General features: G+C 34.1%; 2 protein-coding genes and 2 long non-coding RNA genes across 4 annotated transcripts; 2 read left to right on the forward strand and 2 right to left on the reverse strand.

The window, feature by feature from the left end:
• Positions 1-4,882: 4,882 nt before the first annotated feature.
• LOC137394881 (uncharacterized) lies at positions 4,883-6,647 on the reverse strand. The gene is made up of 3 exons (XR_010978399.1): positions 6,595-6,647; positions 5,115-5,407; positions 4,883-5,015 (listed from the first exon to the last, which is right to left on the reverse strand). It is a non-coding gene; the product is annotated as an uncharacterized lncRNA (long non-coding RNA).
• A 4,703-nt stretch (positions 6,648-11,350) lies between these two features.
• LOC137395005 (uncharacterized) lies at positions 11,351-12,131 on the forward strand. Its single transcript, XR_010978427.1, has 3 exons — positions 11,351-11,386; positions 11,592-11,860; positions 11,974-12,131. It is a non-coding gene; the product is annotated as an uncharacterized lncRNA (long non-coding RNA).
• A 20,727-nt stretch (positions 12,132-32,858) lies between these two features.
• Positions 32,859-35,328, reverse strand: LOC137394855 (uncharacterized). Its single transcript, XM_068081626.1, has 5 exons — positions 35,272-35,328; positions 34,508-34,618; positions 34,112-34,134; positions 33,335-34,007; positions 32,859-33,046 (listed from the first exon to the last, which is right to left on the reverse strand). Exons 2-4 carry the CDS (start codon positions 34,594-34,596, stop codon positions 33,364-33,366), a joined length of 756 nt encoding a protein of 251 aa, XP_067937727.1. The 5' UTR covers positions 34,597-34,618; positions 35,272-35,328; the 3' UTR covers positions 32,859-33,046; positions 33,335-33,363.
• Positions 35,329-56,960: 21,632 nt separating this feature from the next.
• On the forward strand, positions 56,961-60,514 carry LOC137393743 (MAGE-like protein 2). The gene is made up of 4 exons (XM_068080426.1): positions 56,961-56,995; positions 57,087-57,191; positions 57,867-57,889; positions 58,993-60,514. Exons 2-4 carry the CDS (start codon positions 57,109-57,111, stop codon positions 60,075-60,077), a joined length of 1,191 nt encoding a protein of 396 aa, XP_067936527.1. The 5' UTR covers positions 56,961-56,995; positions 57,087-57,108; the 3' UTR covers positions 60,078-60,514.
• Positions 60,515-60,948: the final 434 nt, after the last annotated feature.

Here is a 60,948-nt window from a genome sequence, read left to right on the forward strand (position 1 = left end):
ATGGTTATCGCCGCTGGTTAAAAGAACTCGGCCTGGATTTTTGATGAACTCGAGTTGTACAACTCGAGTTGTACAACTCGAGTTGTACAACTCGAGTTATATTTACAAACTCGAGTTTGTACATATAACTCGAGTTGTACAACTCGAGTTCATCAGAAACCCAAGCCGAGTTCTTTCAACAGCAATTCGAGTTCAACAACTCGGCTTGAGAACATCTCATCATTTCATTTTCTCTAGCTACGGTATATTTTTATATGGAATTTTTTTTGGTGCATCATTAAACGTCGTTGACATAATTTCTATGTTCATTTTCGGTGTTCATTCAGTTTCTTGTCAGGTTCTAGAGAGATAACTCTTTTTCATTTGAAAAAGAAGTGGCTCGGCTCCACATAGATTGTTTTTTAGTTTGGTTTTTACATTCTACAATTGTTTTTGTCTTGTTATATTTATAAAAATAAATATGCCCAAATATCGCCACTATATATAATTTAAATGTGTCTATATATTCAAACTATTATTGTTAAATTTCTGTAAATGTTCTGTAAATGAGACACTCCAATTACTCACTTTGCTTTTTTACAAACTCGTGTTAGTTTTGCGTAACACAACTCGAGTTCATCAAAAACCCAGGCCGAGTTGTACAACTCAGCAACTCTGTGTAAAGTAGAGAGAAGAAGGCCCCATTGAAAGTCACATAGGTCCCGAAGTAGTGCAGTTAGATTTGTTCTGTGATGGATACGCTGGACAGAACAAAGACTACACATTCATTCACTATTTTTATTGGCTTGTGCATGAGAAAACCTTTTTTAACAAGATCACAATAAGCTATTTAATGTGTGAACTTTTTTACATAGAATGTGATTGAGACATGATGGCAGTGAGTTGCAAGTCAGATGTACATCTACCGTCTAATTGAGTAAAGTTGTTTTGAAATCCTCGCAAACATCTTAAACCCTTTGATAAAATTTATCTTAACAGCTCAAAGCTCTTTAATAACACAGAATATCTTAAACAAATGTACCAGACAACTTGCCCAATGAAAACTAGGCCTATACGTCAAGTGAAAGCTGCGAATACGGAAAGCAAGCTCATGACGTTTTATAGAGAATCGTTAAATGGCAGTTATATCAAGAGTGCTATTAAAAAAACTGTCTAAGCTTCCTCATTGAACTCAATCAACTATCATTACCATCAGTCGATTGCCAGTCAGCAAAGCAAAATGCCAAGATTGGCAGGTCTATAAACAACTTTGCAAACTAGACAATCAACCATATTTTGATAATCTTACAACCAGTGATGTTGTGACAGCAGATATTGATGAAATTTAGACATTGTAGTGCAACTTTAAACTATTATTAATTACTGATTGTGTTACAGTACTTATATTATAGTTAAATATAGTTTGAAGTGGAAAAAATATAATGTTTAATTGAGCAAAACCGTTTTAGTGCATTCAAATGAAAAAATAGGTGGTGTCCGTTGCCAACATGCATGTTTATTTTTGACCACTGAATTACAAAAAAACCAATATTCTGAATTAAAAATGTTATTTTATAAGCACCAAATTATGTATCTGTCAATAAACCTAGATATATTTGTCACAAGCTGTATTTTCAGTGCGTGATCCAGTCTCAAATCTTAAAAATTGATTTTCTCAAAACTCCAAAAGTGTGACATCACTGGTTTTTCCATTGTGGTCTTCATATATTTCTCAAAGTTTGTGTATATGTGTGTGTCTGTGTATGTATAGCTATAGCTATTAAAATCTTGGGATTAAAACTTTACATTCCAATAAATTTGAACTCTTGGAGATTGCAACCACAGGTGTGGAATCCACACCCTCTACTAATGAGCTATACAAGGCGCATTGATCAATGGCACTATCATATACGGTATAGCCTACACACACGCTAAATGATGTATTATTTGAGCATTGCGTATACACGCTTTCATGACCCTGTCATAAAATATTTTTGCTTAAATCGAGGAAATACGATGCTTTTTCGATATTTTTTCACTGTCGCGAATTTTTTCTGCCGAACGATATCAACAATATTTTCTCCCGAAATTAATATTTGGAGATTTGTGAACTGATTATATACATTATTAAGAGATCTACGTCGCTCGCTATGGCGAATTCAGCGCTATCTGTTATGGTGAAAAGGGATTTGCAAACGAATAAATGATAAAATTTTAGTCGAAAGTTTGAAGTTTACTAAAATACATACTAAAACTTCCTTAAGTATGTGTTTAATAAGCTAAATTCGTTTAGGTTTGATTCAGGGTTTATGTTTTATGTTACACGTCTGTCTGGAAGGTAAAAATTCTTTACGTAGTACATCGTAATGTTATATTATCTTGCAGCTCATAACCACAAAATGCACTAAAGGCATTGTAGGTACCTATAGTTACTAAGGTTAACATATAGTTTTGTTACTATTTTTAATGACGATGATTTTTAGTGTGAATGCATTAGATAATTACTATGGGTTTCTATATCACTCTATGTACGTCTATAGCCTACGATATTTTCGCATGTCAACATTGGCATGCGAAAATTGGCATGCCAACTTTTGCATGCCAACACTGAAACAAACTAAAATCATATAATTGTATACCAAATAATCTTTCATTGTAATTGTAGCAAAACAACTTATATTTAGCCATTCCTTTTAATGATTTCACATTTACATTTAAACACCTTTACATTTTTATTTTTTCTCTTAATTTATTTCAACGAAATACTTCTTTCAAGGTAAAAAATTTAAAACCTACAGTTGTTTGAAAACCTTTAGAGTTGTTTTATTTTTTCTCAATTCATTTGAACTGCACAAAAATACTTTTCTCATAATATGAAGATTAAAAGTTAGAATGGTAAATGTTGTATACGTTAAATAAAAACAAATTTTCTGTCTAAAGACTTTTTTATTACCCGGGCAATGCCGGGTAGTACAGCTAGTATATATATGTGATTTTACGTTATAAAAACAGTAAAATAAACGTAAACTAACTAATTTGTTCCAAGATCTTTATAAAACTCATTCTTTTGGCCATACAAAAAAGAGCTTGACTTAACTTTTTTAATTTGTGGGCTTTATCGTAACTTTAGTATTATTGGTTTGCATCGACAACTTTTTTCCTCTTTCTGATTTATCTCATTGGTTTTATAGACCATGATTGCAGTAATTTTACAATAAGTTGATGGGGGTGCACATATTTGACTAATATTTGTATATACGATATATATATATATCGTATATATATCGTATATATATATATGATATATATATATCGTATATATATATATATAAATTTGGTAAGAAATTTATTAAAATTTGACTAAGCAAAAAATTACTAAAAGTTTCATATTACACAAAAGGTGTGTAACACTCATCAGATAAAATGCTTAGTGAGGACCATACACAAGATTCTGCATTAGCTGGTAAGCTGAAATAAAAGCTCAGGTATTAAAAGCTAGATGGATAAGATCTATTATGTAATGCTATTTCGTAAAAGGTGTTTCTTAGCATGTCTACATGTAGATATTAGTTCACTACGTTTGTTAAGAGTTGCCTTCTCAGGTCTGTAAATGATGAAATATTTTTCTAATGTACATAATCTGCAATTTCCGCTGCTTTTAGAGTATGGCTTGGCGTGTGATAAAATCTTCCAGGCTATGTTGTAGTCAGTGCCGCTTTCTTTGAGTTCCCATATGTGGCTGCTTAGCTCGGTAGAGTAGCGTTTAGAAATGTCCTTGAATGTGGATTTGTGAAGGTTATATCTAGTTTTGAAGCTGTTTTCGGTTAGCCCTATATATGTGGCTGCAGGTTTATTGTTATCGGTGGTTGTTAAGCTTGCCTGGTATATCACTGAGTTTGCTAGGCAATTGTCTGGTATATATACAGTCTTATAACGTATACTATCAATAAAGTAAATTCCACAAAACGTAAAAATTTGATAGAAAGTTTTTGCTTTGTCCTACATGAAAAATTCTATATAACGTAGTATCAAATCAGGGCAAGTTCTCAAATTTGATTTAATACAGATTTAGATACAGATAGGCGACGGAGAAGTGCGCACAGCTCTTGTTATAGTAAAACAATATTGTTGTGTTACTTTATTGTATGTGTATAAATATTTGTTATTAGTTTTCATTTACAGTATAGACTTCGCTGTCTACAAAAATTAAACAAATTATATATTATACTTCATATTAAACATTATACTATAATTCACTCTCCACAAAGTGTCTTGAGTGCTTTTTCTTTATTATTCTTTACGAAACTAGCATTTTTAGCAATAATGTATAATTTTTTATATATATGTATACATATAGTAACATTGGAACATCAAATATGAACAATAACATCTGCAAGTCAAGTGTGGGTTTGCCTAAATAGAAGTCAGCAGTAGACAAGCTCGCTATTGAGAATGTCTAAGATATTCAGGTTAATGTTCAAAGTACTTTTAGTAAACACATAATTAGTTTTTATGAAATGATGATCTCTTGTCTCATATTGACTAACTGTATTTCTCACCTATCAATAGTAAATATTGGCTAACTAAACATTGACAAAGGCTGCTTGTCACTTCAGTATCAGAAAAAAATACCTATAACTGTCCATATCTATTCCTCCATCCACAATATCCGCCTCTGTCTGAATATATTCTTCAGACAGAGACCCAGATTCTTTTAGTACGGAATCGTACGTTAGTTTATTGTTTATGCATAGATGATAGCTCAGATGCTTGGATGAGCTATAATGATATATTATCATACTATTAAATGCCCTCTAAATTGTGGGTGAGTGCCTGTGATTATACATGTTATTACACACAGTGCAATATTTCACAATATACTTACGTTATGAAACAGCAGATATATTTTGCTAGCCAATTTATTATATTAGTAACAACCAAACTTATTATAATATTGTTTTCAAAATACAACAAAAATTAGACAAAAAGGTCAACGAATCTCTTCAGATATGTGTTCTGTTCCATTGTTCCCATACCTAAAATATTTAAAGAAAGCTATAAAGTTCATACAAACAAATGCTAAATACTGAACTTTTCTAAAAATTATGTTAATTTTAAAAGACATAATTTATTACCTGTTTCAGTTTTTAGTACTGCCCATATGCATTCCTGGAGCCTCTATTGTACCAATCATATCCATCCCTGTAGTCGCTCCTGTATCCATCTCTGTTCCTAAGATATCCTCCATTTCTGCTTCTGTACCCACTGTATCTGCCCTGCGCATCATATCCATCATGGCTGTCGTATACATTACTTCTATAGCCCGGATTATAGTTGAAGTTGCGATAGCTTCCTGAATAGCCAGCGGCAGCAAGAGCAAGGCAGACAGCCAGGATGCATGCAATGACCTTCATTCTCCAACTGAAATCTGTAAGCCCACAGGCTGAAGGATATATTTTTACTGAAAGTAGTACATAATATATTTCTTTAACACATAATATCACTGAATGTAATTTTTATTAAAAATATAGTTTTTAGACATGAATTTATTTTGTAAAATATAAAAATCACACTCTAAATAATTTTAACACAGCACTGTATTATAGTAGCTGGCACATGTTTTAATAAAATATCACATATCAAAATATGAACTACAAACAATATTTTACGCTTTTTTAATGCATTAATTAAAAATCAGAACAGTTTTATGAGTATACATGTATCTATGGTAAGTTTATAAAAGTATATTACCTAGAGATGACATCATTCTATGAGAGACATTAAACAAGTAGATTTTTGTTAGTTACAAAGTTGCCTCGGGATGGTAGCTATTTTAAAACCAAAAATGTACATGTAGACTTTAAGCTCTGAAGTCAAGCTCAGTTTGATATGACAGACCATCAGATCATATCTTGAATAAACCCACCAAACAGAGTAAATCATCTGTAGATAATATGTAAAATGTGCTAAATACATTATTCTATCAGGTTTTTGAAAAAGGTCTGTTAGCTGCAGGTTAGCCTGACTTGGAATGTAAGGACTCGGTAAAGATTATATTATTCTTCACGAGCAAATGTTCTAGCTAATGATTTAACAACAACCTTAAACACTTTCACTTACATATGACACTTATCTTGATAACACCTACTGTAATCACTTAATACTTACCTTTATAATATCTACTGTAATCACTTAATACTTACCTTGATAACACCTACTGTAATCACTTAATACTTACCTTCATGACACCTACGGTAATCACTTAATACTTACCTTGATAACACCTACTGTAATCACTTAATACTTATCTACTTAATACTTAACTTTATCAAAAAATTGTAACCAAAAGAGCAAAGGTTCTCTTTTATAGCTATACATACTTACGTAGATAAACTATCAAATAGTTTTATTATTCTACACTCCTTTACAATGTTAGTTATAATATGCATTAGTTATGAGGAGTGTATGTTAGTAATAAAATTTTTATAAAAACCGCTTCAAATTTTTGAACATTGAACATACTGTTTATCAGCACTCATAAACTCCACTAGCTGTAATGTTAGAGCAGTATTAAAATATCACAGAGCTCTGCAGCTGAAGCTTTAAGATACTCACTATCTTGATGTCTGATATGCTAGATAATAAATGTTGAATGATGCCTTCACCAGCGTCAGCTCTTTTTATACTTTCGAGAGTTGCTTCCATCTCCGCTGCCATCTGACATCAGGAAGCCATACCTCTTACGTTTTCCTATTTTTGGACAATAACAATCCACACTTGTCTTATTTTAGGTTCAGCCAGTAACTGTTGTCTGGCAATATATTTAATGCTTTAATGTTACTTCCATAAAATTCTTTTGATTTAGAACTCTTGAGATGTGCTTTGTCATTGGCTGCCTTATCTTTTTTGCAGCATCAGTTTGTTTGTTGCTGATAAAAATCACTTATTAACTAACCAGTCATGCAAGTAGCTTGATGCTTTATCTTGAGATTTGGTATTATGGGTAGAGGTTACCTCTCATATGACTGCTTTAGCATGACAGGCAAGGTGAGCTCTTGATACACCGTTGCAAGTTAGGATAACTTCACATATTCGTGTCATCTGGTATATCCTATATACTATGAAATTTTTAAGGAACATGTAATAATGGATGCTCTCTTGATTACTGGAAATCAAGAGAGCATTCATTATCAAATAACTCCTATGTCTCAGCATAACACGGAGTTGGAACCTCTTGCATAGTACTCTTGCTGTACTCTAGCATGGTAGATTTCTTCGGCAGTTCCTGCACCTAGAATTCTCCTCAGATATATTGGCTGGAAGATTTCTCTGATTCAGCCAATTTTGAGGAGAAGAAAGCTCTTGATCAGTGCTAGGACCACCCAAGCATCTTAATCAGTTTTGGTGGTCCCTTTCAAGGATGTGGGACAATCCAAGCTTTGTTAATTAGGACAGAAACATGTCGTACTTTTAACGGTCTCACAGGTGCTTATTAATTAAAGCAAAAAAAATAGTTAAAAATCTTTAAACAATTCCACACAATGGGTAAATATTAAACAGAAGTAAAAATAATATTCTCAAGGAAACAAGAAGTTAATAGACAGTGTTCCAAAGTCAATTCTTAATTCACTAGACATAGAGATCTTATCTCACTTAACTTACTGCTTATTAAGGCTAATCAGCTGACAAGAGAAGTGTACGACTTAATGTCAGTTTATGCTGCTCTTTACAGAGAAGAAGTGTACTAGCTATACTGTACTAGCTATTACTAGCTACTACTAATTTACTACTATTAATAGTCTATATTATATTATACTAATAGTCTATAATTACTACTACTACTACTAGTTGAAATCTCTTAAAAATTCCACACAATGGGTAAATATTAAACAGAAATTGAAATAATATTCTCAAGGAGACAAGAAGTTGACAGGCAGTGTTCCAAAGACAACTCTTAGTTCACTAGACATAGAGATCTTATCTCACTTAACTTACTGCTTACTAAGGCTAATCAGCTGACAAAAGAAGTCTACGACTTAGTGTCAGTTTATGCTGCTCTTTGCAGTGAGTCAGGTGAAAAATGTTTTAAAAACTAGCTAAACATCTTCACAAATCCATGGCTGTTCATAATCTTTTAATGTTTAGAAAATTACGTAAGAGATCAGTGTCTCACACTAGCAATGCACATGTATAAACATGAATAACACAAAGATTGAAAACTTTGTTTTTTAAAAAGTTTGTAATTTACTGTTATTAATTCTAACAAAAAAAGTCAGATAAAATTGTGACATATTTAAACTGGTTCTTTAATTTAGAACACTGTTGTACTTGAGTAGCTTAGGAAGTTGTGTTCCTGTTGTTAAAAGCTGTTTTATTATGTTCTTCAGGACAAAGTTATCACATTACCACAGTTATGAGTTATGCAAAGCATAGCAAGGACTACCACTACAAATCTAAGTCTATCACATGTAAATCGCAATGGAGAATACTATCTATTACACCTATAAGTCTACAAATTGACTGACATAGAGATTTAACACAATAGAAGTCTATAAATCATGAGAGAAAAATTATTTATCATAATACATGTCTATGAATTAGTTGAGAGATAGAGGTACATATTACTACGGGAGTATTCAATATGGCGGACACAGAGAGATATCTATAACAAATAGAGTTCTATACAACAGCTGACAAATAAGAATGTTGTGGAGAAATGCTGTAACTGCGGGTTATAAAAATTTCTGTTCACCATATCATATGCAATCGACTCTGGATAGTCGTAGATTGGTTTATTGATCTGTGTAATTCTCTGTCAATTTTGCTACTCAGTCTACAACCTATCGACACCAAAGACACCAAAATGGCGTATTTCATCATATGTATAGACTGTCAACAGACAAATATCATAGTTGGTTTATTTTAACATCGTATCCAACCAGCTGTAACTGTATTACAGTCAACTGTAACTTTTACTAATTAGAGCTAGTTATTGTACTTGCTCAACATTTGGCCCCTTCGTACAGTAAACTTTGTTATGCTAGACCGTAAATCTGACCAAAAAACTTGTGCAGTCATAAGCAATAGAAACAAAATTTAGTTTATCGCTTGCTTTGGCCAGCTGTAACTGAGACTATTTCCATTGTTTGTAAAGTTGTGGGTAAGCAGTTGTCAAGCAATTGGAGGTTCATTAGCCAAGCTGGATTGCTATCTTGGCTCATGAGCATTGATTGCTAAGTTAGTACAATGCTCAAGGGCAAGGCTATAGTTCAGCTAGCTGTAGCAAAATATCCTGCCTTGTAGGTAGCGCAAGGATTGCAACAGAAACATAAAAGAAAGAGTCATCTGCTCTCGTTTATATGGCTAAAATTGAGCAGACAATTCCCACTATTTACTTGAAACGTTTCCAAGAGGTTCAAGGCTGGTTTATTGCATGAATAGGCTGAAGTGAAAGGAAGCTGTAGTCAATCTTGCGTAATTTCATTAAATCAAATTAACTCAAAGCCTGGCTGATAAGGAATGCTTTGGTAATACTTTCTAGGTGTAGCCATATCTAGTACGTTGTCTATTAAAAATATAACTCTATGAGAGAGAGAGAGAAAGAGAGAGAGAGAGAGAGAGAGAGAGAGAGAGAGAGAGAGAGAGAGAGAGAGAGAGAGAGAGAGAGAGAGAGAGAGAGACAGAGAGAGAGAGAGAGAGAGATCAACTACAAACACAATACTAAAAAAGTCAGGTCAAGGTCACTAACCTGGAAATGCAGGTTAGTGCTTTTCTGTTATCAAAAGGATTTTGGATTAACAGCACCTTTGCTTCACCATATGATTACCCTTCTGCGTAGAAATTCAACCTAAAAACTCCCCTTGTTTGCTACAAATAAACTTAATATTTGAAAAGTTAAAGAAAATCTTATAGTAAAAACAGAGATGTGAGGCAGGCAAGCATAACTTAAATATCCTTTGTTCTACAGCATAGTGTATGTAGGCCATCAGACTATCCCCCTATATCATGACAAAGCAAATTTTCCCCATGCATAAAACATCACAATTTTATGTAAACAATCTCTAACAGTTCAATAATTTTGCATTTACATAAATAAAAATCTATAAAATTCAGGAAAAAATATGAAAACACCAGAACCAGATAAAAAAGGACAGCTAATTCTTAACTGCTGGTGTTCAATTGAGAGCCACAGTAGACGCTTAGTAACACTTGTCTCTCCAAAACTGCAAACCATTATGTCTTTTATGAACTGTCATTGATTTTTATAGATTTTTACATGTTTGGATGATGGCAATAAACCATTGAGACTCCCTATCATCTCCTTGCATATGGCAAATTGTCATTTAAGTATTTCCTATAGAGATGGTGGTGAGCCATTGAGACCCGCCATCATCTCCTTACAGTTGACTATGCTTAAATAATAAAATAAATCATATTATATTGTTTTGTAGTGTTTTATTGAATATACAGAATACTGAACATTGACAAAGGCTGTTTGTCATTTCAGTATCAATATAAATACTTATAGTCGTCCATATCTACTCCTCTATCAACAATATCTGCCTCATTCTTCTGAATATATTTTTCAGACAGATTCACATTCTCACAACACACAATCATACACTAATTTTTGTGTACACACATGATTGCTCATTTTTATTATAGCTCATTATACCTGAATGTTGCAATCAGTACAAAGTAACTCTTGTCTCACAAGAACTGGGATTCTATATGTTATGTTTATACAGCAGTAAGAATTTCAAAAGGGCACGAATCATCATAATGGATGCTTTAGGATAAACAAAATAGATTGCATGTATTTGATACAATCACCAAGGATTGACTGAAGCCAAATAATATAAAAGGCTTCTATGGTTGCTGAGATATAAATACACTCTTGTTAATGATAAAAGAACTTTTAGGAGTCTATTTAGTGAGAATCATAAGTCTGTTGCAACAACAAACATACCTTTTGGATAGGATACAAAAAGGATACTTTAAATAAACTCATGAAGGAAATTGGTTGTTAGGGTCCGGTTCACTATTTGTAATATCAGTAAAATATTTTATAACTTTAAATATTTAGATAAAAATAGCGTATTAATGAGAAGTGTGAGAATTCAGCCAAATAAGTCATTACATGAGACGACCAAAAGTGTCATTATATGTAAATTATTGGTAAAAGAACAGATTAATTAATGGAGTACTCCAGGGAATATAGCAGCAGTCTGGCAGTCAGCCAGACTTGAAAAACAACAAATCAAACAAATGACAAGAGGGAAAGGTGCCAGTTATTAAAGCTTGGCAGAGACAAGACAGCCAGAGGTATATAAAGGGCCAAATAGCAGTTAAGACTTTACACCTTCCCTACAGCAGAAGTAATCAGTGGGCTCTTTGACAACACAAGGCAGGTGTCTAGTGTAAACTGTTAATTGCTTTATTTATTGCTAGAGTATGCAATGATTTGATACTGTTTTATTAGCTCACACTCAGAGCCCTGATTTTAGAAGTTTACTGTTTATGAAGACTTTGAAGTAGTGAGGGCACATAGTCACTGACAGTTTCATCTTAATGTTTACCTGTTTTATATGTTTTTGATATAAATTTTACAGACTCCAAACTAAAAATGAAGGTCCTTGCATTTATCTTGGTTCTCTGCCTCGCTCTTGCTACCATGGGTTATGCTAGCCGCTACTATGGAGGTGGAGGGTACGGTAGGCGTGGAGGCTATGGACGTAGATACAACAGGTATGGTGGTGGATACAGAAACAGATACAGAGGTGGACGTGGTGGTGGATACGGCGGTGGATACGGCGGTGGATACGGCGGTGGATACGGCGGTGGATATGGTGGATATGGACGATACTAAAAACCTAAACAGGTAATAAGCTAAGTCTGTATTAGAATATGCATAATTTTTAGAAAGATTCAGTATTTATGTTTACCATATGCTTGCATGATATGGGAAGTTTATAACTCTCCTATATATTTTAGGAACTGGAGAAAATCTATCATATTGACCCTGAACAGAACGCTCAATTCAAAAGACTTGCAATTTCATTTTATATTGTTGTTATACCTTGGTAATAATATTAATGGGAATTAATATTATAAAATACTTTTTTGTTGTTACATAATAAACTGATTATTGAAACTAATCTGCTTTCTTCCATTGCATCGTTATATAACATTGTATAATCCTTATAACGTGTATATTCAGTTTGCGAAATCTTGAAGTGTAGAAAGAATAAGGTTTATTATTATTACCACTATTATTATAACAAACACTTAGAGATGAAACATGCCACTCATCCAGGTATAAAGAACTACTAAAACTGTACCAATAACAAATTAACAAATGATTAAATCTTGTGAGAATATAAGTCATAAATTTTTAAAAATAACTTTCATCAACACCAAAGACTCTAGCTTGCAAATACATTTTTATTAACTTGCACTAGTTGTTATTTTAAGTTCTGCTTTAAATAAAAAAAACAATTTTATGCATTCAATATTTTTCAGAGCAGAAGTTAAGAATTTATAAATGAAAAAAAAATTAAACTGAAACATTTATTAATGAGTGCCAAAAGTGCAAGTTGACTTTGCACATACATATCATTGACTTGTATAAGCAAAAACAGACACACTATTTGGAAAGGACAAAAAGCTATCTTATACATACGTATAAGCATAATATTATAAAACAGTATATAATATATAATAAATAAAATATAATATATATTGTTATATTGTATTATATATTATACATATGTACTTTAATCGCTGTTATGGTTTGTGTAATATAAACAGACAGCTTTGATTAATGACCTTAGCAAGAAACCTGAAACTCATAGTACCACAGCTTTTGAAAGCTAAGGGATGAGTGTCAGCTGAAGGTGTAAAGGCTGAGTTTGTGAGGTTTGTTAATGTTTATAAAAGAAACTGATAGCATGACAATGGTAACTGGAAATATTTACTAGTAATAAGGTCCCAACTATTGATTAACTGGCTATAATATATTCAACAACTAGTACAAATGCTCTGCAGAATATCATTCCATCTCATCTTAAATATCTGAAACTATATTCAAAGTTGAAAGCAATGTTCATATTCCTTTATCAGGACTTTTCACTTTTAATATGCTGAAAACTAGTAAATTTGGAGTTGTCTATTCTGTCATGTTTCTTTGATGTAGGTACCAAGAAGCCTGGCAAAATTAATAGCTTTAGTATCATTGCAATAGCTAATGATCACGAGGTCTGTTTTAACATATATATATTCCGCTTCATCATTATCTAAATAGTAGCCTGACTGTCTAATGTACCGTGGGAGACCATCAGGTGGGCTGATAAAGCAGAAAAAAACTATTGGCGCAATTATTATAAAAACTGGAAGGTGGGCAATTGACACAGTTCTTCAAGCATGTTTCTTTGATGTAGGCACCAACCTGAGTTCTAACCTTTACCTCGGGCTTTGAACAGATAGACAAACGTATGGACAGGCATGACTTTTATTATAACAAAAATTATTTAAGCCTAAGATTGGCTATTGCAAGATCACAAAAGGTGCTACACTGGGTATTCAAGTTAGTTTATTTCTAACAAAATGACAATGTGGAGTTTTATCTGCTCAAAATAGCTAAAGATAAACCTTACCAAGAATCATACATATCTTTCTTTGATTGCATGTAAGGCCTGGAGTAGGCCCTGTTAGTCAAACCTGTATATGAGGGTTTATATAGGCGTTTCAATGGCGAAGACTACACAAAGTTTTTGAAGCGGTGTTTTTAAGACACATCAAATTGCTTTGGAGTTATGAATTTTTCTGATGTTAGTCATTCTAAAGCTCATTGTTCAGCTTCCGGGAGCAATTATTATTCATTATAATCATTATATATATACATTATATATTATTATATATATTTTATATAATCATTATTATTTTATAAGGCAGCATTTTTTGAGAAACATACAACTCTGATCTTGTTGGTAGTTTGCCTAAATCTTCTGATTCAAACTGTCCGTTTTCTTTTCGGTTGCACCGCCTTTTGCTGACTAAAATAAATAATGTGACTCATTTTTTATAAATAAGCGCTATGTCATAGCATTTGATTCAATCACATATCACTGTTGCACTGCATACATAAAGTTAAATAACCTAGTTGGAAACAATGCATAAACACAACTCAGCTACGGTTATCGTTAGGATGAAACTTTATGCATTTTTTCCTTGCTGTGCATTTGTATCTACAGTAATACTATGAATTACTCGCATAGCTTAGTTAACTCTATACTATAAGCTATACTATAATAAGACCAAAGTCTATCAGTCTATCTTAACTCACCCTTGGAGCCTTAAGAAAAAAACCTTTCCTCACTTGGGAATGGAACCTGGAGCATCAGATTCATAAGCTGCCACGACACCATAATACCACTTAGTGCGTAGTTTCAAAGCTACCCTATTGTATTTATACTGAACCAAAAGGAAATAAATATATCAAGATATACTGAATCAGTGTGCTGATAAAGTTGGTACTCAAAGAGGCAGAGTCCCATAGTTTGTTCATATTTTGCAGCAGCAAACCTCAGACTGCTCGAAGTTCTTGTTTTCTGCAAAATTTGATGTTTTACTTAGATGCCTTGGCGGACGGTTTGCTAAGGTCAAAGTATGCTTTCTGCAGAGTTTTGAATTACCAAGCTAGTATGGAAGTTGAAGTTGTTAAAACAATTCTTTGGCAGCTTGTAGAGATGGATGATAGTTCAGGCAGATGCTAGTGAGAACTCTTAGCAGTGGTATTTGGACGTGCCAAAACTTTGTGCATGTGGTGACCACCTTGCTAGAAGGTTTCGATCATTTTTTCCCAGCGTATAAAATGTTCTTAACTGTGTGAAATGTCTTTTGTTGATTTTTTAAATATTTGTTGCTAGTGTTTATTGCAACTGTATGTAAAAGTTGACTTTTTAACATGAAGTCGGCTATTTTGGTTTTCTTTAAACAAGGAGGGACTTTGTTTATCTTCCTAACAAACATTACTATATTTTTGTTAGCCATTTGTAGTTGAAGTTTTGGAAACTGCAAAGTTTAGGAATTTTTTGGTTTGGCATAATAATCTCAAAATGCATAATTTCAAAATTGATAATAAAATTAAATTGCTATATATTACAAAAAATATAGTGTCATGCTCAACAATTAAATTTCTCTTGATTCTTTTATAAAAATTGGCAGATTTATTAACATGATCTGTGAGAGCAAAATATAGTATAATCTGTTCATTTCATATATATATATATATATATATTTTTTTTTTTTCATTTTTTTTTTTATATTATATATATATGTATATGTATTATATATAGTATACATAAAATATATTATATTGTAATGTATAAGTATATGTAATATAAAAGTATATTATAATATATATATATATATTATATAACATACATATAATTAGCTAATATATATATAATCGATATGTGAGATAAGATATATATTACTTTATTGACAATAACTTTATTTCCACCAGAAATATTATGCTATTCAAGAATCATAAAAGAAAATAGAGCAACAGTTACTCAAGCAAATCAATTAAATGGTTTGGCGTATAGCGTTTAAAATAGGATATTTTGAACAGCAATGATATTTTCAACATAATTCTTAGCGATTGTAGACCATATGCAATTTGTTCATATCACGTAATTTGAAATGAGTTAAAAACCTGTAACTGTTATGCAAAAAAACAAAGACACAAACCATGAAAGATTTTGAAATCTATAGTTGAGGTAAAATAAACATATAACATATCCAGAGTGAGAAGATGCAAAAGTTTGGAAAGATCATTCATTAAAATACAATATGATGGAATATGATGTAACTTTGCAATGAGTTAGAATGCTCCTTTTTGCCCCAAAAATTCATCATTAGTGACATATCTTGGAGCTAGGTTATAATAAATTTGTATACCGTAAATAACAAGGCAAAAGATAAATTGATAACAAAATGCAATTGCAGTAGCTCGTTTAAAATTTCATTTTTGTAAAATCCTGGATACTAACATTACTCTTTGTAAAAAACCTATAAAGAAATAATCAAAATAAGGAATCGCCTCAGGGGCCTAAGCCAAGGCAAACATTGATGGCATCGGATATAGATACTTTCTGCTTCATTTTTGTAAAGTTACTGGAAATGATAAACCTGTCACTGCTAGCGATGTTTTCCCAAAAATAAGAATATACATGTATACATGTACAAAAAGAATGAATAAATAGCCATGAACAATATTCAACCAGTGAAGATGTTACTTGGCTTGTGCTCCAATTGATAAAAAACATCAACATATTTCCTGGCCTGTGCTCCGATTGATAAAAACATCAACATATTTCCTGGCCTGTGCTCCAATTGATAAAAAACATCAACATATTTCCTCGGCCTGTGCTCCGATTGATAAAAACATCAACATATTTCCTGGCCTGTGCTCCGATTGATAAAAACATCAACATATTTCCTGGCCTGTGCTCTGATTGATAAAAACATCAACATATTTCCTGGCCTGTGCTCCGATTGATAAAAACATCAACATATTTCCTGGCCTGTGCTCCGATTGATAAAAACATCAAGATATTTCCTGGCCTGTGCTCCAATTGATAAAAAACATCAACATATTTCCTGGCCTGTGCTCCAATTAATAAAAAACATCAACATATTTCCTTGGCCTGTTCACCAATTGATGTTCTGTCACATGCTCCTTACTGAGTATTGGCTGGCTACACAGTCCAATACATCAGTCTGTGGAGCCAGCCCTTTAAGTTGTAGCGTATTAATAGATACTGTAAGATTAACTATCTCATTGCTAAACACAATGCAGTCACTCAGCATCAAGATCTTAATTCAACAGTTTTAATTTAAATGCAACGGGAACAAAAAGTTTTTAAATCTTTTTTTGTTTTGCTTTTTTGTGCTGTTATATTTATTAATATAGTGATACTGATTTAGTGATATTTGTACTAGATTTTAATACCTAAGGAGTGTAGCAGTGAGTAGTACATCTGCCAAAATTAAATATTGCAAATTAACTTTAGACTTTCTAATAATCACATTTGAAGTTTCTAGAAGACAAAGTTTCATCACAAAAGCTTTTTTCTACATTGATCGCAGGAAGTTACAATACAAGTAACAAAGTATTTCACAATATTAATACATCCATCACACTTGAAACCTGCGCCCAACTGATTCATGGGAGGGTGTGTATTTGTTGAATGGCTGTTAGGCCATTCAGTAGCCGTAAAGATAAAAACTCAACAACTTTAGTTGATTAACTGCCTGATTATATCTCAATTTTAAAGGGTGGCTAATGACCAGTTGATGATTAGTTAATGATCATAATAGACAGCTATAATGATGTATTAGCGTGTTGTTTTGATTCCCTTCTGTGGGTCGAGGAAATGCTATTCACTCCTCCACATATTTATGTCAAGAGACTTTGTGAGCATTTTGATTGGCTCAAAGTGTTTCCAACAAAAAATTGAACAGCAATTTATTTACTGATTGCTTCTGTAATAATGCCTAGTAAGTCATAAACACCAGCTTAGAGTGATTGGTCACTGCTGAAGTAAGCAATTGTTTTTAATTTATTTCATATCTATCGTTTGTTAGAAATACTACATGAGCACTTTACTGGAGTTTGTTTTGGTTTAATCATAATTGATTTTTAACAAAATCGGATATATCAATTACTTCTCTGTAATGATGTTAAAAAAATTCTATTAGTCAATCCTTAAAGTGAGCAAATTATCTATTACAACTTATTGATGCCAGTAACAGCTGCATGAAAAGTTTAACAGCTATGTCTCAGAAATTTGGACACTCATCCAAAAAACCCTCACCTCTTTCTGTGAACAACTGTTAGATGTGGTTCATCTAGTGCTTTTAATAAATTATTCAGTTTTCACCAGTGTTTAAACAAAGTGAATGTTACTTGAAGAGTTCACACGCAGCCATTGATTGACTATCTAGCTCAAAGTGTTGAGAGGAGTTTTTTGCAACTTTGTTTGAACTATGTTTGTATGCAGCTACTAGACATTGTCTACTTTTAAGATACCAACTATATTTACACCAATCAATGCTGTTTAAAGCAAATTAGAGACAAAAAATAATAAATTAAATTATGGGTATTGAAAGGAAAAAATTTATAAAATGCTGCTCTATAATGTAAATTGGCAAGGTATTGGTGTCTGGTATCAGGTGTAAATGTTTTTAGGAGAAGTAAGAATGTAATGGATTGATGGTCAGGCAGATTGGAGATACAATTAAAGTACCTACTTTAAACAGCAACTATCTGATAGTACATTTAGCTCACCAGCATTAAAGGCATTTAGACACTGATCATAACTGTTCATATCAGGTAGCATATTCCTAAAGCATAAATTTTTTATTTTTTTATTTTTCTAAATAAAAAAACATTCTAATTTGTCTTTATCAGTTTTTGATACAAAGAATACCAGCTTGTAGCAGCAAAGCAGCGTAAGAACTATTATTGCAGTAAGATTGCGATGAAAAATTTGTCAATAAACTCGCTCAAGCAGTACACTTGACCAAGTTATGGAAAGAGCTACAACTCTTCAGATCAGAAATACCAAAGAGGTAAGCAAGACTGTGACAAGTGTTGGAAGTTAATAAATGGCTTCCACTTTGCTATAATTAATATAGTTTTGCTTCAAGCTTCTGCCAATAGATTGATAAGCCAAGATACTATGATTATACCGTAGCGCAGCCTCATCATCTGAGACAGCCTGCCAAGAGTAATGACCAAGCATCTTTTAATCACTAACATCATTATATTTTGTCAATTCTTGAAAATCATTTTGGCTGATAAAACTAAATATTATTGTTTGATATTTGTTGTTGCCAAATTGCTATTAAAAGGTTTGGTTGTTATGACAACAGTTCAATGATCTCTCTCTCTAAAATCCTTCCGTTGTCTCAGGCTATTTATATATTTAGCTAGACAATAGATCCCACATGTTTAGTAGATAAAGATTTGTTTGCAGAAGTTAGAAAAATAATACAGCAATTGATGCAGTAGACACAAACACCATCAAGACTGTGCAATGTACCGTAAGGGTATCAACCTGAGTAGTTGATTGTCCGCAGCAATATCTCTTTGTAGAAGTATTGGCTATAACACTGACCAGGTGTAAAAGTTGGTTCTTACCTGAATTTCTTTTAATTTGCGAAAGTTAGAAAATATGGCACACATTGTATCAACGTCACTTTTAAATCTTTTTAGGGTGTGGAGTCATCTCTCCAAGATAGCAAGGGAGTTACACAAGTAGGTAATAACTAAACCACCGAAGTTTCAGGTTTATGAGTCAAAGTTACGTTAAGAACATTATAATCTAATACAATGTTGCTACATAGCTAATGTTGGTACATATCTCATGTTGCTACATATCTCATGTTGCTACGTAGCTAATTAGCTAAAAAAAGATTAGATGTCTACTAACAAAAGATGCTTAGCATTCTAAATGTAATTATCCAAGAAACTTGCTAGTGTCTAGAATTCACCTAGTGTCTAACCAGATGCCATAGATGAAAGTGCAGATGGGTAGATCAATAGTGGTGATTCTACTGAGTACACAGTACTATAATACTGTCATGTATCTGTACATATGTATGAGTTATCTGTCCATAATAATCATGTTTCATATACCTTACAGGATAACACAGGTATATATAATAGCATTATTATAATGTTTTTCATATTCGCATAATGCTTTGAGCATTTCTGCTTTGATTACATTGAGGAAACAAAGCTAAACTGTCGATCCCATTTTCATTTCAGCAAGTCATTTTCTGCCTTTTTCATTAAAGCTTCAGAAGTATGCTAGCAAATACAATGTTTGCACTTGATAAATTGGAAGAAGATAACTCCGAACGGCTTACTTAGCATGGCTCAAACTATTATGTATTGTCCTTGGAAAAGCTTTAATTAATAGTTATCAGAAGAGAGGTTTGCTCTCCTCCCTCACTTGTTTTCTTTAACTTGATGTTGGCTAATATTGACCACGAGATAACTTTATATTATTATTTGGATTTGATTATCATTATTATTATTTGGTTGAGCGAAACTCTTACTAACTAATCTGTAAAAAATATCTTTCGCAGGCGTGTTAATAAATAAGGTGGTTGTCCAGTACCGCAGCGAGCAAGCTAGGCTGGAAACACACAAAATCCCATAGGAGTTGTCTACTCTTACAGCAGCTAAAAAAGTTGAAGCACAACTCCTATACTAGCACTACGTCGTAAATTGATGACCAGCTTGCCTATTCACCACTATAGGCAAAAAGCTATACTCGTTTATGAAGTACAGTTTATGGCTGCAGTCAGCAGAGAGGCTTCCCTCTCGAGTAGCGATCAAGTGGTGGCTTGTAGCTTAATCAGCTGCAACTCCGTTGGTTTCATTTCCATAAAATAGTTGGGGCGACTAAAAGAAGGTAACCAGTAGTGATAGTACTGATATAGCTTAGTAATATATTCATAGCAAGATTATACTAAATAATAATTAAATAAATAACATAAAGTGTTCAATAGATATTTGTTCAGTAATCAGTGCTTTGTATAACAGCACACGTGCACATCTACATTATAATTAATTGTATAAAATTTAGATAGCAAATATAAAAACTGGCAAAGCATTTGAACTTTTGCACTATTTTTAATAAGATGAATATGGCAATCTGTACCATCAGCTTCAGCTAAAAGAAGTAGAAACTAGCGAGTGTAATTTCATGTACACTTCTTTATCTTACATTATCAAAGTACATCCGTAAATTATAAGCTTGTCTGCTCATAACACATGGATCAAGTGACTACTAAGGCAGCAAAGAAGTCTTATACAGAGTCAGATTGATCAGTTATGATGAATGTGAGTCATCAAAGTAGTTAGTGAGTTAGTAAGTTGACTTGCTGTACTCATCGCTCACTATATTATTAAACTTTGTAAGACCAACAAAAGTAACTCAATGCTCATTCATCAGCCGCTGTTGATTTAGTGATTCTAGTTGACTTTTTGTTTCATTGTTACTATTATTGTATTTCTTGTGTGTTTCGTCAGCGCTGACTCGTCATAATTATCTAATTTATGTTGCCTTCCATTGCTTTCGTTTCGTTTTCTGAGGTTTTCATAACTCCTCATTCTTGTAATTTACATTTTCAAATTGCTGAAATCTTTGTTAATAAAGCCAAACTTTTGACACATAATGTAAGTGTCAAGAGCAAAACTTCTTTTGGAGTTGTTTGTCCTTGTAAAAACAACTTGCATTAATACAATCATGCTATGACAACCTACTAAAATACTATAATCAAGTAATAATTCAAGCTAGGCAGCTCTGGTAGAGTTTACATTTTAAGGTTATTTTGGCCACAATTGTAACAGCTATGGTTGTTTTGTTTTTCTTCAGCACGACAGTTAAGTTGTCAGATGAAAACAAATAAGATTTATTTCATATATAAAATTATTTTCTAACCGGGTATTTTCTCTGTAAGAACTAAAGCCTGATTGTGCACTAGCTTCAATTATCCAGCTCAACATTGTGCTCACTTTAAAATGCAAGATAAGACAACTTTTAAATGTAGTATTGTTGTTATTGCTCTTCACCAATATGACTAGCTCTTTAAAAAACATAAAAATAGAAATTAAAGGTTTTATTTGTTTAATTGAGAGTATATAAAATCAAAGTAATCTGTGTCAATAAGCTTATGGAATAGATGTATTCAATAGATGTATTCGATAGCACTATTGTAATCCGTAGCGATGTATGCAAAGGAGTCTGTTGTGAAGATCTAGGGTCCATTGTACTGGTATGTATTTATAATATTTGTGTATTGTATTAATTGGAATCAGTGAAATTTGAAAAATTTTATTGGTAATTTAGTAATAATTACAGAAAAACAGATTAAAGCGAGGTGACATCCAAAGGCAGGTATAACATAATATAATTACTATAACAATATAATATTACAATAATATTCAGAAATAATGCTGTTAGCCGCTAGAAGTCTTTCACTTGTTTTTTGTCAGTCTTTTCATTTCCTGTGCTTAGCTTGGGAACCTAAAGTAATAAAAAATCAATCAATATTCATAATGAAAAACTAATTAGCATGAACTTCCTTTACACACATGTAAGCAGGTGTTGTTCATTCATTAGAAACCAGGTTTAATTTTTATAATCAGAATTATGCAGTTGAACACAAAGGAGAAGACAACAATGGTGATAAACTTATAGCTCATATTGTTTCAGCTTTAGGTAAAAGGTCAGATGGTAAGTTGGCAAAAATAAGTCATCTAGTTATCTTCTATAACAATAACCACTTCAAGTGTGACATACCTTGTCAAGTTATAACCAAGTTTCTAGTGAACTCCATTGGTTTTGCGCGGCCCTGGTGCCGGTTTTACTGGAACTGGGTTAATTTTCACTGGTGCAGGGAGTTGTCTTGTTTGTGCAGAGAGTTGTCTTACTGGTGCTGGGAGTTGTCTTACTGGCATAGGGAGTTGTCCTCTCGGGGCTGTGGAAGGAAGCTGTCTTGTTTGTGCAGGCAGTTGTCTTACTGTTGCTGGCGCAGTCCTGATTGGTGTGTTTGCTTGTGGCATAAACTGCTGCTGATATCTGCTGACTTTGACGTCATACGCAGCTCTATGGGCTCTCCTGTAGTTGTCTATAGCTTGATGTGCTCCAGGGTCATTTCTGATTGCAGACAGAAGGAGTGCATCTGGTATCTCAGGCGCTTCATAGGCATCTGGTCGTTCAAGTATCTCAAATGGGTCAGGTTGTTCTATGAAGTTGTATAGAGGAACTTGAGCTCTATGGGACAAGACTCTTTGGGTTGGAACTGGAACAGCAGTGACTGTGTTTGGTGCAGAGCGAACTGGAGTCTGTACTGGTGCTGCCTGTACTGGTGCTGCTTGTACTGGTGCTGCCTGTACTGGTGCTGCTTGCACTGGTACTGCCTGCACTGGTACCATCTGAACTGGTACTCTGGCAGAAGCGACTGATGGTATTGGGGCAGCACCAACTCGCCTTTGTGCAGTGTTGCTGAACTGCTGTTGATATCTGCTGACTTTAGCATCATAGGCAGCTCTATGGGCTATCCTGTAGTTGTCTATAGCTTGGTGTGCTCCAGGATCATTTCTGATTGCAGACAGAAGGAGTGCATCCGGTATTTCAGGTGCTTCATATGCATCTGGTCTCTCAATCATCTCAAATGGGTCTGGTTGTTCTGTAGCAATAAAATGATAGCTTGTCAAAGTTGAAAATTGGTCGAAACTATAGAACACTCTCAAAAAAAGCTGTGAATGTTTTCAAACACAAAAATCATGGTTCAGATTTTAGGGACTTGAGAAAAAACTCACCTATGAACCAGGTTGGATCTATTCTACAAATAAAAAAGAACATGTTTACTCAGAATGAGAATATAAAAACAAGGATGAAAACCATATTTGTAGAGCTTTTATAACAAGAGAGCAAACACATTTACTTTCTGTTGATCTGCGCCACATGCTCTACTGTTATTCCACACTTAAAGTTTATTCTTATCATTATGCTGGTGTGATAATTATTTTTAACCACCATTAATCAATTTTGAATCAAAACTGTTATAATAATACTACTGTTATAGTTTTGCCTTTCCACATTCTAAATCAAAGTTGAAAGCTTTTGTCATGAATACGAATATAATACCGAATTCTTGCAAAATTAAAAGTGCTACTAATTAAATGTATAAAATAAATACCTTGGAGCAGCCCTGTTTGCTGCCCACTGTCCATGTGACAGTCCAGACAAAGCAGCTATCAGCAGTACATTGGTTATCTGCATGTTGATAGATTGGCACCAAAACCTGCAAATGGCGGATGAAGAGAATATGATATACTACTTAGTAATAAATACTCTCACAGTGTCAGACACTCTTTTTAACTTTTAGACTGAAAACTTGTGTTCTATAATAGATGTCAAATAACTATTTATATACAGTCAACATTAAAATATTTAGTTTTTGAAATTAATTTTTTTTACAAGTTTGTAGTGAAAATTATAAAAAAAATGTACGATATATTAAATTTACTAGAAGTTTATAAAAATTTGATGACAAGAGACAGTTATTTTATTCAAAGCCATAAGTAAAGTACAGCTTAAAAAATATGAAAACTATTCATAAAAATAAGATAAAGCAAAACCTGAATTTTTTAAATAAACTTAACCAGGAGCTTATTGCTCATGTTAAAAGACTCCAGATCTCTAAAAATTCTAGAATTTCAGATTCGCAGACTCGAGACTCTGAAAACTTTAAACACCAGAAATAAAGCAGCGAGTAGAGAACAAAGCTAAGCAAACTCGTAAGTGTAAACTTCATTAGCAGCCTTCCGAGGCAATATATAAACTCACCCTGGCTCTAGATGCTAGTGTTAGAACAGCCTGTGGATGACTGGTGAACTTCACCTGAGCATCTCTATTTATATTGTTTTTGCTCGAGATGAATTGATGCCAAATCTGTCCCACCCCTAATTATTGATTCCTATTGACGACGACGGACACTTGAAGTTATGCATAATGATGTCTATTTATACAATGGCTAATGGTAATTTGATTAACCTGGCTAAAGGTTTTTACAAATAGAAACTTTTTATTCTAGTTAAAAATATATCAATTAGGGAGGTTTTAGCAAAGGTAACGCTGCAATATTGTGACGTCCTCAGTAGGGCCTACCCATTGACTTACGCAATGCGTACACCACAAATTTGATAAAAACCACAAAATTTCAACTGTACAATGTGCCTAGTTTTTCCACATAAATGATTGATCAAAAATGTTTTGCGTCTCCTTGTTATAGCATTACGTATTCGTGTCAAATTTGGGTGGGCATTGTTTCTATGAATAGATCTTTCTGCTATCATCTTGTGCAGTTACTGAATACGGAATAAAACTTAAAAAATTCGAAAGAGTTTATAGGATGTTTATAAAATGAGAGGAAATGCAAAAAAGGAGGTTGTCTACAAGCGGTATATAAATAAGATAGTAAATGAAAATTTGTTGATACAGCTGGTAGACAATAATAAAAGTTCTAGGGTGTGTTAATTTTTATGAATCGGCCTTTCCTTGTACATCTGTTACTATTATGCAGTGAAATATTGACTCTTATTTCTCCAATGATAATCCACTTCTTAGGCAAGAGGTTTAACACTTAGCAGCCTGGTGAACAATCAGATGATAAACGTCTCATTTGTAAAACAGGAAATGACAGGTCTTAAAGTTATACCAACTGCGCTTGTGTTGTCAGCTATTGGTGAAGGGTAGAAGCAAGTTGTTACAGTCAAAGGATCTACACGGAACATCCTTGTTTATTGGTGATTTCATCGTGATAAGTGATTCAGCTAGTATATATGTAAACTAATGAATGCCCGGCTTTGCCCGAGTAATAAAAAAGTCTTTGGACAGAAAGTTTATTTTTATTTTACATATACAGCATTTACCAATCTAACTTTTAACCTTCATATCATGAGAAAAACGTTTTTGCGCAGTTCAATTGAATTAAAAAAAATATAAACCATGAGTTTATGGTAGTGTGTATGAAAAAGGTTATTGTTACAGCAGAAGCTCGTTGTATTCAAAGTTTTAATGGACGATACTCGTACAAACGTATAAGTGAGATATTGGAGTGTGTTTGTCTGGTATTTTGTCTGATCAAACGGAAAGAGAATGTAGAGGCTACTCCTACTCAAGATACAATTGTCCACATGAAAAGTATTTAACCTATACAGATTTAGCGATCGAACCTTTGAAAAAATTTGAAATAGGAGTATAACGACACATTTGAAACTGAAACGACACATTAGCAAATTACAATTAAAAAAATAGGTAATGGTAAAAAATATTAGCTTTTAAAAAATTTCATAAAAATAACAAGCGCAAAAGGTATAAATAATACCTTTTGCGTATACCTTGAACCTTCGCATTACACTTTTAATTTGTTCCAGTGTTGGCACCGTAAAGTGAAAATGTTGTATACAAACTGGTATAGAAACTCATCGTAATCATTTAATGCAAACACCCCCTGATAAAAATCATCAAAATTTTATATACACTGTATCTTCTGTTTTTATTACTGATGCAATACCAGGTGTGCAGCATGAGGCCAGATGGTAATTGTTACGTCAGATGCAACGCCATTATGCGCATTTTAACCGGTAGTGAATACCTTCACTATTACCATATTAAACACTATACTCTGTTGAACACGTAGTCTAATGGTTAAGCTCGACAGCTCCAGAACTGTAGGCTCCAAGATCAAATTCTTTGTGAAATGGGTCTTTCGTTCCTAAAACTTTACCGCCACGCCTGGACAGAAAAATGACAAACGACAAACTGACAAATGCTGAGATTTATATATACATACTAGCTGTACTACCTGGTGTTGCCCGGGTAATAAAAAATTCTTTGTACAGAAATTTTATTTGTATTTAACATATAACAACATTTGCCATTCTAACTTTCAAACTTCACAACATGAGAAAGTGTTTTGTGTAGTCGAAATAAATTAAGATAGAAAATAAAAACAACTGTAAAGGTTTTCAAACTTTGTCAAACAACTATAACTTTAAAACTTCATATCGTGAGAAAAATGTTTTGTGCAGGTCAAATAAATTTTAAAAAATAAAATAACTATAAAAGTGTTTAAATGTAAGTGTGAAATAATTAGCAAGTAATCGCTAAATTAAGTCTGTTTTGATACGATTACAATAAAACATGATTTGGTAATGAAACAATTAATACAAACTGAAAAAAAAAAACTAAAATCCTGAATATGTTGAATTAATAATAACAATTCTTGCATAGAATTGTGTATGTATAAAAAAGGTTACTGTTCCACCGGAAGTTATCTATCAAAACTCTGAATACGGCGATACTGGTACAGATGTGAAAATGAGATATCGTACGGTCTCTGTCTGACCGATTGGAGAGAGAATCTAGAGGCTCTTCCTACGGAGATAATACAAATGCCCGCGTGAAAATAATTTGCCTCGACCGCAGATATAGCAATTGAACCTTACAAAAAACTGAAAACAGAAGTTCAATAAAACAGGAAAAAAGCATCGTGCTTCATAGAATAGAATTCATAGAGTTAATAGAATTCATCGAGCCTCAAATAATATGTCATTTAGCATGTGCATACGCTATTTGGTATATGATAATGTCTTGGATCAATACGCCTTGTATAGCTCAGTTATGTAGAATAGATTTAAAACTTTCAGTTGCAATCTTCGTGAGTTAAAATCCATCGGAATACGGAATTTCAATTCCAAGATTTTAATAGCTATAGCTGGACAGACACAGACACAGACACACAGACACACAAACTTTGAGAAATACATATATAGACAAGTATCAGTGTTTGTTGTTTGTTGACCAGATGCCCTTTTGGAGCGATTAAGTTTTAGGAACAAAAAATCCACTTGGTGCTGGTTTTATTTTCGGAACCTCCAGTTCTCCAGGCAGGCGAGCCAACGGACTAAGCCACACGACCTACTTGCAATACAATGGAGTAGTTGTGCACACAGTTATTACATCAATCAAAATACTCGTGTTGAAAGTACTTTGGAAAATACTATTGCTTACTATTAGCTTAGGGTATGTGCTATTAGATGCGTTAGAAAGCATTATGCATAACATAGAGATAATCAAACTGGCTTCAGACACGACTCTTATTATACTATAGTAAAGATTAAGACTAGCTTAAGTTACTCAAATTCAGCTAGTATATATATTTCTCAAAGTATGTCATCATATATCTGTCAGTTTTCCGGCTATAGATCTTAAAATCTTGGAATAAATATTCCGTAACGAAGAAAATTCGATCTCCGACCCTGCCGTTTTCCAGTCTGACACCTTGCCCACTAGACTACAAAAATCTAAGTGCTAGCTTGCAAATATAAGTCAATTACATGAGAGCAAATAGCTAACTGCTTTGCGTATGACGCGGGTCATAGCATAAAGCCACGAGAAGCTGTTTGCTCACATTATTAAACTGGCTAATAGCAAAAACTCTCACTGCTTCTCATTGTTTATAAGACAAAAAACTTTTTCCATGATATGTAGTTTGAAAGTTGGAATGGCAAATGTTGTTATATGTTAAATACAAATCAATTTTTTGTCCGAAGACTTTTCTATTACACGGGCAACGCCGGGTGGCACAGCTAGTATATATATAGTATATGTGGTTTACATTGTAAAGTAAAGTGCTCAATAATCGAGTCAATTAGAGCTGTGTATGAAGTTTATTAAAAACTACAGGTTAAAATCATTACTACTATTAGTTTCATGCAATCGCGTTGCAATCTTCAGGTAGAATGACTAAAATGTATAACATACAAGCTATAAAATTACTTTATAAAGCTGAGGGCTCAATACTATTATAGTATTGATATATATAGTGAATATATATATATATATAGTGAATATATATATATATATATATATAGTGAATATATATATATATAGTGAATATATATATATATATATATATATATAGTGAATATATATATATATATATATATATCTATATATAAATTGTTTCCTCACCCCGGATACCCCGTATGGGTGGTAAATTCTGCTCTAACTCGGGTCTCCTACCAGAGACCTGGGAGTTTGAGCACTCGCCTCAAGATCTTAGCTGTTCCCAATAGCGCACTTTTCTGCAACTCACCTGAGTTGATTGTTGTTGGTATTTGGGCAAGCCACATTTTATGCGCCGGTGTTATTGCGCCCAGTGCCCCAATGACTACTGGGATTACAGTTGTTCTTACATTCCAGCATTTTTCAATTTCTTCTCCAAGAGGGAGATATTTCTCTACCTTTTCTTTTTCTTTGCTGGCTATATTGTAGTCATTGGGTACTGCTATATCTATTATAGTAGCTCTCTTGTTCTCCTTGTCTACCACCACTATATCTGGTTGGTTTGCTAGGACATGCTTGTCAGTTTGGATGTAGAAGTCCCAGAGGATCTTAGCGCGGTCATTTTCATTGACCATTTATTAAGGCCATACTCATCACATAGACTTCTATACACAACACCTGCGACATGATTATGTCGCTTAGTGTATGCGTTCCCTGCTAGCTTCTTGCATCCACTGATGATGTGTTGGATGGTCTCAAGTGCATCTTTGCACAGTCTGCATCTAGGATCGTCTCTAGTGTGATAGATTTTCGTTTGGAGTTGCCTTGTTGGGAGCACTTGCTCCTGGGCTGCCATGATTAGTGACTCTGTATTGGCCGTTAGGTTTCCTTTGTTCAGCCACATATATGTCTGGTGAAGATCGCCAACCTTAGATATTTGTTGGTGGTAAGCACCATGAAAAGGTTTCGTGTGCCAGTCAATTTCCTCATCATCAGGGCGTAGGTCCGTTGTAAGAGCAGCCGATTGAAATTCACCTAGCAACTTATCTGAGATGGCCATGGAGGCTGCATATGCTTTGATGCTTTGCTCCTCCTCTTTCACTGTCTGCTGTACACTTTTGAGTCCCCTACCGCCATCTTTCCTATCAAGATACAATCTAGTAGTATCAGATTTTGGGTGAAGTGCTCCATGCATGTTCAGCAGTTTACGAGTTGCTATATCTGTTTCTTTGATGGCTTCCTCAGTCCACTTTATTATGCCTGCTGGATATCTTATTACTGGCAGTGCATAGGTATTTATTGCCATGACTTGATTCTTGGCATTGAGCTGGCTCCGTAAGACCTGCCGGAGGCGTTTCTTGTATTCAGTAATGGCTTTGTGACGGACCTCGGCTTCGTGGTTGATGTTGCTTTGCATAATCCCCAAGTACTTGTACCCTTCTTCTATATCTTCGATGGTACCATTTGGCATTCTTAGGCCATCTGTGAGCATAGAATGGCCTTTCTTAAGAATTAGCCTTCCACATTTCTCAATACCGAAGGTCATTCCAATGTCCTTGCTGTATGCCTGAGTGAGGTGTATTAGCAAATCAATGTCCCTTTCTTTGTTAGCGTACAGCTTGATGTCATCCATGTAGAAGAGGTGGTTTACCTTGGTGCCACTCTTAAACTGGTACCCATATTGAGTCTCCTCCAGCATATTACTTAGAGGGTTTAGGCATATGCAGAAGAGCAGCGGTGATAAGGAGTCACCTTGATAGATGCCTCGCTTAATTTTTACACTCGCCAGCTTTTTGCCGTTAACCTCCAGTTCCGTCTTCCATTTGGTCATTGACATCTTGATGAATGCCACAAGAGCAGGATGAACATTGTACATACTGAGGCACTCAAGTATCCAACTATGGGGAATTGAGTCATAGGCCTTTTTGTAGTCAATCCAAGCCATGGCAAGATTGGTTTGCCTTCTCCTGCTGTCTTGACAGACCGTCCGATCCACCAGTAACTGATGTTTAGTTCCTCGGGTGTTGCGCCCAATTCCTTTCTGAGCACTGGTCATATAGTGACTCATGTGCTCTTCTAGTTTGTCTGCAACTATTCCTGAGAGCAGTTTCCAGGTGGTGGGCAAGCACGTTATTGGTCGATAGTTTTTGGGAATCGGCCCCTGCTTTGGATCTTTTATCAGAAGTACAGTTCGTCCTTTGGTCAGCCATTCTGGATGGTCACCTTGTTCTATTAGGCATTCCATCTGCTTAGCCATTCTAGTGTGAAGTGATGTCAATTTCTTTAACCAGAAGGCTTGAATCATGTCATGGCCAGGTGCTGCCCAGTTCTTCATACGCTGCACTCTGCACTTGATGTCCTCTTTGCTGATGGTGAGTCCTTGCTGAGCCACAGTGTGTTGATGGCTCTCTTTAAGCCTCTTCAGCCAATTTGCAGTGGTGTTATGAGTAGTCTCTTTCTCCCAGATGTCCTTCCAGAACTTTTAAGTGCTAGATCGGGGAGGCTCAGACATTGGCCTCTGCAGTTCACCTTTGAACTGGAAATACATTCTAGATGGATTATTGATGAACAGTTTGTTCACTCTCTTGTTATCTCGCTCTTTGGTGTACCGCTTCAGTCGTGCCGAGAGTGCTACTAGCTTCTGTTTGGCAGATTCTAGAGGTTCTATTGTGGCTTCCCTTTTTGGACGCTCCAAACTGTGGTTAGATCTCTCACTGAGCCTACTAACTTTCTTGCGCAAGTCCTTGATCTTATTTTGTAGCCTCAGCTGCCAGGATGGAATGGCTTGAAGCCTTGTTGGCAGTGGCTTAATATCCATCTCCTCCAAGATGACGGTTGCTGTACTGTAGATTAAGGCATTAGTCTCACTGATTGATCCAGTTGAGATCGACTCCAGTGCCAAGTTAATGTCTTCTAACAGCTTCTTAAGTATGGCCTTGCTAACTCTTCGTAGTGGTACCCTGCTTCCATAATCATTAGCAGCTGACATCTTGTTCATGATATTTTCCGCAAGCTCTCTCACCCTTGGGTCAAGGTCCAAGTGCATGTCTTCTTCAACCCGTGAGTCAACACATGATCGTGTATGCGTGACAGTGTATATATATATATATATATATATATATATATATATATATATATATATATATATATATATATATATATATATATTCACACACAAATATATATATATTCACACACAAATATATATATATTCACACACAAATATATATATATTCACACACAAATATATATATATATTCACACACAAATATATATTTGTGTGTGGATTATATTAGACACAATAGAGCCAAATCTTGCCACAATTATGTAGGTTAGGTTGGTATCTCTGCACAGATGATTCTGTGTAAGCAGCTAGTGGTTCATAGAGTGATGATAAAAAAATTAGATGATGTTCAATGAACTTATAGACATTATAATACGATATTTTACATATAAATCTCATTGAAAGTTTCATTATTCAAATGGTTTATGCTGTTACAAGTAAGCTAGGATATGTATAACATTGTCTATGGTGAACTCAGCATATCTGTATACCCAAATGTTTTGTTTTAAACAAATTTTTTACGGATTTATTGTAATTGTTTTGTAAGCATGTAGCCAAAGCATATATAATATTTTAACTGTAGAGCAATGTTTGTCACAGCAATAATAGACACATACATGATTGGCAACTCTAAATACTTCCTTTACATTATTACAGCCTCTAGTTTAGTGGTAAAAATAATCTTTGACAAAGGTATACAGACATTTAAAAATTGCTACGTGTTTATTTTATTATTCTTATTAAAGTTTGTGTAGAGACCATTTTTGGAAACATTTTCAAAGGCATCAATCGTTCAATTTTTTTTTAGTTCTTTGTATTTGGAAATGTAAGATCTTCTTTTTTCTATGATTATTTATTCTATTTTATTTTATTTGTCTATTTATTTATAACTTTATTTATTCATTTATTTAAAATCATTGTCATTTATACAATTAGAAAATTCCAACTATTTCAATTATCTCATCTAAAAGATTTCTGCTTTCGTTAAGATGACACATGAGCAGATCAAGTAGAACATGCTGAGATATTAATGAGCAATTTAAAAGTACAAATTAAGGTCATTACTAAATCAGGTAAAAATGTAATTTAATCCAACTTTCACACTGTATAGATGTGAAAAGACTCAGTTTATATTGTCAGTTGCAATACAAACGATTGATTCCATTGATTATTCAATGTCCAACGATGTTCATGGTAGCTTTTTGATCTAAATATTTTGGAGTCAAAAAGTTTATTCTGAGGCTTTGAGCTACAGGTTTACGAGCAAGCGTTAGACATCCCAGCACCCATGTTAATATTCTGGTATAATATAAGACAACCTCTGAGTTATTGGTGCAGCTTAATAATGAACTGTTGTGTTTTGTGCTGCTGGTTTACATATATGTTTATATTGCGTTATTGAATAAAAATACATCAAAGTACTTGAAATAGCAGAGTAGATATTGGATTATACATGTACATATGAGAATATTCATAAGTCACAGCTTGTAGTCGCAATAGTGGGTCTACATAACAGCTTGTCTTCCACTTTCATGTTCCTTCGAATGGTAACTCACTGGTCCTAAAACATCAATCACAGTGACTCAGAGTCTATGAATGAATATGGGTTAGTTAAAACATTGTTTTGTCTGTTTTACATAAAAGGAAATGGGTAACATTTGCAATACGGGCACACAGAGTGGATAATAAAGTGACAAGCATTGAACTCCCGCTTGTTATGGCTTTTTGAATGAATGCATTAAAATTACCACAGATTGTATGATTCATGACACGGAGTTCTCTCTAGGCTGCTTGCTCTTGTTCATTAAATACCTTTGGAAAAAGTATGGTTGTACACTTATTTGGTTACCTGAGGAAACTGGAGCTCAGCATCAAATTTTAGTAACGTCTCACAGATGTTTGAGGCACTGGTGCTGGGTAACGTCTAGCAGGTGTAGGTTGTTTCTTTGGTGCAAGTTGTCTCCTTGGTGCAAGTTGTTGTCTTGCAGGTGAGGATCTGGTTTGAGTGTTTGCTTGAGGTTGAAACTGCTGGTGGTAACTGTTGACTTTAGCGTCATAGGCAGCTCTGTGTGCTCTCCTGTAGTTGTCTATGGCCTGGTGTGCTCCAGGGTCATTTCTGACAGCAGACAAAAGAAGTGCATCTGGTATTTCAGGTGCTTCATATGCATCTGGCCTTTCAGGAGCCTCAAATGGGTCAGGTTGTTCTATGAAGCTGTGCAGAGGAACTTGAGCTCTGTGAGACGAGGCTCGTGCTGGAACTGGTCTTGCTCTAGCTGATGCAGAAGCAGTGTGGCCTGGAGAAACAGGAGCAGAACCAATTCTACCTTGGCTCGGTCTGCTAATATGCTGTCGATAGTTGTTCACTTCCTCATCATAGGCAGCTCTGTGTGCTCTCCTGTAGTTGTCTACTGCCTGATGTGCTCCAGGCTCATTCCTGACAGCAGAAAGAAGAAGTGCATCTGGTATTTCAGGCGCTTCATAAACATCTGGTCTTTCAGGAGCCTCATATGGGTCTGGTTGCTCTGTAAGATAATAACGACGTTAACCAAATCGAGAAACAGAATCTTGCAATGTAAGTTCAAGTTTTCTTGTGTACATGTTATCAATATAACATTGAATAACTTACCAATAAACCAGGATGGATTTACCCTGCAAATATAAAAGACAATCATTTATTCTTAATATTATAAGCAACTCAAATATTTATGAAGATAAACTCCAAGTTTAAATTGAACCCATCAAGTAATGAATACACATGTGATACAACAACTGAAGTTAAAAAACAACAGATCACCATAATTGCACAAATAATCATAAAAATTTATTGTTAATTGTAACTAATGACTTATAGTTTGTAACACTAATTCTATATTCATGTTACTCAACATTTTTACCTTATACATAACTCATAGGGCAGCATACCAACACTAGTTGCATGATGATTTATGGTCTAAATCTTTATGATACCAGAAATACTGTTATAATTATCATTCATTAGGCTGACTCTTGGAATATAATTTACCTTGGAGCAGAATTGCTTCTGTGCTGCTGTGCTAAAGATAGCGTGAACAAGGCTGCCAAAAGTAGGAATTTGAATATTTGTATCGGCATTGTGGAGAATACACAGCAACACCTGAAAATTGAACTATACTAAATTAATATTAAAGTACATGCTAGTAACAATACCAATATCTTATATATTTGCTTGGCACAGGTGTCCTATAAATACTTATTTGTTACTGCTGAATTTTTTTGCAGAAATACAACAATTTCTAATAATGTTAATATTGTACTAAAATGTTTACTCGACTGAACGACGAATTTCACTTGAGCCAAGAATTCTCATAAACACTTACACTGTGAATTAACTGAGATCTAGAAAGCCACAGGCAGCAAGTGAATATTAACTGGTAAGCAGAATTATTTCACTGAATTACTAGTGCAACAACAAGAACTCCATTTAAAATAAATGTTCAACACATTTAAGTCTACTATGTTATAATTTAACCTAACAACTATTTTCATATAATTAAATTAATATAAAGTATAGAACATTAAAAACATCTATTTAACATATTACATCTTAAAATAATAAAATAAGATTTGCTTACAAATTATTGATTGAATTGTCATGACTAAAATCACATCTTAAACATCTTTTATATTTTTATGACTTACAACCACATAGTAACTTTAAATATACTTTTATGATATTAAGAGTTAATATATCAAATGTAAATCTCCAGATAAGATTCACAAGCTCGCAATACTTGTTAGTGCACTTACAATGTCTGTCTCAGTTTTCTTGGCTGTAGATGCTGACTCTACTGAACTCACCAGCTCACAACTGATGCCTACTCCGAAGTCACTCACTCTATTTATATATATAAAACACTGGAGAATTTGCGACAAAACTCACTCCACCCATTAATTGGTAATTCCAAATCTAAATGTATTGTTTCCACTTTACCATAAGTCAGAGGTCATTTATTTACGTATAAAAAACAGTCACACTTTAATTCACTCGACTAAATTTAGAGTCATTTGAAATTTTTGAATTCCGTTTCTAAAAATATGTGTTGGGTTGGGTTCACATCACCATTGATGAATAGGAATATAATAGGTTGACGCGAGCAGGTGATTGGGAAAGGAAGACATCGTTCATCATTTATATTCATAACTGATGATTCCATTCATACCAGTCCAGTTCCCTGCTTAATATGTCTAATTGTGTCACCTAGCTGTTGCCTCGTGTTACATATTTGAATAGGAGTAACTCCTGGCAATCACATTGTTTCTGCTCTTGATTTATATGTCATTCTGCAATAAAAGTTATAAAAAGTATTTTGATTTCAGTATATTTACATAGACAAGTTTATAAATTCTATTTAGGCTTATATATAAAGACTTGATTATTTTGTTCTTATGGTTTTATAGATTTAGTTTTTGTAGCGGCTCTTTGTTGTCACTCAGATGTTCTGCAGCCATGATTATAACAAACATTTTTATATCAAGTTGGCTGCTTGTGAAAGTATTTTCATTTTTATTGCATTAGTCTTATTGCTTTTTAGTTGTTCTATTAAAAACTTTATCATTACTATTGCTACTTTATCCCTGTCTTAAAATGTGTGTCTGTCATATTTCATTCATAAGTGAGCTCTCTATTTCATTATTGCATGCACACTCAGGGTGTGAGGAGAGCTCAATGATAGTATGAATTGTTACAAACTTCGTCAGATAAGCCTTCAATAACAAAGCGACCTACAGCTGAAAAACTTTTTCGGTTGTGAGCCATGAGGATTTGAACCACTGGCCTCACGCTCAGATTTTATGTGTACCATTTGGTAGTCTGTGCCAGCTCAGATGCATTATATGGAGGGAAACAACTTTAAAAGCAGTGTCTAGTTGCCATGGTTTAAGAAACATACCTGGTCATCACGCACAGTTACCAACAATTCTGTTGATGGTGTTCCAATATTTCTACAACTTATTATGAGCAAGTAAAAAATTTGATGAAATTTATCTTAACCTTGACAAGTTTTTGCCAGCTGATGTGTTACATAGACAAGTCATTGTAGATAGAATAAATAAATAGAATATATACTTATATGTAGGTACATGTATGTGCATAGGAGCAGATAGAATGTTTCTGTAATATTGGGCTTCAATGTGTTTGATATAAACAATACAGTGTAATTGTAATTAATAACATGTTTAGTAAGTCTTCCCTCGTGTCTTTATATAACTTAATTGACACTTCAACATCATCGTTTGTAGCTACTAGTTAATAACAGTTTAACCACAATAATATGGGCGCTACCTGCTATTGCACGCCACTTATCAATCACAAGAGAGGTGGAAGGGCATGCCCTGCCTACGTACAATCTATTACTCCAACACTCGGCTGTTGCATATGTCACTTCACATGGCAGTGAGAGTGCTTTCAAATGCAAGTTCGCACTCACGTTACACTTCCAAGTTTTTACCAGCAGACGAACTAATTACAATAATGATTAAACTGGAAATGAGGTGCTTAGAAGTGCTTCAAGAAATTCCTTTTCCTAATTGAGCGCGCCAATGATCTAAGTCTAAACAGACTGTTGTCATGGTGTGAACTTCATAGAAAATTATTTCTATTCTTATAGCTGATTGGAGAGGGAATATCTATTGAACTCAGTAATTGGCTGTAGCATTTATTTCAAAGGTATAACACGTATACAGTAATTATTCATCTCAGTGTTATATATGGCTTATCCACAACACCAGTGGTAACCTTACCTTCTGTATACTCGCAGTTAGTTATGCATTCCAAAATCAGCTGTTGTCTCAAGCAATGGTGATTCCATCAAATTTATCAATTAACTCAGCTCCTGGTCTAAAATGTCCCACTGTTCATAGCTGTCATTTGATCAAAGGTGAACAACTAATGTGGATTGTAAGATTAAGAGGACAACTTTAAATCATAAATATATATACCGGTAATAGCCCTATCACTCTATCTACTCTGTCTGCTCATTGACGAGCTACTTACAAACATATAACAACATATTCTTTGGAGCGTCTTCACATTGCAAGACTAAACACAAATCAAGGAGAAGGTAACTCGTCACACCATGTTCCTTATGTTACTGGAAGCCAGATATACTGCTTGGAACAGTATCCTGTTTGGAATTAATTTACAATATAGTCTGATGAGCAGATCACACGCATAAATATGTACAGTATTTATCAATAACCAGTGTTAGTGTGTTGCGTATGTAAAGTGATCAGACATGCACATATTAACATTTATTTGCAAAACATTTTGAGTATAGCTTCTAATTCTTCATGGAGCTAAAACAAATCGGAGTAAATTAAAATCAATTCAACTTACTGAAAGTTAAGTTAACTTAAATCTTACGTAATCTCTTTTTAGAGAAAATCCCTCGGATACCCTGTACTGAAATAGAGTAAGAATAGATGTTGATTATCCATAATAACAATCCTTCCTAAGAAATGACACACTACTAGCAACCAAGTACTAAATTTTCATTGGCCATTTCAGTTGCTGCAGATAATATTTCTTTTCACAATAAAATATTGATAAATTAAATAGCTTCCAATAGTTATGCAACACAGTAAAGAAATTTATGTGCAAGAAAGTAGTGTGTTTTTTTTTTATAATAATAAGTCTTCAGCTCAGATGTTGAATGAAAAAAAAGTTTATCGGTTTGGCCTTCCAGGAAACCGATGATCATCAGAGGTAAAATAATGACAGTGATATTTGTGGCTGGTGATTTGCTTTATACTCAGCATCATTAATTTTTAATTTTTGTTTAGTTGACATAAATTTGCTAAGCTTCCATTCAATGATAGCATAGCGATGCACCCCCATATGGTCCTGTAATGACATCATAAAAACAGCCGTGTCGCTCTCATTCTATCATGATTCAGTGTCGCTGTTCGAAAATAAAACCCCTCCCCTCCCACCCTCCCCTCCCACTCCCCCTCCGGGCAATAAGTCATCTTTGTGCCATAAAAACGACCTTAGTGACCAACGGCATTGCAATTGAATTGTCTGCAGGCATCGGTCTTGCATTCCTATTATTTTATATACTGACATATGCCGTCAGTGACACAAGGTGTCACACAACCATCGCTCTACTATAGCACCCTAAGGAAACATAATCTGCTTGTCAGCCCAGCATAGCGCTTCTGCACCGGTGCACCCAAGTCTCTTTACACTACCATTGTATGAAAACTTAGCAATTAACACAAACAGTCACACAATGTTTTGCTACTATTATAAAATACGGTCCATTATTACTATACATTAATAGTTACACATGCAATCAGCTGATCAGCTTGTAAGGTTGTACTACCGTACTGAACTAATGGCTAAGGGCTTGTTTCCATAGCGCATCTGGTTATTGCCGTCAAATATGTTATGCTGCCATAACAATTATAAAATGTAAAGCTTACAATGTATTTATTACGTTTAATAAATTTGTCATAACGTAAAAATGAAAAATGTGAAGTTTAACACTTTAGATAACAGTACAATATAAAAACAGCCTTTTGGCTATATAAACTTAGGTACATGTATATGAACTGAATAAAGGTATGGTTGCTCCTATCTGTACGCACCACCATGCAGGGAGCAGGGCAAGAGTAGCAATCTCCAATTAAAATTATTTTTTCCACCCTGTGAAGATGGTGTTCAGCTATAACAGCTCTATGGTGTTTAGCTGTTATAGCTCTATAGTGTTCAGCTATGATAGCTCTATGGATTGTAAGAAGCAGTCTACCTAAGATGGTAAAATGTGAAGCAAGTTGTAAATTTGGAATTTGCAGAGTTTCTGTTGTAACAACTATTTATAAGTTGGGCTTAAATTCCAAATGAATAAATAATTCTTTGCTGACCTTTAGCCTTTGTGACATGACCTTTAGCCTTTGTGAGATGACCTTTAGCCTTTGTGAGATGGCCTATAGCCTTTGTGAGATGACCTATAGTCTTTGTGATATGGCCTGTAACTTTTGTGGCAGGACCTTAAGCTTTTATAAGATGCAATTTAAAATCTTTCAATCAAGCTTAAGCTTTTCCGAGTTGACCTTTAGCTTTTCTGAGTTGACCTTTAGCTTTTGTGAGTTCAACTTATGTTTTTGAAGATGTTAAATTACTCAATTTCAAATGTGCATGCGTATATAATAGTAGTCTTTTGTGCTGACTGTGACAATCATATATCAATCTTTTATTTATAAACATATAAATATTTTATTCAATAGCAATAGTTTGTATTTCTATAAAGGAATATTACTCATTCAGTTTAATAATATCATATGTAGAGATGGGTAGGGCATCTGTACTCTCACGCAGCTGTGGGATGCAACTAGTTTATCCGTTTCCTGTTATGCCGGTGGTTCTACCCTGTAGCAAGAGCCAATCGTATATTTTCTGAAGTGTGTATCAAAGTTCATTAGAAAGCACCTTTCATTTTCTCCGCAGTCAGACTCTTCTTTGCAGAAAGTTCTTTCTAAAAAGAGCAATAAATGATGCAATAAGTTTGTAACAAAGTATGTAGACATTCAAGATACTTTATGTATCATTAGCAACTAAATTTTTTATGTACGATTAGAAAATACATCCCTTTTATGTATTATTAGCAAATAAGTTTCTTCTTCATACGATTACCAAATGCAAGAAAGGAATTTGTCCTAACCGCTTCTCTACCAGTTAAAAATTAGTTCAGAGCTTACTAATTGGCTTTAGATAAGCAATGATAACATTTCTGTATGTTTTCTATATAACTGAATGCATGCGGCAATCAGCTTAAAGAGATTTGACCTGAAAATTAAAAGAACTTTCTGCTATAGCAGATTCTTCAAACTCTGATTTATTCCAAAAACCAATTATAGAGTTGTCTCTCTTGATTTGCCTTTCGCGGAGGTCTGTTGCGTTCTGATGTCTACGTATTTTAACTGCTGACTGCGCATCAATTAATATAAATGTATAGGAAAAACTTGAAACATCGTGTTGTTTTCATATTTGTAGTACGACTAAAAATGAAAGATTTCACATGCACTATTTTTGTAATATATCAATAATTTGGAGAAAAATAAAAAATAAATTAATGTAAAATTAGATTTTGCTAGCTTTTAAGTGGTTGCAGTAGCAATATAATATTGCTCATATTGATAGACAGTTGCATGAAATCTTTACTATAATAAGAGCTGTGTCCGTCTGTCTGTCCATCTGTCTGTCTGTCCGTCTGTCCGAAGCCATGGTTAGAGGCTATGAAAAAACATTGCTTTCAACAGGATTAGAAATCAAAAATTTTGAAGTGGTAGACCAACATTCTAGCACCTGCGCCTATCAACCGACTTGCCACATTTGGGAATAATTGTGCAGTTACTTATTACACCAGACGATCTCTCATGGCGCACCGGTCTGTTAGGGTACTAGTAAACATAATACGTCTGCTGTGCGTCAAAACATCATAATCCTTGACAATGTGTATCAGCAGAATTAGATAGATTGACAATGCATCCATAATTATATCTGTAATAAAAACTGATTTAGAGTCGACTATTTGGACATCTTGAACAAGGTTCTTCCAAGTCATCGAAAAACAGGAAGCAGCATGGTATTATCGCATTACTGCAAACATCAATTTTTTTAATTTTATATTAACTAAAAATTTAGCTGACTACACATGTACAACAAGCCTTTGCATGTATTATTGGCTTACATGACTGCTTGTGTACAAATGTGTCCAATAATTATAAATTGCTTTGCATGCAAACTACTTTCGATTAACGTAAACTTGTCTGCACTATAATGATTTTTGCAAAACACGTAAACTTTGGCGACGTCATTTCTCTTTTAATTATTTGAATGTATTTCGAAAAGGCTTATATCAACAAAACAGTCATGAAATTATGCATAGACCTTTACATACGAAATTCATGGTCAAATTTTAGTCAGTGCCTGTTTAAAGTATAGACAACGGTTATTGGAACTTTGGTTGTAGTATCAAAGACATGTTGTGAAGCTCTGATTATGCTTGTAGAAAATATAAATATTAAAGGCATACATCATTCTAATGTTTGCTATACAATAACATTTCTTTGGTTCCAGATGGTAAAGGTACATCAAAGTACTAAGGCAACATTACTACATACAAAGAGCATTGTAACGATACATTGATTTCTATAGTTTTTAGGAAAGATTTGTTAAAAACAAAAAGTTCATCAGTGAGCAACTCTTCAAGGAACCAACACATTTTTATACTCCACAGTTGAATCTTTACCCCAACATTAAACTTTAGGGAATTATTCGTAACATATTTCTAAAAGTCGTGTACAATATTGCGCGCTGAGACAGTCGGCGGTCTGAGTCATTTGCTGTCTCCTGTCCAATACTCACTGTTAGTTTCCCACCAATCGTCAATCCATGATGGATCTTTCTCAATAGTGCCAGCCTCTACACAGATTAAGTAGAGAGAAGACACCAAAACTATAGCTACCAGCCAGCCTTTCATTTTGCCAAACTAGTTTCTTTAGATAGAGTGGCACAAAATTACCAACTGAATGTTGGAGACAACTTTAAGGTTATTTCGCGTGAGATCATGTGAACTGGCAGCTGCTGCCTGAGAACTTAATAAGCTGCGTGTTGAGATTAGCACTAAAGTAAATTAGCTGCTGTACAAAGCTGATATAAAAGTCATTAGCTTATCTCTGTGTTGCAATTCATGGGAATTTTCAATCAGGAATATAAGATAATAAAGAACACAGACAAAATAATAAGCGGTGCAAAGAAGGGAAGGCTTTGTTTTGACAGGATTTTTGAATGCTAGATACAAATTTTAAAACTTGGTATAGGTTAGTTGAAGCTGTTCAAGCTGCAGACAATATCTAGTGTTAATTACGGTAAAATCAAATTGTCACTGGAAAAATGCAACTGTGCTGGAGGGATCAATAATAAATTGACAAAACATAGATCTCACATCATATGAACCATGATATTAGAGAACATTGGCTATGAAATAGGTGAGATCAATAGGTTTACCTCACACCTATGGTGACCTGCAGCAGATGTCAGGGAAGTAAATTTAAAGGTTGACTTGCAACAAAATTCACATTACAGTTATTTGGTATCAAAAGATTCACCATGTCTTACTCAGCTGTGTTGTAAGTGCAAAATATGTGGAAATGTGATTACAAGCTCTTAAAAGGTCAACAACGAATAGTTAATTGCCGCCATCATAAAACCGCCGTAGATCGGAATCAGTTTATTTCTCTGACGAAGTCATTACATTTGGTTATTGTTTTGTCGCGTGATGTTCTCACGTAAAATGAAAGGCCAATAAAATGCTCAATATAAAACTTCGCGTAGCACTAGTTTATGACAAACACTTCGGGTTTTACCGAAGACCCGGTATCAATTATAGATGCTCGCTACTTTACAGTTTTGTTTCGGCTTGGTCTAATCATCTAGTCGTTATCTGATCATGTGACCCATACTTCCTGCCAAACAGCGCAAATAACTTCTGCAGCATTTTTCGATTATCACAGGTGACCAACAGGCTCGTTATGCTTATCAGACAATGATATATACTCCTTCGAGCTAAGGTTAAAAAATTAAACGAATTTTCACGGTAGGTTATAAGTTATCAGTGCTGAAAGTGACAGCATTACAATGACCTTAAAATAGACGCGCAAGAACAATAGACATGGTTTTATTGAATGCGTGAAGTATATTTGTGAAGATATTTCGACAAATGAGCTTGCTTAAAAATGTAAACAGAAGCCATCATGTACAACTACGTCCCATTTGAGCCATTTTGGAAAGAGATTCTAATCTACAGCGGTTTTGTGATGGCTGCGATTAACTGTTCGTTTTTGAGCTTTTAAGAGCTTGTAATCACATTTCTACATTTTTGCACTTACAACACAGCAGAGTAAGACATAGTGAACCTTTTGATACCGAATAACTGTAATGTGAGTTTTGTTGCAAGTAAACCTTTAACCAATCAAAATGTCGAATTACTTAACTATAACTTTTGATTGGTTAAATCCGCTTCTTGACTAACATCTCCTGCAAATAATATCTAGTTAGCTAACCACTTCTATTTAGCAAAGGTTCTGATAAGTCACATAGAGTTTGCCAAACTTGTTGCTGACAAATATCCAAATGGATAACAGATTCTGATTGATTCTCCTATAGTTAATATAATTTTCATGTTACACAGCGTAACTTCATGAGTAGAAAGCATTTTCATTGTGTATTAAGACCTTGCTTGCACTAACAGACTATATTGCATAGGATAATAATTTAATAATGTTCTTTGTCTCTCCTACAAGTTACACGCATTTTGTATCTCATTAAGTACAAATACATCATCTTGAGTAACTAGCGTAATAGTAAGACGCAAGAGAATCATAGAAAAATGCTAAATACTTCCAAAAATAATCCTTGATTCACTCAGGACCATCACCATTACCATAATGTGTGTAGATAGAGTGTATGATAGCGTATTATAAAAGGGAAACTGTTGTGGCTGGCTGACCTCATTGCTATTAAATGGATTTTGGTGAATATGTAAATATTCTGGGTGATTATTAGGAAGAAATCTCATAGAGGTCAAATTAAGGTTGATGTATAATAATAAACTTACTGGAGCGAGTCAGCCAACAGGCAGGTTGAAATGTCAAATATTAGAAATTTTTTAAAACCTATTTTTGAAAATGTAACTACAAAGTGCTTGCTTCATGAGACCCAAAAGTGAGACGGATTTGTACACCAAATTACAGATACAAGAACAGCTGCAAATAATCTTTACTCATTCATATTGCATTACAGACATTTGAGTTTGAAGCCCCTGTTTGAAATTTGAAGATATTGGAGGAACCGTCTCTATAATCTGAGAACATGCTTATGTTGGCTGGCTTAGAGGTCAATATGGTCAATGTGGTCTCACCGTTCAGCTTCATGTTTACTCCATGAGCTGAGGGTTTTTTCCGTCTCCTATGGTAGACTATATTTACATTGCTTTAGAAAAATCCCGAGCAATACATTTTTCAGGGAAAGTCATATATTAAATACATATTAAACTACAGGACACAGTTGGTCAAGAGAGAAAAACTCACTTGTTTGGTGACCGGATTATATGTAAAAATTGAATGCAAAAGTTTGCGTGGACTTTCACTCTCAGTTAGCATTCAAACTGTGTATCTCATTAAAATAATGAGTTTTGTGATGTTTATTTTATAATATTCAGCTATTTGCAGCCTACTTTTATACAATATTTAAAATAAACTACTTATCCTTTTCTGTAAAGGGTTGCTCAACTGTCTGTTGCTGTCATCTACAAAAGGAATAGCCTAATGCTTTTGCTATTGTTTCTGATATTCCATTTTACCAAAGTTGATACACTTTGGATATGTTTGAGTGCTAGTAGATGGGCTGAACTGATTTGTGTGCAAGTCGAGGCTATGGGAACAGGTTAACAACTTAACAAAGAGACTGTTTTGACATGAATTAACTCTCATATCTACACTTATACTCCCTCTCTCTCTCTCTATCTTCCCACGACCAAACACAAGCGAAGCGATTGGTTGGGAGATTTAGGATAAATGCATATGTGCACACAACTCACGAAAATTATTCATCAACGGCGGTCGCAAACCCTTGTACCGAAATCTCATCAACAAATTTAACCATTTTTCAATGGAGTCGTTTAAGTATAATAACGATACAAAACGCATATAAACCTATTTAAATATGTTACCAAGTCTTTATTATTTGTTGAAAATTCCCTAAACCTTACCCGTCTGATCGGATTATACATAAATAGGCAGATTAATTTGGCCTAAAATCGTTGTTAAAACTTGACAACCCTATTTTTATCAAAATTAAGACCGTCGAATGAAACGCCAAGCGACATAGAATAGAACCATTAAGTCGTGCACATTTCACAAAAAAAAAACGTGCACATTTGACCAGTCTATAGCATGGTCCAATTGACGAAGGTTTCTGTAATTAACTTAGAAGTACTGAAAAGTTCATTTCTTTTTTGTCAATTTCAAAGTAACTGACATTTTGGACACGTATGAGTACTTTTGTATTCCAACTGATGTCCATAGCAGTGAAAGTAAAGGAAATGAAGATGATATTTTTTTCTAACGATTCTTATGAGATTATTACAATATTTAATTATAATTATTCGATTTTATAAGATTTAATTATAAGAATAAGCATTCGAATTTACAAGATCAAAGTATATAGTGACCGATGTTGGGCAATATGTTACTGTTATTATTTTTTTTAAATAGTTTTGTTAAATGGATTTTCTAAAAATCTATACAAATATCACAACTTCTTGATATTGTTAACTATGACGTTTTGAAATGTAAACAAAATTTTGCATTGGTTTTCTATTATTACTATATTAATAATATTGATTATTCTAATAATATCAGTGCATTTTACTTCTAATATTGCATTTCTCCTATTGCGGGGAGAGATATAAACATATAATCTTTTCCATTCATTATTGCTGTTTGTTGTATATAATAACACCTACACCCAGTACATTACAGCTACCATTGCAGTTATCCTATTGCACTGCAGTGTCATTTGACTGCTAATATTGCATTTCTCCACCATCAGTACCCTTTCTTTTTTCCAATATCACTTTGGTCGTGAGCTTTATGACAGGGAAATTTCTAGTATATAGATGATTGGCAAAATGTCAAGCATTAATGTTTTTTACCCAGCCACAAGAGTGTATCTATCACGGAACGATTAACCATTGTAATAACTTGTCATTGTAAGTTATAAATATCTATAGTACAATAGCGCTACATGGCACAGGATTGTCGTGTCATATATGGATGGCTGACTCTAACCACTGTATCAGAATCGTGTGCAAAAACCATGAAGACAGGAAAACACTAGATTCAACTCAGTGTTGTTTTTTCAGTAGATTTTCAATACCACACGTTTCATAAGCAAGAATTCTATGTGAAAGTACTGATTACCTGAGTAAAAGGCTTACTGTTGCCAACACAATATTTCACAGCCTATTTTATAAATAACTTTGACAATTATTTTCCTTGTTCTCGTAGAAATCATTCCTATCAATTTATACTAGTAAGTTCACCAGACGTCTCTGCAAACCCTCAACTATCTTTAGTGTTGAATACTAATAATAATATGTTTATAGCAAACAGTTGTACAATATATATAATATAATATATAATGGTATAAAGTGGTATAACTAAAATAGTTTATCAACAACTATGACATCGACCTCTACTCTCTAGCAGAGAAGAAATGTGTTGTCTTTATTGTAGCAAACCCTTCATACTTCTATGCTGAAGCAAGTAAATTAGTGAATGACACTAAAAAGGTTTCAGAGAGATAGCGATCTGGTGAGTCTGAAGGTCACTAAAATGTCAACTTTAATGATCTCGTGTATAAAGCTTAGTTTAAGTTAGAACCTTTGTAATGGCAGCGTAAGCCAGTTAATGTCAGTTAGATGCAGCATTGTTTTCTTAATACCAACTCATTGTTTCTGACATCAATGTCATTTTTTATCCATCTATAAACTATGATGCTTCTATTTTAACAGAGCTATTTTAGCTAAAAAGGTTTTTTATTAAAGTTGCATTGTTCAAAAACCATATTTAAAAAAATCTTTTTAGCTAATTTGTGTTTAGCAAGAAGAGCATGTTTTACTTGATAATAAATAATTCATACAACAACAATACAAAATATTACAAAGATCAAATATTATATTTACAATTTTAGTACAGAGTAAACCAAGCAAATTTAAGGTTTATAAGCTTCTTTAGCATTGGTTTGAAAATATGAAGCAGCAGACAAAACTATGTTTAACTAAAATTGGTTTTTAACGATTAGAGCTGAATATAACTATAAAATTTAATTATAACCTACCCAACACGAATATTTTACAGTTTAGTATAACTGTATAGTTTATGATATTCGATGTTCAGTTGGACATTAAAATGATCAAGACAAGCATTAATTCATTCAAGGAAGGTTTATTCTGTCGGCTTTCCAATATTTTTGTGAATCCTAAACCTTGGTTCGACTTACCAACCAAATTAATAGTCATAAAATATACCCAGAATCAGTTTCAGTTTGAGTACTCTCTTCTAACTGGACAATGGCTGTAATAAATTTCTTTGAGTTTCAACTTAACAATAACAAAGGCAACCTCAGCCTGATTTGTATTACTACATTCGCATCCATTTTCATATTTCACCGAACTTCATAGCTGTTTATTTCATCAAGTAGTTACACAGATCTTGTTATACAGTTTTATCATTTGTTCCTGCTGCCACAGGCCAATTTGTCGGATCAATAGGAATGGGCTTACTGAGTCGGAATTCCCATTGAGTAGGAATAATCTCTTAATTTTAAATTCATGACACAACGTAAGTTTGATATGATACTACCTAAATGTTCTACTGTTGTCATGGAATATTGTTTGGATTAAATAGATGCAGATGTCACCAGTCAGTATTTTATTTTGATTTTTTTAGCATTTTGTCATCCTTCTTGAATTATGCTGTTACAAGAGTTGTTTGATTTATTTACTGGTTAATATTTTGTGAATTACTGAATTACCTAATTGTCAACTGATTATCAATTTTATTGTCACAGGTTTCAAGGTGTTTAAAGCTAATAAAGAATAAATAGGAAATTCTAACCTCACCTATTTGCAACTGTCCTCTCTCTAATCCTTAAAAAAACTGTACAGAATTCTTTAAAACTGTACAAAAACCATTACACTTTCATCAGAGCTCCATGAGTTTATGAATTCGTGCAAGTCTGATTAAAACAATCATATACAGTTGCCAAAGTACTATTTATAAGTTGGCTTTATGATACCTTTCATGTCTCACATACTTGTTTATGGAGTCTGTCATAAGAGAGTGTTACTAGTATCACTTGTGTAATTTTATAACTTCTGCCCATAGAACTAACCAGCTTCACAAAATACTGTTTTTAATATTTTTATACACTCTTTTTTTCACACACATATCAGTTGTTTTGACATTGACTGTCATATGGTTTAGGTTTTATCACTGACTTTCATGAAAGTCTGTTTTCTGCCTTATTTTGTCATCTGCTTGTGTCTCGTTCCCTCAACTTCCTGTTACCCTTAGCTGAATCTTTGTATCTCGGTCTAAGTTGGCCCCCATTCTTCCTTCCTTCATAGAGTTGTGAACATATTTTTCTAAAGGTGCATGCAAAATTTGTTAAAGAACAGTCAATTTTGCATTACTAGAGTCCTTTTCTCAGCAGTATAGATGTAATCCAGCGGACAGGAACAGGTTCAGATACAGGTGCATCTTTGGGCTTCTTCAGCAGCTAGCCAGAGTACATGTTTATCTATCCTCTATCTTTGAGTTTGGCCACATCTAATCAAACTCTTTGTCAGGTATTTTACTTCATTCTAAAACGTTGTTAAATTTATGAGTGGCTCACTCATCTAAAAGTTTAAGAGAGTGAGTCACCACTCAGCATAATTGTGCAACATTGCTGTACTATGGGTTGATAGCGCTTATGCAACAGAGTCAATCGCTAAGCAAAGACCATTTGATCTACTTAGTTCAAACCATTGAGCTAGAAACCAACTGCTAGGTATATAAATAAGTGAGTGAACCATGTGTTGCAGTGTGTTGCTGTCAGTTAAGAAGTGAAACGCTACCTGTAAGTATTTACTCTAGATAAAAGACTTCATTCAAAGAATCAGAGTCTTTCCCTGCTAAGGGAAGAAAAAGCTTTGATTGGAAATGCATCTACTAGTAGTATAATGGTTATTGTCATCATTTATATAGAGTGATGTGATTATGAATTGGTTAGCAACGTTGCCTAGAGGTCCTGTTGTTAAGTTCATCTCTCCTTGATGCAGGGTCTATTATATATTGAACTAGCTGTGCTACCCGGCGTTGCCCGGGTAATAAAAATGTCTTTGGACAGAAAATTGATTTGTATTTAACATATAACAACATTTCTCATTCTAACTTACAAACTACATATCATGAGAGAAGTGTTTTGTGTAGTTGAAATAAATTAAGAGAAAAATAAAAACAACTGTAAAGGTTTTAAAACTTTGTCAAGCAACTGTAACTTTCAAGCTGTTGGCCAGGCACGTTGCCAATGGAAAATTCTACTAAGCTAGTTAGTAAGCTTGTAATGCCGGTAGGCAATTACATTGTGTCAGCATTGTTGCCCAGCTACGCTATTCTAATAATTGCTATAGCCGGACAATCAAACCTAGAATACACATACGGACATACTTTGAGAAATATATATATATATATATAGACAAGTTGGTGCTGCAGTATTTTTACTAACAAATGTATAAATTTGTAGATATTAGCTCAAAAACTGGTTATACAAATGTATTACAAACAGACTGCAGATGTATATGTATATAAAGTAATAGTAATAAAATCAAGTTTAGCATCTATCTGCTAGATTTATGCTAAATATAGACAGATACAAGTTTCATGTATTTGTTGGGTCTTGTAACACTTTTAAGGTGATGAGTGATTCTTCATTTAGATTGTATATACTGTAAATACCATACTAATAGCAGAAAATAGCCAAGTTTTCTCTACTCATGAATACTTCTATTAATAATACTCTGCTGTAATATTTCTGTAGTTCTTAGTCTTTATCTTCTTTGTTCTCATTTTATGTAGATTCTGTTAACATCAGACTTGAGATGCATCTTGTTGTACTTCGCCATCAAGTACCAACTTTCGGGTTTTTGCTGTTTATTTGTCTCAAGTCTTCCTATGCCGATTCTACAATACCTGCTCTACTGTACATGTATATCTATACAGAGATTCAGCCCATGTATTGAAAGGTTCATTAAATGCAGCTTTGACTTCAACAACTCTATCAGCCTTCTGGCGTATTCTTCCTTGATCTTCATTGATAGTTTCCGGTATTCCCAAGTACTTATAGTCTTCACCTGCCTCTAATTGTTGTATCTTTCACCCATCTCTCTACTGTTGTGTCTCCTAGTCATCTCTGGACTGTTGTATCTCCCACTCATCTCTGTACTGTTGTATCTCCCACTCATCTCTGTACTGTTGTGTCTCCTAGTCCTCTCTGTACTGTTGTGTCTCTCAGTCATCTCTGTACTGTTGTGTCTCCCAGTCATCTCTGTACTGTTGTGTCTCTCAGTCATCTCTGTACTGTTGTGTCTCCCACTCATCTCTGTACTGTTGTGTCTCTCAGTCATCTCTGTACTGTTGTGTCTCCCACTCATCTCTGTACTGTCGTATCTCACAGTCATCTCTGTACTGTTGTATCTTTTTCCAGTTCAAATTTCATTTCAATAACGTCAATAAATATTCTTACTACGTATAGGAAAGATGATTTCTATTTCATGTTATGACATTTCATAGGCTTTGAGGTCGTCCATGTATAATAGTTGATTGATCTAGCTTTGTCTCTCATGCTATAACCTGGTCTTATATTATATAGACCAGAATAGTTGTCAATAGCATCATCGCCACCATAAAACATCAGAGTTGATTTTACTATCATTATTAGTGTTGCAATGTTTAAGAAAGGCTGTTGTTTATAGGCTACTATCAATTATTGTCAATAGTTTCCCTCATTTAGTCAGCAGTCGCAACATGGCTGATAGTTTTTTAAGGATGCTCTCCAACTCCATCATACGTGTCTTTACTATCTCTCCGCAGACTCTGCTAGTATCACTTGGTTTGTGGACTTTCTCCACTTGCTTCTTCTAAGTGTTTATTATTATTATTATTACTATCATCATCATTATTATTAATATTATTCTCCTCCACAGTCATGTTGGATAAGCTAGTTTTAGTAGTGTTTTAGATAGTCCATAATTTCCTAACTATCTTTTTACAATTTACAATCATATAGGCTACAATTCTATATGTGTTTTAGCCTCCGATCCATATGATGAGATTCCTCGCAGTTGTCTTGCTACTAGTAATGGTTTCAGCCATCAGTCTGAGCTATGGTAAGTAAAGAGTGACAGATTAAAATATCCTCTTGTAGATTATCACAAAAAACAGTCACAACACTTCTACATAGTTTAAAAAACACCGAGTCAAAAAACGTTAGATATGCTGGTTTCATAACGATAATAAATAACAAAGCTGGCACAATTTGCAAACAGCTTCATTCAATTATTTATCTAATTTTGGTCAGTACAAGCATTCATCACTTTTTATAATCTCGTAGCTACTAGATTGACCCTTTAGTAATCATGTTTAGGACTATTACCACCTAAAGATCAGTGTCAACCACCTAAAGATCAGTGTCAACCACCTAAAGATCAGTGTCAACCACCTAAAGATCAATGTCAACCACCTAAAGATCAGTGTTAATTACCTATGTTATGCTTGCTTACTATAGTAATTAACACTGATCTTTAGGTGGTTGACATTGATCTTTAGGTGGTTGACACTGATCTTTAGGTGGTTGACATTGATCTTTAGGTAATTGACACTGATCTTTAGGTGGTTGACACTGATCTTTAGGTGGTTGACACTGATCTTTAGGTGGTTGACACCGATCTTCAAGTGTTTGACATTGTACAGTCAATCAATATTTAAGACATAAACCTTATTTTTATATTCTGCTATCCCTTAGGTGTCTCAACTACCACTTGCTAGTATTGCAAGTAACATAGAGTAATATGTACTCTCTAGAATGACTTAGCATTCCATAGTCTAACTAATGTAATGACATGAAACTGAAAATATCGGACATGGTAGGGGCAGATTCTAATTTCGATGTATTACATTGTGTTTTTATTAGCCATTTGCACAATGAGAAGGGCTTTGTCTATAGCTGAAATAACAGCAAGAATTTTCTTGTTTGTGCTGTAAGATTTATGAATCCTGTTTTGTTAAATCATGATAGTTTATGTTTATTTGTATTTTTTGTTGTTATTATAATAAACTGAGCATATCTATTTATTGATAGGTATACTTAAAAATATCATGCCATAACTGACTGTTGAAGTCTCCCATACCACTTAGCCTCAGCTCCAATATTTGGGAACTGCTGCGCTCTTTTTATTTTTATTAAGTTTTTGACAGCTATACTCACTCTATTCCTAGTTTGGTGCACTGATTTATTCACCCTCTTTATTTGGTTTATCTAGCGATAATTTGTTTGGTACTTCGTCAGTATGTTTTCACTTTAATAAATGACACTTGTCATTTGTCTATTGACAAATAAATGTTTGTTTCAGCTCTAGAAGTCTGTAACGAAGCGGATTGCATGAGGAGGTGTAAAAAAATGTTCTGCCTTTATGGACAATGTATTGGTCAATATTCCTGCAGCTGTAATATTTGCGCTGCTGAATAATACATGTACTGTGCAACGAACTACCATTAGCAGACAACTCTTAATAAGACATTGTTTCAGCTTTCAGATACTTGGTCTGTTTTCCTATCAGACACATTTTACCACTTTGATCTCCTTCATATTATATATTATTATATTCTAACTTTATGTTTCTTTTCTGCATGCAAAGTTTTCATAAAAAGACATGAGATATTAAAACACAGAACTAACCTGGTAAAAGGTATTCAACACGCAATAAACCTTTTCTCGTGATAACAAAAAACGCTGCGGACAATATTGTACATATGTGCACTGAAGGTATTGTTGTACATATGTACACTGAAGGCACTATTGTACATATGTACACAGTAGGTACTACTGTACAGTACATATGTACACTGAAAACATTATTGTACATATGTCAGAAGTTGTTACTCTTCACAGCATTTACAACCAAATAAGCCATTTTTTCAGCTATGAATAGCATATCCTACATACTGTATACTATGCTTTGCTATAATGGCAGCCATATTTAGGAAGAGAACACAAGCTAGAGTATACTATAAAAACTGATATAGCAAAAGTCTCAACATATTAAACTAGTACTAGGATTAGTATAAAGTCAGATTTAGTCAGAAGTCTATCAATTTCTGGAGACAGACGACATACATATCTTCATAATCCATTATCTGTAAGGAAAAGTTGACATTTATGTCAGTAAAGGCTAAAATATATAGGTTACATTCTTGACAAAATTTCTGGTAAGTATTCAAATTTCATCTATGATAACAACACTTTATTTCTTACTGACTCAAATTTTATTAGTTTAAATTATTGGATAAGGAAATGAATGTCAATAATAGAGTATAAATAATAAGCTGTCACTATAATTATAATAATCTTATTACTATGCATAATGGATGCTGTGATGTCATATACAGTACAAGGCAAGGCTTGTGGTGGTCTCAATTCTGGGGTGTCAAGTGAGAAGTGTAAAACCTCACGAATATGTTACTCAATGTTACTCACGCCAGGTTGGGCTATGATCACACAGGCCTTCCTCTGGCTTAATTACAATTTCATTGACTCTATTTATATACAAGTCTATAGTAGAAAGGGCGGTGGTGAATTATAGGAGTATTTTTAGATGTGTTTAACAACAGGTTCTGGTAAGTTGAATGTTGTTTGATAAGTCTGATGCCATAGGCATCTCAGTGCATCTTGATTCATTGGATAGAATCAGGTCATCAGGAAAATAAAAACTGATATATACTAATATTTTTAAACAAGACTTATACAGGTCTATGTTATTTGTAACTTTGACTCAACCTTGACTCAATAGTCAAATGTGTATTGAAGTATATTGAAACACTAGACTGCTCCGGACTGTTAGGCTAATATCTAGTGAAGTAATTCTTGTATTACTATTATTTGGCTTTTTCTTTTCCTCGAGTTATATAGTAGTTTGAATTACAGCCATAAGAATGTCTCCGCTAAAACTCTAGCTTTTATAACAAAATTGGAGTCTGTGAAAAAATAAAACATTGGTTGACGAGAAAGTTAGTCTAACAGCAAATCTATAAATAAATATATACCAACCAAACTTTCATAGCAGTTTATACAACAATTTGAGGGCTTCTGTAGCTTACACTTAAAGGTCTCAAGACAAAAGTTATCAATACACAATTCATAAAATGACAAAGTTTCAAAAATAATAGAAATACCCACATATCTATTTACATACCCTTAACAGTATTACAAGGTTAGAATACCAGAATGCCAACCAAGTCAGATGAATTCATCTCTTATTATTAATTCAATTAGCCAAAAGAGGTGGTTATCACACATCCTACACCTCTTTTTTTTCTATTTGAAAATATATAGTGTATATAAGCAGAATCATTGTGGTAACAAGATTACAAAAGAAATTATTATAATTAATCTAAACTATATAATATAAAACTGTTTTAAATAATTAACATTAAGACTGTCTGTACGGATCTTTTTAACAAGATCAATCAATAGCAAGCGAACTAGGGCAAAAAGCAACAATTAAAATAAATTTAAAAGTAATTACTAGCTATAAAACTGACAGAAAATGATATTGACCAATTGGAAACCTAACACTCACCAAATCAGAGTACAGTAGACACTCGCCATACGACATTAATTTGATCTGGTGTTGGCATCGAAAGGCAAAAATGTCATATAGAGGTTATAAAAACCCATAGTAATCATCTAATGCAAACACTCCCTTGTAAAAAACATTAAAATTTTATATACATACTGTACATATTGAAAATTAATAACAAAATAGTATATTAACCTTAGTAATTATAGTTACAGTAACTTTGGTGTATTTAGTGGCTATGATCTGCAATTAATTGTAACATTGTTATGTACGGTACATAGTGTATAGCACTCTTACCTTTGAGACATAACGTGAACTTTGAATTTAATTTAAATAATTTCAGCACATTAAACAAACATAAAGCAAATTTTTAGTATGTATTTTATTAAACTAGACTTTGATATTTGCATCGTCTTAATCTTTATTACCTGTTTCCTGTGTCATTTTCACTATACATGTACAGTATGTTATTTCAGTTCTAAAAGTCATTTTAGCTCGGTGCTTGGCTGTGATGATTGATTGTTAGTAGCTACCTTTTAAAAGCCTAAACTGAATTATTTCATATGAAAATAACGCAATTAAATAAACTCTAAAATACAGTAATTAATCATAATAAAAATCAATGCTTTGCATAAAACTTTTTAAACTAAAAGGTTTCAGCAGAAATGTTGGGAACAAGGAATTTTTTGCGCTTGTTGTGCTGTTTTGTAACATTTCTCTCTAAGTTTCACCTATCCTATATACAAGAACTTCTTGAATATGCATAAGATTATTGTTGGGTGTCTAGGAATAGACATCAATGTACAATATGGAGCTTAAGAAATGAAGAAATGAATGTGTACTATTCAAGTATATTAACATCTTTTTTTAGTCAGTTTGTTTAGCAGTGATCTGTTTCTGTTGACTCCCTCAAGAACTCAGAGAGACTGAAAGTTGATAAGTCTATAAGGTCTAAGTGTGTCAGCAAATCACAGGGGTTTATAAGAAATGAATATGAGATAAATGTTATATTACCCAGTAAAGTGTTTGATGATAATAAGCTATACTGATTCAAGTACTTCATGTCACTCGGTGTTGGAATATGCACAGTTATATGAGTCCACCTTCAAAAACCCAAGTAGAGTTTGTGATTGGTCAGTTAGTAACTATAATTTTACAATATTGGATTATTGTTTATCATTTATTACTTGTATTCATTTCACATTTATCTTTCTACATACATGTATAAACAATGACGAGAAGATAGAAAGGGAAGATTAAAGATATGGTTCATCAAACTGTTTTGTGTACAAGACTTAATTTATTAACTATAGTTGATTATCAGGAGCAAAGTCAAGGTTTGAGTTGAAGGTAAGAAAAATACAGTGCCAAAAAACTGTTATTTTCTTTTTTTTGAACAATGTGCTAATGTAGAGATAAACACGAGTGTACAAAAGGTTGATGGGTCAGTGCAATTTGAGCTGTGATACATAAATTAATTTCTGTAAAAAAGTTTTTACTCGATGTTCTCCCTGGTTGGAAACCTGTACAACATGGCATGTTAAAACTCTATCATGTTATGGCATTGTCAGCTTAAAACTGCTCTCATGGTATTAGATGTGTAATGAAAGGGTGAGATACAAGCAGATAAAAGTATTAAATAAGTGATTAGCTTTGTATGACTGATGTTTGTCTATATTCTACTTACCTCAACCTGCTGCTAACGTCACACTATTATCTTTCTATTAATCCACCACATTGGAAACACCCCAAAAGGTATATTTAAACCTAAAATAAATTGTTTCGTCAAAAATAGCTTATTCTTAAATTAATTACAAGTTTTTGCGTAAATAGAAACTTAATTATGCAAGGTAGTGACATTTGAGGGGATTTTGCATAACCTTGTGAATAGAAAGGGTTGGGTTAGTAAACTGTCAAGCATCTGATGGAAAATGAATATAAATACACAGATCTCCTCATGGATCATCAGTTGTCAATAGATTGTTCTAGAACAAGCATCTAAAGGAGTGGTGAGTAGATAACTGTGCTGTCTTCTTGTATTGACGTTTGAAAGTTAAGACATTTAAGTTGTTCCAAGTTTAACTAACTAAATATTTACAGGGTTTACTGTCAGTCAGCCAACATGAAGACGTTCATAGTATTACTTGTCACTGTTTTGTCTGGGCTATGTCTGGGACAGTGGTCTGGGAGGACATCTGCTCATAGGTAAATTATAACTTTAATCTTTTATTAAGGAAAAAATCACTTACAATTTTCTCCATCTATCTTTTATAACACTTTAGGAAGCAGATGGTACTTTCCTGTCATTGTCAAACTTACCATTCTATGTTTTTTTCTTCTACTTGAAACTGATAAACATATTACTTAGTTTTTCATTTTAAATAATTTTAATTCAATAAGTACAAAATATTCATCTCTACATATCTAATTATCTATAGATTTTTAGATTTAGATATGAACTTAGACATTGGAAAGGCGCCACTCAGTGGTGAGAATTTACACACACAAAAAATAGGTTTAATATGAGTTGTTAGTGACAACATACATATTGTCACTAATATTTTGTGAAACATTAAAAAAAATTTGAGCTGAAAAGTTAAAAATGAGCTTGACAGCTTGATATAGCAGACATGAAACTTCTTTACTTATTAATCTTAGCTAAAATCTGAGTTTTGATAAATCTGTTAAGTATCAGTTTTTCTGGTATTAAATAAAAGAGCAAAAACGACAAATAACAAAGTGAGACAGCGACACATAGAAACTCGTAAAAAGTTTGTTAGTAGTCCCTTTCACGAAATTAACTCCAACCTATGAACCTATTTCTCCATTACTTGCTTGTCTACTCGCCGATGATAATGCATCCTCTTTGAAATTTTGTAGGATAAACCCAGCCTGGTTCATCGGTAAGTTTATCTAAAACTACTCTAATTTCATAAATGACAAGATTGTTCGTTTGTTGCTTAGTATATTAATATATTGTTTGTAGTTCTTAAACTAGATTTGTATAACTACGCTGAACTACAGGTGAGCGTGTAAATCCCACCATGTTTAGGAGTGACTAGATGAGCTTAACTAGTTTTGACTATCTTAGCACACAAGTCAATAATCGGGCAAATTTTCTTTCAAACAGTTTAAAATAATACGATTGCTTATTTTATGAGTTGATATTACAGACTAGTGCTGGGCACGAGTACTTGGCCAACGAGTTCAAACTCGCTCCTTTTAGAGTATCGAGTAGCTAGGAAAGCTTGGCACGAGTACTTATTGGCCAACGGGTTTTTTGGGTATCGGGTTTGTTGATGCGGATTCATGTCTAAAATTTCCAAACAACGAACATATCTTAAACTTTACAATGCAGATATAATTCTATTCAATTTATTTATTATTTTGTACTATTTTCTAACAAATGATATTCGTGCTCGCATCGGGTTGTTAAAGTGCTCAGAGCGCAATAGGCTAAGTTTTTGTCCACTCTACTCGATGGTTTCGTGTATCAAGACTCGAACTCGCAAGTCAAAACCCGAACCCGCAAGATCGAAATACTCAAAATTTACATCACTCGAGAGAAAATCATTAGTACCGACTATCAGGGAGTGTATATGCAGATATTTTATCCTGACCAACAAATGATATATTTTCATGTTTTATGGTTTGTTATGAGAGCCCAAATATAAACTTTAAATAGAATAAGATGTTTCTTCGCTCCTCTTCATGCACCCAGTAATTCATTATGCGGTCAATATCTTTAAAATGTTTGACCTACTAGGTATTTAGTTTAAAACATGAACCAATGTAAGACATTTTGTAATTATGTTTGTCAACATGTTATGAAATCTAACAAACCCAATTTTTTTGAGCAAAGATAATACAGTATTAGCTACCTATTGCTGTAAATTTCTTGACATCAACTTTGGCTACAACCAGTCAATGGAAGTTGATCTACTCTAATTTAGAAGTAGTTTATGGTGATTCTCATCATTCATGTAGATATGCTATCGCGTTGCAGAACAACCAGACCCATTTGAGATACTTGAGAGACCGGATGCCTATGAGGCACCTGAAATACCAGATGCACTCTTTCTGTCTGCAATCAGAAATGACCCTGGAGCACACCAAGCGATAGACAATTACAGGATAGCCCACAGAGCTGCCTATGATGCCAAAGTCAGCAGATATCAGCAGCAGTTTAGTAACCCTGCACAAAGGCATGTTGGTGCTGCTCCCATACCATCAGTCGCTCCTGCCATAGTACCAGTGCAGGCATCACCAGTTCAGACAGCGCCAGTGCAGGCATCACCAGTTCAGACAGCGCCAGTGCAGGCAGCACCAGTGCAGGCAGTACCAGTGCAGGCAGTACCAGTGCAGGCAGCACCAGTACAGGCAGCACCAGTGCCGGCAGCACCAGTACAGGCAGTACCAGTACAGGCGGCACCAATGCAGCCTCCAGTCCGCTCTGCACCAAACACAGTCACTCCTGCTCCAGTTCCGACTCAAAGAGTCTCGTCCCATAGAGCTCAAGTCCCTCTATACAACTTCATAGAACAACCAGACCCATTTGAGATGCTTGAAAGACCAGATGCCTATGAAGCGCCTGAGATACCAGATGCACTCCTTCTCTCTGCAATCAGAAATGACCCTGGAGCACACCAAGCTATAGACAACTACAGGAGAGCCCATAGAGCTGCATATGATGCCAAAGTCAGCAGATATCAACAGCAGTTCATGCCTCAAGCAAACTTGCTGGTCAGGACTGCACCAGCAACAGTAAGACAACTTCCTGTACCAGCAACAGTAAGACAACTTCCTGTACAAGCAACAGTAAGACATTTCTCTGTACCCACACCAAGAAGACAACTTCCTACACAAATAGGACAACTCCCTGTGGCAGTAAGACAACTCCCTGTGCCCACACCAAAAAGACAACTTCCTACACAAGTAGGACAACTCCCTGTGACAGTAAGACAACTCCTTGTACCCACACCAAGAAGACAACTTCCTACACAAGTAGGACAATTTCCTGCACCGGTGAAAATTAACTCAGGTCCAGTAAAACCGGCGACAGTGTTACCCCAAGCTACAGGGGTTAACTAAACCCTTTATTTTGTCACAACTAGTAAACTCATTAGATTTGATTCTAGGGTGAGATGGGACTGCTTAGTGCGTATTAATTTTTATTGATGAACAGTTTATATTCAAGGAAGCAGGATATTCGCTGCATAAATGTACTGTACCTTTTAGCCATAGCCTATTGGCACAGCAATTAGTGTGTACTCGGGCATATAACTCTGGCATTAACCAATCCATGAGTTTGTAGAATATAAATATAAACAGGACTTATAATTGGTTAAGAGGATCAAGTAGATGTTAAAGCAGTGTAGAGACAGTTGTTCAACTGTTTATATTCATTCACTACTGTTCTATATCATACTCTTGATACTTTTTCTAGCATATTTATTTTATAAATATAATGCATTAATTTATGAATTCTCTTCATTTGATAAATAAATGACTTCATTTGAATATTATGAGAAGGCTTTAATGAAGTCAAAATCAAATTTTGGAATATTTAAAAAAGCTCATGGGGTACAAAATAAATGTCAGAGTAGATGATTTTAAGACAACGGCCAGTTTCACCAACTTGCGATTTTTGACCAGCACTTGACCATCTGAACTACAGAGATAGTAATTAAGAACAGTGGTAAAGACATAACTCTTACTACTGTTGACCTTTTCACCAAATGCTTTACAACAAACAGGCTTTTTTACTAACAGATCTGTTGACCTGTGTACTAAATGGCCTTTAACCTTAACAAATAACTGTCTAAAAAAGCACCAAAGTAAAATCGCGTACAGACATTTAAGTATAGGACAATACTAGCTGTGCTACCCGGCGTTGCCCGGGTAATAAAAGTCTTTGGACAGAAAATTGATTTAAATTTAAAATATAACAACATTTCCCATT

Source organism: Watersipora subatra, chromosome 4, assembly GCF_963576615.1.
Source record: "Watersipora subatra chromosome 4, tzWatSuba1.1, whole genome shotgun sequence".
NCBI classification, from domain to species: domain Eukaryota; kingdom Metazoa; phylum Bryozoa; class Gymnolaemata; order Cheilostomatida; family Watersiporidae; genus Watersipora; species Watersipora subatra.

Coding starts and splice junctions, on each gene's coding strand:
- LOC137393743 (XM_068080426.1), top strand. CDS start 57,109: ATGAAGACGTTCATAGTATTACTTGTCACTGTTTTGTCTGGGCTATGT. Junction 57,192..57,866: donor GGGAGGACATCTGCTCATAG/GTAAATTATAAC, acceptor GAAATTTTGTAG/GATAAACCCAGCCTGGTTCA. Junction 57,890..58,992: donor AAACCCAGCCTGGTTCATCG/GTAAGTTTATCT, acceptor ATCGCGTTGCAG/AACAACCAGACCCATTTGAG.
- LOC137394855 (XM_068081626.1), bottom strand. CDS start 34,596: ATGCCGATACAAATATTCAAATTCCTACTTTTGGCAGCCTTGTTCACG. Junction 34,135..34,507: donor AGAAGCAATTCTGCTCCAAG/GTAAATTATATT, acceptor TTATATTTGCAG/GGTAAATCCATCCTGGTTTA. Junction 34,008..34,111: donor AAATCCATCCTGGTTTATTG/GTAAGTTATTCA, acceptor ATTATCTTACAG/AGCAACCAGACCCATATGAG.